The 72,089-nt window shown below is 31.8% G+C and overlaps 3 protein-coding genes across 3 annotated transcripts; all 3 read left to right on the top strand.

The window, feature by feature from the left end:
- The first annotated feature begins 14,052 nt into the window (after positions 1-14,052).
- Positions 14,053-15,249, top strand: LOC113400511 (enhancer of split mbeta protein-like). Its single transcript, XM_026640094.2, has one exon. The coding sequence runs from the start codon at positions 14,075-14,077 to the stop codon at positions 14,822-14,824; it is 750 nt and encodes a 249-aa protein (XP_026495879.1). The 5' UTR covers positions 14,053-14,074; the 3' UTR covers positions 14,825-15,249.
- Positions 15,250-41,778: 26,529 nt separating this feature from the next.
- Positions 41,779-44,446, top strand: LOC113400516 (uncharacterized). Its single transcript, XM_026640101.2, has 3 exons — positions 41,779-42,057; positions 42,295-42,443; positions 42,886-44,446. The coding sequence occupies exons 2-3, from the start codon at positions 42,306-42,308 to the stop codon at positions 43,951-43,953; spliced, it is 1,206 nt and encodes a 401-aa protein (XP_026495886.2). The 5' UTR covers positions 41,779-42,057; positions 42,295-42,305; the 3' UTR covers positions 43,954-44,446.
- Positions 44,447-45,515: 1,069 nt separating this feature from the next.
- On the top strand, positions 45,516-56,844 carry LOC113400392 (uncharacterized). The gene is made up of 3 exons (XM_026639947.2): positions 45,516-45,877; positions 50,586-50,806; positions 55,805-56,844. The coding sequence occupies exons 1-3, from the start codon at positions 45,760-45,762 to the stop codon at positions 56,708-56,710; spliced, it is 1,245 nt and encodes a 414-aa protein (XP_026495732.1). The 5' UTR covers positions 45,516-45,759; the 3' UTR covers positions 56,711-56,844.
- Positions 56,845-72,089: the final 15,245 nt, after the last annotated feature.

The following is a 72,089-nucleotide window of genomic DNA, read 5'->3' as shown; positions in this document are numbered from 1 at the left end:
TTTTAGAAGCTTTATGATGTTATTGACTTCCATTATTTTATACACTTATCAGCGATTGTAATAGTGACTCGTTGGTCTAATGGCTTGATATAAGGGAACAGATGCCGGGGTTCTGGATTCAAACCCCAGGTCAGCCCAATAAAAAGTGATCGGGATTTAAACGATACAACGAATATATTCTATTTTTTTAATTACATTAAGAATCGATACACTTACTTATTGATATTCAAATTTAAAACCAACAACGGCGACTTATAATAACCAGATCTGAGAAGATAGTTTAGTGTTAAATTTTTTAAAACTTACACTTTTCAATATGACAAAGTAACAGCCATAGTTTCTAAGGCATGCCATCCTATAGGAACTCACGTTATTTTTGTAACTGTATGTTCACTTTTGTAAAATTTAAGTACGCGTAAAATATTTGATAAATTATTATAAATAAAATTAAATAATCAATATATTTTCTGTATGTCTGTATATTCAAGAACGGTTAGATTTTTTTCATTTTCATATAGACTTTAAATTAGCCCAAAACGAATTAAAATTATAATAACACAATCGTTTTAAAGAACATCATATAACTTTAAACGACGAAGTAGAAACAAAGAACTTATTTTTCTTTACGCATACCCTCTTTAAGAACGGTCAAGCTAGTTCAGTTTTAATGATGATTTAAAATGGTCCACCGTCATTAAATGATGATGAATTGTGTACAAATACGAAATGTAGAAAAAAATGGATTGAGAGATGAAATATACGTAAGAAGTATGCATCCATAATCGGATAATGCATGGTAATATATTTCTTTAATGATCGCAACCGAGTGTCATATTCGCCTCGTACCGAACACTAGTTACCGCCTGAGGCTGTACTCGCATTAATTTTTATTGTACATATGCCCTTATAAATGATATATATGCACGACGAGGTCTTTCGATGTAATCACACGTGAAATATAAAATTACTGTTGATACGATCGTGTTTTGTCAATTTGTTCATGATTTTAACAATAACATAATTATTGTCGTTTTTAATTTTTTCCGATTGTAAAGAATGATTTTAAATTTTACATCAAAGGTAAATAAAATTAGTCTGCTAAGCTTAAGTTACTCATTTACTATAACACGTACTATTCAAAATTTGTGCATTAAGGTCTGCATCAGTTACTAGTGAATGAGCCATATTGTGTACAGTGGAAACAATCACCTATAAACATCGCTTCTGCAACCAACATAACCCATTCTTAACACCGTCAATGTACCCTCAACCGTATCACTAGTGTTTCTCATTATACTAGCTCACCCAATCTCGAAACCGGAACACAGCAGTAGGTACAGAGTATACTGGTATGGTAACTACTGGCGAGCAAACCTTACAGCATCAACATTGACAACGAATGCTAATGTATTTATATAAAAGCAACTTCTTAAAATTTATGATAATTTATTTCAATAGTTGATAAGATGGATAAAGTTTAAAAACTATTAAAAATAACACGAGTAAAAACCACTTCACGATAAGGTTTAATAATTAAGTTATTATAACTGTATCTTAAACCACCCAAGAGAAGCCGCAGGCTAGATCTAGCTGTTAATTATTGAAAAAAGAATGCTCTAATGGAGCCCTTAAGGGAACCGATGTATCATTGCGTACGAAACATTGTATATAATGAAGGCTTAAACGTCGAGTAAGTTCCGTTAATTTCTTCTTCGTATCTCGATACGCACATTTGTAATTTAATCAGCAATGAAACTGTGATGTCCACGCCTGTTTTGTAGATACGTTTAATTATATTTTATTATTTTAATAACATCTTAACTTACGTAGGAAAATTGTGTATGATTATTAATAAATAAAAAGAAGAAAATATACATTATCTGTAGTAGGTATAATTTTATTTATGTTTTTCGACGGACTTTTGCGGCTGTGACTTTTTGTATTATAATTATGTATTTATCTTTTATAGTCCCATTCATTCTTATTACTGAAGAAATCAATAGCATCTGTACGTATTATATAGAATTGGCTTTTTTAACTGATACATATTTAACTGCGTAATATACATATAAACAAATAAGCGTATGTTCTATTATATATGTTATACGATACGTACTTTGCTAAAATAATACATTCTTAATAATATCTCGTAACTTAAATATAGACCTAGTATTAAAGTCGTACGACTATTAAAGTAGTATCGTAGTCGTTACATACAACAGTGTTATGATTTAAATAAAAACAAAATTGCAAACGATGCGTATCGAAATGCACTATTTACGCATTAATATTGCATTATTCGTTGCTAATGTTCGTCTTTATTGGACAAATTGCCTGAGGGCAGGGCAGCTCTAATATTTAAATAGCTTAATGGTTCATTTCCATGAGTGCTGAAACACTGATTTGTAGTTATAAGAATGTGATAGAAGTGAATGAAATAATAAAAAAAATATGATTAAATATTATTTTTTTATTATTAATAAACACTTTAATTAAAAAAGTTTACTCTGTTTACATTAAGAGTTAAAACAGTTACTTAATTAAATTAAATTATAGAGCTCACTTGGTGGAAGAGCTTGGCGCTAGGATGTTACGCATTGGAGATGTAAGGAATGGTCAATATTTCTTACAGCGCCAATATCTATGGGCCGTGGTGACCACTTACGAAGAGTTGGCCCATTTGCCTGTCAATATAAAAAAGGTAGTTTGCATATTTTCATTTCACTATAAAAAAAAAATAACAATTACATAGTCTAAATAAAAACTTCGTAAATGTAATTTGTACATTACCTTGATAACTGAATTTTTTTTATTATAATTTTTTTTATGGTTATAAAATTATTTATTTTATAACTTTTATAACTCTATGGTCATTAGAAAAATCCATATGTTCACCACTTCGTAATTCTCCTATGCATAATATTGCACACGAATAGAGCTATCAAGGTAATGCGATTTAAATTGGCCCGGACTCTTTGACACCTATAGCGATGGGAATAATCAAAGGGACATAAGAAAGACCTCTATTTGATAAGGCTTCGTGACTTATTGTCGTTGGGCATGTCCCTACTCAACCGTCATCTTATATATAAGTATTAATTTCACTTAATATCACATAATTTAATTGAATAAAAATATCTGATTGTGAACCCAAAAGTCTTGATATTCCAATGTTCTACGAAACAAAAGACATATTAGAAGCAATGAAATATATATACGTAATAGGTAATTTTGTATATATACCTAAAAACTTGTATTGTATTGTATTGTTTGTTCTTAAGAAAATAAGTTTTATTCAGATCGTATTCTATTAGATATCTGATAAACACGTAGTTTTATTAACGAATGTTATTTTTTTTTTTAATTTATGTTAATACAAATAAAAAGACGAGTAAGGTCAAAGCTCTATAGAAGAAGACGCGTGACCGTAGATAATGATATAAGTAGACTGGCGGTAAGCAGAATACCTTTTTGCCTACATTAACCTCAACCCTCAACACCCTATGCGTGGACAATCGTTCACTACTACCAACATTAGCACTGCTTTTAATATACTTAATACAATTCGAGGACATGTTTATTGCTATGGTATGCTATGGAGCTGCATTATTTATTAATTTAGGATTACCAACATGACAAAGAGTAATAATTAGATATTAACAGTGGAAATGAACTCTTAATAGTATATGAATTTCTGCCTTCGTGAGTTTTTTAAGTCTCAGACTTTATTCGAGTTTTAATTATAAAGTCATTTTCATGTTAACAGCAATGATGTTATATTCAAATGCTCATTTATAAATATTTAAACATACAAAGTTCTTATAAAAATTGATTATGTTAACCTGTTAGCATGATCTTATCGGAGATCTTATCTGTATAACATTGTGATTATGAAATCAAATATATGTATTTTATAGGTGGATAGAATTGCGTGTCGATTTCACTTGTGTTATGGCAACAACGACAATTTAAAAAATCATCACCTTTAAAAAATATTCCATTTACTTGAAAATGTATGATAATCAGTTAGTTTTTGTATTTGAAAATTCGCCATCGACTAAATCTCGAATTTAGTTGGTGCGTTTAGTCTTCATATGTATGGTGTTGAAACTTTCATTACCCTCCAAAAATATATATGTTAATCTATATACGTAAACAATGATTACATTATATGATTTATAATGAGTATATGTACGTATGTATCGAACTATAGATTTATTGGTGAAGTTGGTGATCTGAGTGTTTTTGTGTAGCGATACTAAAATAAATATTTTCCTAGACCTCTTGTAAATAAGCATAACAACTGTAAAATATTTTGTATAATGCTGTCATAATATCTCAAGATCGGTACTACAATAAATTTATTTAATGCAATCACAGCGTCATGTCATATTATTTTGACTGTTAAATATTTTTTATATACCATAATACGTCACGTCACACAAGTAGCGCTTCACGTCACACGAGGTTGGAGTTAGATCGTACACGGTCGAGTAATCTGCGCCCACGCATCAACTCTGTAAGATAAAACTTATTGTGCACTCATTCGACTTTTTTAAAATAAGCTATATGATCGAGCTCACGGGTATGCTTGTGGTAAAATAACGTAGAATTATTTACATGATAAGTAATGAAAACTATAAATATATTTTTCTTTTATTCTAATTTATTGTTTAACAAAACCAATTAATTATTTCATTACAAATATTTGTAACAGACTTACAAGGTAGGAGTTCAATTTATATAATAATATAGGTTTATTAAATAAATTATACTTCACTTAATTTAATTCGAAAGCTTAATTCCTAAGATTATATTTTTTATATACTGACTAACATTTCGAGAACATTTTGGTTTACGTAGCCCAACGTAGTGAAGTGCGTGACAGGAACTTTGACATTAATGAGGCAATTATTCGGAAAGATTATTTCACTTGAAAGCTTTAGACCGAAGTAGCTCGCAGTAAAAAAAGATGAATGTGAAAATTTCACAAAAATATTTTTATTTTTGATAATTTTATTCCTTGTATGGTCTTTATATCTGTCTGTATTTATGTCATTATTATATCTGTCTGTATTTATGTGCAATGAAAATATTAACAACAATATGATTTAACAACTTTAGGTAATACTGTAAAATAACTGATATAGACGAATGTTCTTTAACATAAAACTAACCGTGGAATTTAGTACCTCTAACCCTTTTCAAATATTGTGACTAAGTATTTGGTCTATTATTAATTATAATATTAACGCCTCAGTTGCACGACTGTAACCATACCATAATGTTGCCTCGCGATGTGAAAATCGTTGGTACGATCCTGACCTCCTTATGCCTTACGATAAAACAAATAAAAAAAAATTAAAGCAATAAAACTTTTAATATTTTAAAACCAAAAAAGTCATCTAAACTATTTAAAACTATTTGGTTAAGAGAGTGTTACAAGTAAAGCACCACACACACACACCCTTGGGATAGTCCTTGCAGTCACTATGATCATAGAAGGTTACATGTGTAGGTATTTATACCAAGCTTAAGATATGTAGGTTTAATAATATAAGCAAAATGAGCGACGCAAAACTAGTGACTACTTTTATCAAAGATTAGCTTGCATGCGAAATTTTATACCGCGCCCGATTTAAAGTATGACGTACTAACAAAAATTGCACGATCAAAATTAATTAAAAAAAATTTCGTCACATCCAAAGTTCATCATTTAAATAAAACCATGTGACAAAGTCCAATTAGTAGTCAATTGATAATACGTAGTTTCATAAACTTCATAATTAAAAAGAGCGCAACGTGTCAATGAAATACGTCAAATTTAACTTAACTAAAAATTTTAAATGTATAAATATAATGTATATTTAAATCTTCTACATTGATCTGTAATCTACATGTATATAAAATTTGCTAAATTTGCTAGTTAAACCTTTGGAAAAAGAATTAAAACGAGGCGTGTCGGTAGGCGTGAAATAATATATTGTCAAACCTACTTCATCAGTTCATATTTATGAGACAAGAATAAAACCTATTTGATATATGTTCTATATTTTATTATCTGGATCAATAAAAATAACGGATATTACTCGCTAATAAAACCGTACATTTCATACCGAGATTGCGAGATAAGCATTACAGATTAAAAGTAGGTATTTATATAATTTTACAAGCGTTTAAGTCTTTTGCAAATGTTTAAATAAATTATATGTTTTCGTTATATATATATGGACTTATATCTAAGGAGATCAAAACTATTGAAGGAAAATTAAATGATATGTGCATTTTATTATTAACTTTATTAAATTGCCCATAAACTAGTAAGAAAGGCGTACATTAGTTTTTTTCATCTCAGGAGAAACAAAAAGGACAATCCCTCTCAAACGACAATCCCGGAGCAGCCATCGTATATATAAGTTATAATTACGCTCTTCAGATACAGCAGTTACTGCATAGCCAGTTGTTATTAAAAAAACAATAATAGCATATATTTTATTTACTCATTTGATTGAGTACGACTATTCGAATCGAGTTATCGTAAAACGAAAAAACTTCGTGAAAATTTAAACTTGGAACGACTTTTTTTATGAGCTCATAAAAACTATTGTTCTTACAAAATTTCTGCGCGTATTTCCTAATGTTAAGTGTGAACAAAGCCTAAGCCTCATTATATATGTGTTACTGACTAAGCATAGCATACTAATGTCAACATTCGCGCTATATAAATTGTTGACTATTTGTTCAACATAGTTTACTCATACGCAAGGCGGTAGGCGTTCACATACAAAATGGTATTATCAATTATGTGTTATGTATATACTTATATATGTAGACATATCTATTTTACTCCGTTTGATACAGTGTGTAGGTATATATATAATATATGAAAATTTTAGTGACCTAGTGTTAATATATGAAATATAAAAGACGAACATTAAATACCTGTTTTATATTTTATTTTTGAAATTAAAGAATGTGACGAGTTGTCAAAATATAAACTACTTTTTAAAATGTTAATGCGTTGCCAGCGTCCGATCTGAGACATTATGTCCTTGTGCCGGTACACTCACCATTCAGACTAAAATTCAGCAATGCAATGTATTCAAATCAGATGATCATAAAGACAAAATAGAAACGAAAAAACTAAAGATATTTTATTAATACGATTTAATTTTATCAAAACGAATAAAAAATAACTTTAAAAATCGATAGTTTATTCGAATATTTTTACAATCAATTTTGAATCGTCATTTCACATGATCATTTGAAATTAACAACACGTTCCGAATTTAAATTCCACTGAGAGGAACTAGTAACTAGCTCAGTACTTACCCTCTATCGACAATTATTTTAATTAAATACAATGATATGATACATATTATACACTGATTAAATCAGAAAAATATACATAATATCTGAGTTAAAAGTTGCGATGTGAGGTCGTATATAAATGTTGTAGCTAAAAACAGTACGTGTATGACTAACGATTAATATTAACAAGGTAATTTCTATTTGTCCAGCTTGGTTTCCAGGCGTGGCGGTAGGCGGGCGCAAGAGTACAGCGGTATATATAAATTACATTAAATAGAAAAAAAAAAAACTTGTACGTTACATGTCTGCCTCTGTGAACGGTAACTTGAGATGATTTGTTATATGATAAAAGTAACAAATCAATCGTTCTAAGAAATATATAGAACTATGTTTTTTAATTGTTTGGATTTTTATTGTTAATTTTTTTGTACTTTTATAGAAATTTTCAAAATGTCTTAACTCCTACAATACATATAAGTGATTTGTGTCAGTTTTAAATTTCATTTTAGTTTACACATAATTGCGACTATTTTATTGTTTATTGATATTATAATGCAATATGTTTCCACTTAATGGTCACACATCAAAGAATGTTACTTGTGAGATGACGTCAGATAGGGAAGTATGGAAGAAGAAGACATGCTGCGCCAACCCCGAGTAAATTGGGATAAGGGCAGGAGGATGATGAGGTCACACATCTCTAAGAATTTATTAATGTACATGTACAATGTACCATACCATTCCATACCATACCATATGTAAAGTGGCTTCATTTAAGTTACATTGATTACTTTTTTTTCGGTAGTTGACACAACTGATTGTGTGTTTGCAAATACTCGTGCCTCACCTGTTCTCTCAAAATAAATCCGACTTGACAAAAAATATTTCATGTGGACCACCAACAGCTTTAGGTGTTTTCTGAAGCATGGAAGTGTATATTCTGGCAACTTCTATAGTCAAGGTTGCTACTGAATTTCTTGACAGAGAAAACTAATAACTTTTTATTAGCCTGACTCATGGCTTGAACTTATGACCCTGGGTCTGTGATGTTATATACTGTCCACTGGATCAATGAGACAAACTTTATTCTCATAACTGCAGTAGCTCTTAACCGTGTATATAAATCTTCCTATTTCAGTGTTCATGTATTTCAACTCATTTTGTGAAGAAAACTTTTCACAAAAGGAAGTTGCTAAAAAATTATAAAGCAGCTTTAATCTGTAATTCAAACTAAATATATTTTCTTGATTCGTTTATATTATACCTATCTTTTTCGGTATTTTCGAAATAGGTTCAGTCCAGGTGCAACCTACGCATTTATACTTGGAACACTAAATCAGGGTGCGGCCAGGTGCGACAACCTGCTGATTCTAATACTTGTGATAAAATATTTTTCCATATCAAGTGTCTCGTGTAAACAGTTTAATGTTGATTTTTTTATAGATTAAACCACGATATTGTTGTGTAAATATAACGCTTGCGAGTTCAGTACACCCTAAACTACAAATATTTGAATGCTTCGTCGTTTCATCGCTCTGGAGTTGTTTGACAGACATACCTTTACCATTCGGTAATGCATGAACGCCTGAAATTGGTTAATAATGTGAGGGACCGAAAATATCTATACGAATATTATAAATGCGAAAGTAACTAAGCGTGTTATGCATTCACGGCTAAAGTGCTGAACCGAATTTGATGAAACTTGGTATGCAGTAACCATGAACCGTAAGGAAGGACATGGGCTACTTTTTTACACCTAACGCCTGACGACTAACCTCAAAATGCGAACAAAGCCGCGGACGACAGCTAGTATTATATAAATATAAAAAAACGTTATACTATGTTAACATAACTGTGACAAATATTATGTCAGAACAAATTAACGAAACTCAACGCAAAATACGATCATGAAATGTCAAAATGTTATGCAAAGTAAGAAACGAAAATGTTCCACTGTTTGTCTAAAGTCAATCCGCTAGAGAAGTCTTGGAGCTTATTCCAACATGCTATTCTATTGCAGGTTGGAACTGATATGTGATATATTTTTTCGAGACATATGCAGGTTTCCTCGCGTTGTTTTCCTTCACCACCAAACACGACATTAAGTTTAAACAGAAATTAGTAACATGATAATTTAGTATGGTAGTTCGCTCCATAATTTTCGGTTAAGATTTGCGTACCAAAAATTAAAGTCTGTTATAATAATAATTATTATAACAGACTTGAATTACATTTAAAGGATACGCGCATCGCACATTAAAATAATTGATACCGTAAGTCTGTTTCAGAACTGCTGAAGAGATGTTAACAATTTAACAATCACATTATGTCCTGAGATGTATGTACATTGTACTTAAAACAATTCCGGAAATTAATATTCCTAGATGTATTTTTTATCATAATTATCCGTAATAGGGCACTAATCAGAAATGCCACTGTCAAACAGCAAAATATATAATTTTGTGTTCCAGTTGGAAGGATGGATGAGCCAGAGTACAGGTACAAGGGATATAACATTTTAGCTCCCAAGTTCAGTGGCGCATTGGCGATGTAAGGTATGTTTAATATTTCTAAAAGCCCTAAAGCATAGTGTTAACCAGTTACTATCAGATGGCCCATTTATGCGTCCGCCTATACGTACATAATCTTTAATATAATAGCTAAGCAATTACTACCAATGAGAGTGTCTTTGAGTAAAGGTTCTAATTATATTTTATTTCGGATCCGTTCTATTTCCGTCACATACAACACTATTTTATTATTTCAATAAAAACAAAAATTCCACATTGATTTTTCTCACGGTTTTATAAATACATTATTTATCGATTTTTGAATGTGTTGTTTATTCAGTATTATACGTTTTATATATTTCCTCAAATATGAATATTTATAACCACATTATTTATTTTGCAATTTACAAAGACAGATGTTAAGTATTTTTATTTAAATATGATTTTCATATCGAATAATGTTTTAATGTCCTTTACAATTTAAAAAAGAAAACATCTAGACGGAATCTATACAAATCTCTTTTTTATTTTAAATTTAAAAATATATCACCTATTTTCTTATACAAATGGCCGGGTCGCGAAATTTTTAAAAATATTTTTAATGTCAAGTTGATTCAAAAAACCCCCGCTGTGACTTACCCTTATCTTATATGTTTTAAAACTCGAGCTAAAATAGAATTATTTATTAGTTAATTAAAAATATTCAAATTAATTTTTAAGGTTTTTATAATCGCTATTAATTTCGTTCAGCTATATCATAAACCGTCCGAATATTAATTTTAAATCTTAAAACGTTAATATTATATGGTGTTAAAAATATTACTAAAATTGCGTTCCTAATTAAAAAAAGTTAATACCGGGTAAGTTTTGGATCTCCGTAACCATAACAAAAACTATCGGATATCCGAAATAAAAATCTATCCGTAACCGTAACCCAAACTGAGAATATAATGTTTATTATATTTTTTTGCAGTCATATACTTAAAGAGAATAGCTAATTGTATTTTAACGCTATTTGTTTTTTTTTCTCTGATTAAACTTATACTAAATAATAGCCTACAAATAAAATAAAATTCATCCATTGTAATTTTTTTCTCTTACTCATTCTAAATAATCAAATATCCGTAAACAAAACTGAAACCGGTAAAATTATATTCAAATATCCGTATCCATATCCAGATCCGAAATGACATATTCTATATAAATGGATAATGATTCCATTAATAGTTACAGTATTAGGAATATAGATCCCTTGGCTGCGTTGACAATATCACTTAAAAATATATTTCTTACCATACATTACAGAAGTGACGACTTACAACCCTGTGAACTATTCCCGTTTTACTGTAAAGCTATTTATAAAAAGTATATGATTCCAATTTCAAAAAAATCAATATTCTTTTTAAAAAAACGTTCATTTCTTCACCAAGTCTTGACTATAAAAAGGAAAAATGTTGCCAATATTTAGGGGACTTAAATTTGATATAGTGACATCGAAAAGAATTTTTATTGTATTATAATAAATATTTATATCTTTTTTTGTCTATATAACCGTTATATATTGAGAACATATTCAAAATTTTGGAGCGAATTTGCAATTATATTATTTTGTTTAAATTAGAAATATGGATAACGAATGAAATAGTTATCAAAGTGTATGCAGTGCGTATGCTCTTCTCTGGAATGTATGTCTGGGTCGAGAGCCACTGTTATTTGACCTTTCCCTTTTATTTGCAAATAAGTAATACGATCGATTTAAATGTATTCTACCCACATATTATTTTCATATGATTTAAGTGTCTTAACAAAAAGGCGGGTTATAAAATAGAACAAGACGATACTGTATTAATAAACATTGTGACACTTTATTGGCAATAAAAATCATTGAATAAATTTTGCTTAGTTTCAGTCATTTAAATATTTAACATTTTGTATTATAGTATTAACAATACTATGGAAAACTAGTACATCTAATCACTGAGCCGTCTCGGCTCTTATGAATACGTACCTAGTTATGAAAGCCATTTACTTTTTTTTAAATATATTCTGTTAATGTAATATTTCATTGACACTAATGAAATACAAAAATAATCCACGTTTATACCTATGTTAACATACGTAACAACATACCTAATTTAAATTTTTATCTAACCACAAAGAATGCGTGGGCGGTGATATGCTTCCTAGATACACACACTGAAATTGCGCACATTAAAAACCGCAACATCTAGTAGGAATTATCTCTATAAACATAATAATAGTTATATATACGTGATGTAAATGCGACCCGGGTGGGTCCGAAGTACTTGCGTCACCGAGTCAACAAAGCCTCTGTCCACGCGCTAATATATTCAACGCAGCGATTGATGAAGTATAAAATTTCTTAGTACCGTCTCACTCACAATGGAATTATGATAATTTATCGGTTGGCTTGTGCCGGCCGAGTGTGTGGGAACGCGCGCGGCACGGGCTTTCCCACGACATCGCGGCGCGAGGAAGAATGCCCGCTTCTGTATAGAATTATCTGCTACTTACGTCCTTCTGCTTTGGATCGATAATAAAGGTGTGATACTAAAACGTCGGAAGCGACGAGGGGCCGCAGTGAGCGGTACATTTCGCCTATCGAAAAGGCTCCTTTGTAACTTAAGACGTTTCGATGTCTAGCGGTTCAAGACAGAATTGGAGTAAGTAGCGTCACGGCAGTTTCGACCGCACAATGGGTCGGTGTCGAGTCGACTAGCGGTGCTGGGAACAAACTCACACCTTTACACCGATAAAGCGAATGTTATTGTTTTTGTGACTAATTAAGACGAGTCGTTCGTGTAAGTACAAAGCAGTAGATAAATTATTGGTGACACTGACAGATTGATGATATTGCAAAATCGTAACATTAATCTAGAACGCTCGGGAAATTCACATTTCCGTGTTTCTTTTAAGATTTATTTTTCTTATTAAGTTTTGAAGTTTTTATCATTTTATCAAATCGATTAATTACTTTAAGCTTTCAATAATTATTATCAGTATATCAAAGTAGATCACAGTATAACTTTCATACTGTCAGAAACTCATACAAAGCCATCAAACGTTTTCTAAACTGATAATTTTATGTGCCTAACCAGTAAAAAGTTTGTATAGCAATTTCTATCCGTCTTGTCTGTCTGTATGACCGACGATAACACGCCGCGTGTCGCGGGACCTGTGAGCGTGCTGCAGGGTTGCCACACGCAACATTAATTATTAAATATATTATGTCGTTCAACAAACAAAAGAAATCGAATCAAATGATATCACAATGAATGTCAAATATATTTTTTAACGTAGTTTTTAACTTTTTTACTACTGATTTTTTAAAATAATGAATTATTACAAGCTTAGTTTGTGCACTAAATTCATAATTATTATTTGTTAAAAATGAAATAAATTTGTAGTGACAGTGATTTAAGCCACGAGTCGTTGGGGACTTATGCGTATGACGTCATTGATGTCATTACGTCATTGACTCGCGTCAAGGGGAGCGTCTTACTGAGTCTGCAGCTTTCAAGGAGGGTGCGCGTGGGAACGTGCTGGCCAGGTGCCATCAGCTGACTCCCCTGAAGAAACTCATCGAGCAGCTGTTCTCTAATGATAGAAAAATATTAGGGAATATAATGTAGATATTTATATAATTAAATATTTAATTTGTATTTAAAGCAATATGAATACAAATGTTAAAACAATATAATTCGATTAAAAAGAAAGAGTCGATGTGTATAATTATGCAAAGCAAATTTTATACACACTTTAGTATAAAAATTTTTAAGACAACACGAACGTGTAAAGTAACAGAAAAACATATAGTTTTCCTTAAAATTAATTAAAGTATGTAGAAAACAATAACGTTTTCATATTATTTATGTATATTTTTAATAAATATCATACAAATTTTAATTTTATCATAAACTTTTTTGATTTAATAATGAAATATATATATATATATATATATACACGGATTCAGTATAAACTTCGTAAGCACTTTTTAAAATGTATAACACATAATGTTATATAATATAATAATATTTAAAAACATAGTTTTTAAACAACGTATTTGTAACGAATATATTAAATAATATTTTAATTTATATTCTAAAATATATTGCGCGCCACCCCTATTTTTATCACGGGCGCTTTGCCACAATCGGTGTAGGGCGCATAAAAGCAGAGCGGTGAGCAACGCGCGCGCCATTCGCTCACAACACGCCGCGAGAGCAACAATAATGATCCTTCCCACACGCACTATGTCCCCGCCGCATGGGGCTTTCCATCCGCCGTCGCACGCGCATCCTGACGAGGAGCCCGTTTCCCGCACTTACCAATACAGAAAAGTTATGAAACCAATGCTTGAAAGAAAGCGACGCGCTCGTATCAATCGTTGTCTCGATGAACTCAAAGATCTCATGGTTACCGCGCTCCAAGCTGAAGGTGAAAACGTCTCAAAATTGGAGAAAGCTGACATATTGGAACTGACAGTACGCCATCTCCACAGCTTGAAACGAAGAGGACAGTTAGTGCTTAAACCCGAAATTTCATACGCCGAACGTTTCCGTGCAGGATTCGCCCAGTGTGCTACGGAAGTGTCACAGTTTATCACCAATGCTACTGTTGCAGCTAATGCTATGCATCGACAAGGCCCCGTTGATCCTCAAGCTGGAGCGAGGTTGCTTCAGCATTTAAGCAATTGTATACGAAGATTAGAAGCTCCTCCAGTTGTGCAACCTCAGCCGCTTGCGCCTGGTGCTGTTGCGAGACCTACTCCAGTGCAAGCGATAGCACCGGCACCGGCAGCAGCACAGCCAGCCCAGGTCCTTCAAAGGACGTCACTAGTGGAGCGAGGACTTAAAAGACAGGCTGAGGAACCAATTGACGTGGAAACGATTGGAACGAAAAGAGCATACGCACCGCCCTCGCCGCCACACAGCCCCGCCTCCGAGCCAGACTCCGCCCAGTCGATGTGGCGGCCGTGGTGACCCACCGCCACCTCATGATCTCGTCCCCACGTCCAGGATTGTGACACCAGTGTGATAGTTACGAATGTTTTGTTGTTTGATACCGTTAACGTTCCTAGAACCGATGTGTTAGAAAATTATGCATGAACTCGCTTTGCTTGTTGAAGTTTGTTTTTAATTTAATAAAATAAGGTTTTGTTTTTACGAGTTAACTGTTATTTTTGTATTCCTAACTTCAACGTCTTCCGCGTCGGTTATGCATTTACTTGTTAAAATATTAAGAAGTACCATAGTTTAGCGTAGTACCTAAGTTAATACTGTGATACATATTTGTAGACTCTACTCGAACAGGAGTTTGTTAGGTCTATGTAAAGACATATGCTTTTGAATATACATCGCTATAATAGTGAAAGAAAAGATAATAATAAAAAGGTTGTATATTATAATATATTTGTTTTAGTAAACCCGTAATAGTTTCCAAGTCGACGGTGAATGGTCACTTAATCCCTTCTATCTCATTAGTATAAATAATATTGGATTAAGTATTAAAACAAGAATCTATAATTCAAATTAAATTAAATCCGATTCTAATGTGAATTATCATGTTACATTGTTGAATAAACTGGATTGCGTGTGAACGTTCGGATAAAAAATAAACATAAGTAGAATCGTTCACCTTTGTGAAAATTTTAATTTTTATTACACACTTATAGCTTTATGTAAAACATATTGTGGTCATCGAAATGATTCACGTAGCCTAATTATAGGAAGGTGGAACAAGTTGGTACAATGAACAATAAAAGTGTAATCATGAAATATTCAAGAGTCACTCGGGTAAATGTCAGTTCTCACGCTGTCGTACTATCGCGAACATCAGCCGTTACGAACGGTTCTTCGAGACCGACTGAGATTATTTTCGACTAAATTGATGATTGCAAAACTAATTTCACAATATTTTTTTACATATTTCTATATTATACACAAATTTTAGAAATAATCGCTCTAAAATGAAATTGCGTCATTTCCAAAAAAATATAAGAATAATTTGGACTTCATCAAATATCTATCGAATAGAGAACACTGATATTCATTAATATACACTAATGAAAACAATGGCATCGTTTTGCAAACATTACATTTTATCTACCGAAAGATTAAAAGAAGAAATGTTACATTCTCAAAAAAAAAAATATATTAAATTAAAATCTTGACGAAAATTCAAATTATCATCGTATTTTTTATAATAATTTATATTAATTGATATATTGTGTATTCGAAATGTTTGTGTCGATCGAAAATTTTTGTGATCGCTCGCAATAAAAGTCGACTATTACAATTTTACTTATTAAGCGAATTTTAGACTATAAATTGAAATAAGATTTTTTTTTTTAATATAGTTAGGTGGACTGGTGAATAGACCACCTGATGGTAATTGTTCACGTCCATAGACATTAACACGGTAAGAATTATTAACCCTATATTGCCAATTCGTCATCGACTCAAGGAATTAAGATTTTTTATTTTTCGTATCTGTAGTTACACTGGCTGAACACACTGCATCTAAGACATATTTAAAAAAAAATCACAGAGAGAGAGAGAGAGAGAGACATAAATGGTAAGAACGTTTCCAACTACGGTTTAATGTTTTTTAATAATATTAATAAAAAAAAAATTGAACCAAGTCAATAACATAATAGCAGAAAACGATGTAGTTCCCAGCTGATCATTGATTCGTTAATTTTTTAACTAATTCAATTCAATTAGAACATACAAGATAATCCACTTACTCTATTTAAACTATACATTCATTATAAAGTTAATAAAATATAAAGCACTGCAACCACTGACTTATGACTTTGTTCCGTTCGTCTGTTTGTTCAGTGCAAACAGTCTACGTGGTGCGGGAGGTCTACCGTGGGATACGGTTAGGCAAAGCTTAATCTTATTTCTTTTTTAACGTAAAAAAAATATCTATAGTAAGACGTATCTCACGTAGGAATGTATGTATAATAATAAAGCGTGGAGTTACTATTCGTTACTACAATATGCAGTATATAATCGACCATGTATTTTATTTGAGAAAATTGAGATTCTTGCCGGTTCTGATCGATTAAATGAATTCTACTAACAAATTGTCATTTTATCGCAATCGAAACAAAACGTTATATGTAGTTGCCGTTCAGCATTGCTGCTGTATGCTACGTATGTATGTATGCTAATAAATAGTCATAGATATATTAATAAGTTTACTTGGTGGTAGAGCTTTGTGCTAGCCCATCTGGGTAGATATCACCCACCCATCGGATACTCAACCGCCAAGCAGCAGTACTTAGTATTGTTGTGTTCTGGTTTGAAGGGTAAGTGAGCCAGTGTACAAGAGACATAACATCTTAGTTCCCAAGGTGGTGGCGCTTTGGCGAAGTAAGTAAGGATGGTTAATATTTCTAGCAGCGCCAATGTCTATGTGCGGTGGTGACCACTTAAGATCAGGTGGCCTTCAGTTATGTTTAAGCTGAGTTTAATGTTAGTGAGTAGTAGTTGAATTGAGATCGGAATAGAATCGGAAACGTATTTTAAGCGTTAAATGTTCATAGAATTGCCCCCAAAAATTTCATCGTGTTCACGATCTTGATACGTCAGAAAGTGATATTCGGTGTTGAGTATAATAATTATTAAATTTAAGGAACACAAGCATCAACGTCTCGCCGTTAGTCAGTTTTAATAAAGTTTTTAAGAAACCAGAAACTGAAAAATTTAAAACGCTCTTAAAAAAATATTTTCCATTATTAATAAATAAGGAATACGACTGATGAAAACGCGGGCATTTCATCTTACTTCAACATATTATGTGTAGTCGCAATCCTTTGCACAGCCTTGAGTTCGAATGTAATAAAAATGTAGAAATAACAGGAAAATATAACTAACTGCGTCATAGCTCCTCGAACTAACAGAGATGCCTTGCGTTTCATACAATTAAAAGGCGATTTATGTGAAGTCATTATAGTACGAGATCTTTGATGGTGGTTTTATTTTTCATCTAAACATTACTTTCTTGTAATTAGTATAATTACGGAATTAAAATTTAAGCGAAGCTCGGATCGATACTGAATACGATGATACAACGTAGTAGGTAGGTATGTCTTACTGATGATTATAATTTTTAAAAGCATTCTGTTTTCATTATTCTTTCAACGAAATAAAACAATATGAAAATAATTTAATCGAATTACAATTTATTTTTTCATATTTCAACCAGAAATGAAAATATATTTTTATAAAATACTAAGTGACATGTTTTTTTTTTAATGCGTAGTAAATTTTTCATTACCATATGTCCTTTGTGATGGGGCTTTGTACAAGGTTATGGTAGTAGGTACCACCTATGTATACAGCGAAACAGTAACACATAATATTGTTATGTTTTGGTTTGAACACGGTTGAGTAAGCTTGTGTAACCACATGCTCAAGGGACATAACATCTTAGTTCCCAAGGTTGGTGCCGCATTGATTATGTAAAAGTTAATATTTGTTACAGTGACAATGTCTATCTAAGCGGTGGCAGTCTGCCTTCCTATATTTAAATAAAAAAAATCTTCTGATAAATATATCCTTTATTGCGTTCCTGTAACATTTCTTCATGCTGAAAAATATAATTATCAACTTTTACATAAGGTCTCCTCTTTGTGTTTAATTCTCTAATAAGACAAGTCATTGTAGTTACATTTGACGAGGTTCTGAGACTTCATTTCTTAATTAATATAATATATCCACGAAAATGAATGAATCCACGGGTTCTGATTAGATTGCTTTTCTTAAAAAAATGGTACTAAACGGCAGCAATAGGATATGATGATCTCTTAACCAATACTGGCCACCGCAGCCATTCTCAATAAATTAGCCATGAGAAGTCATAAAGCACACGTTCCCTTTCTTTTCTCTCATTTTCGGAATACGTACGACATTGAGACACGACAGTTAAGAACTAAAACTCAAGTATAACTCAGTCAGTAAATTTATAAGAGAAAAACTGATTTATTAATTTTCATTTTCTCAACCCTAAAACTAAATGTAAATTATACGATTAAAAAAGTTCCACAGTTGCAAAGAGTTCTTTCTTCTTTGAATTAAAATCTTAGTTTAAATATTTTGCAACTACAAACGAATTTTGAAAAAAAAAACCTTCAATCTGTATTAATATTAAAAGGAAATAACTGAAATTAAAAAATAAATAACTCAAATTTTATGATAACATTTCCTGTTCAATTATTTACTCATAAGATTCTGAAAAGGTTTTATATAATTTAATACATTTATATATGTTATTTTGTTGTGTAATAAACTATTACATGTCATAAAGATTAATAAACTGTTCGCCTTAAAACTTACACGCCTATAAAATTCAACAATACATTGTATTTAGCCAACGGTACCATCAATACAGCAATTTCCTGTTATTGGTGTAATAACCATGTTTGCTCTCCGTGTTAATAGTAGCAATAAGAAAAAGTAAGTAAGTAATAGTTAAATACTTAAAGAAAGGTTAATCGCTTCGGATTTGTTATTTTTATGTTTCTCTATAGTGACTAGCACGCTAGACGAAGTCTCGTCACGATTTTTACTCTTTCGTTGATTATTTTTTGCAATATCGATTGCCATGCTTTCATAATAACTAGGGGTGTTTAATGAATATATCGATACATTTTTGTAGCAATACAAAAATGGAAAGAGATCTGTTTTATAAAACCTTGTAATGTACTTATTTTTTATAAAATAATTGATGTAACAAAACATCACAGGTATATTATTATATTGATAATGTAATTGCTCGAATGTAACAATTGGTGCCGTCCTATGCGCACGCGCACTCAAAAATTAGCTCGATCCATTCTAATTGGGTCTCGTTGCGTGCGCGGCCGTGGGAAGCGCCTGCGCCGGTGAAACGCCACGGAGTCCGGATCGCAATTCGAATTTAGTTATAGCCGTGAGATATTTGATTTAAGTGTAACAAAACAGAACATGAGATCACGATTGTGTTTAATTGATTCTGATATGTAAGAGCTTTTAAATGTTTCTTGTATTTTACATTTCTCTATGTATATGCAAAAGCATTCTCAATTGATCAATTATCTAGTTTTTAGACATCAGTTTCACTCGAGCAGAAAAGGCAAAACTTGTTAGTTAACTATAACAAGTAATTTTGCATATACAAAATCAACTCTTGTATAGGATTTAACAATTAACAAATAATAACATTTTTTTTTTAAATTTGTTTATTATATTTAGAACTTAGTAGTATGAGTAAATAATATATAAAACAAAGTCGCTTTCCGCCCTCTGTAAGCTTAGATATTTAAGACTACTTAACGGATTTGAACGCTTTTCTAAACAATGTTTATTGACGATTTTTAAGAGGATTTTTTTTGCATCTATTCTGAAAATCTCATAAGTTTATATTTATTAATTTACTGGATTATTAGATACAGTTGCAATTTAATGATAGAACTTTTTAATATTTGAAGTTTTCAAATCACTGTTGAAATAAATATATCTTTCTGACGTATACATCAATTGTACGATCATCGAAGTATATATGTAAGATTTTTCTTTAAAATCAATACCATAAATATATATAATTTATAGTATTCCGTCCTTAACTGGAAAGCTGTAATAAACTAGTTAGGACTACAATGTTACATATGACCTACAAATATATAATAAATACACGGAAGGTTCAGGAATTCAATGTCAGTTTACGTCAGTTACGGAAAAATTACAAATTGAAATAATTAATTAATAAAAGCGATTAATAAAACAATTTTTCTATATTTATTCCGCGGAAGCAACTCATTAAAAATATGTATTAGTTATCCAATTGTAAAAAATTATATTAAAGTAAATTAACAGCCTGTAGATGTCCGACTACCGAGAAAGAGCCTCGTCTACTTTTAAGGGGATGGGTTAAGCTAGTTCCACCTCGCTGATGGATGTAGCAGAATTTCATCAACCACGTGCAGATATTATCCCTATGGTTCCCGTCGCCGAGGACTGAGTTATTCATAAGAACTAATTAAATGAATAGTCAGTGGCATGCTACGGGTAAGATCTACGTATATATCTATCCACTGAAATTAAGGTGTTTTCAGGAAATTTTGTTCTAAATTGATCAGTTTTTAGTTTTAAGTTTACGTATTAATGATTTCTCTAAAAACGAGTTGTATCTATAATTATTATATATCATATATGAACGGCTCGGAACGGAACGGAACATCTCGACTTTTTTGACTGAAATACTGTTTATATGGATGGAAGAAAAAAGTTCCTTGAAAGTAATATAAGCTTAGAATCTGGATATATTAATTATATCCCAAAATATTAATATGCAACCTTAAGAGAAATAGCCACATATTATAGGATGGGTGAGCGATCCCGTTACTCCGAATCAGATCTTTGGTCCATACGGCAGCGTGAGGTCACCTCAGCGGCGTTCTCTTCTAGACCGTTTATAAGCGGCACCTCTTCAATTGTGAGAGTTAATGGAAAAACTATGGGCTGAGACTATGCAAAGTCTCAGCTGATTGGTTTGAGAAACTTTACTAATCCCTTACTTCCATCTTTCAGACTACGAAAGACCAACAGTGGAAGAAGACTTGGAGCCTTCCCGACCTATAACTAAATGTGCCATAGGTTCACTTATTCAGGCTTTCGCTAGAGTTGGCAAGCACTTCGAAGAACACCTAACACAAAATATCAGGATACACCACTAGATGTTGACCGACATGCACCCCATAAGCTATCCACAAGACAAACGTATGCAGTCGTATCATATAAAATATAGTTTTTGACTTACCAGAAAGACCTATGTTTTTAAAAGATAGTAATAATTTTAAAGTAACTTCAAATAATAAGTGCAGTGCAGATAATTTTACATCTTGCTGGTAATATTGGTAATTAAAACCGTTGGTATTCTTCGGTTTCAGAGCCCGCGTACGTTACGTTATTGTATAATCTTTCACAATAGTTGTGTTAAGCTTACGTTATTATTTTATTACATTTTTATATTAAAAAACGTTGTGTAAATTGATATCATCATCGCCCAGATCGTTAAACGTTTATAGCAAACATTTCATAGAATTTATAAAAGATTGTGTCACTACTTGTGTAGTCATTTTAGAGTTCTTTGAATAATGATTTTATGTAGCGTGTCCATTGTAAATCATTTTTTGCGTGTAAATAATAAATTACTTAAAACAAACTGACATTCGTGACGAAACGTAACAATAAAAAAAGTAAAAGCCTTACTCTTCAGAGGTGATTCGAATCGGCTACCAATTTTACGTAACCCTTTCTGATCCGACACTTTATTATACGTAACGATACTTTCTGCGCTATTGTTATGATCTTACCGCGGAAGTGTGGCGCGATCATTAAATTCTATTAGACGAATAAAAATAAATAGTTCAACTTATGTCTCATAAATTATATCCAATAATATATTAATTATATGTACATAATATTAATTAGTTCGTTATATGCTAACTTTAAGGTTAATCACAAATATAATAAAGATATAAAGGTTACATTTTTTTCTGGTTTCAAGCACATATGTAGGTACATATACTCGTAATTTAGTATGTTTAGTGTTATACGTACAGAATTAGTAAAAAGTAGTAAAACAGTGTATTTCGATAAATTATAATTTCGTTAGACTATTTATGATTCACTTGGTATCACCATTTGTTCAAACCTCTGGGCAGGCACCACACACTCATCATGTGTTCTACCGCTAAACAGAATAATGTTGTTGTGTACCGGTTTGAAGAGTGAGTGAGTCGGTGTACAGGCACAAGGGACACAACATCCTAGTTCCCAAGGCTGATGGCGCATTGGTTTTATGAGGAATAATTAATATTTCTTACAGTAGCAATGTCTATGTTGGTGACAATTTACCACCTAGTGGCCATCTTGCCAGTCCGCCTAATAATAACTTTAAAAAAATATAATGAAAATTAACAATTTTAACTAAAACTAAAACCGTTGAATCTTCTGATATCAGTTTTATTTACATTGATTTATAGATTAGTAACTTTTATTTTATTTGAAATTTAATATGTTGTATTTAATTTTATGTGCAATCCTCGCTAGATTTTATCTGCGTTCTGAATAAGCCCACTGAATAAAGCCTTTCATTAGTTAGTATTACGGTTGTTGATCTATCTCTTCTACTACAATTATCGACTGACTATCGCCTTTATACAAGCTTCCTGTTCCAGCTCCGGCCTACTAGATCTTTCTTAGTCAACGTTGACATAAAAATGAATAAACGGCCTGTGGATTTCCAATGGCTGGATAAAGATAAGGAAAACATTATGCGTATATTTCAAGATTCTACAATGCATATTAGTCAATAATGGTCAATAATCATGTTGAAAAATTGGGAATCAAGGAGGTGTAACAGTGGTGCTTGTCTATATCTTGGGCTAAAACCCAAGTGTTCCACCACTGGACTAACTTCTAACCGGTAAAAATTGTGGCCGATTATTAGTTAATTTCTACATCATTCTGAGTCAGGGAGAAAGGAAGAGGAACTAATAAGTTACCTGATATTAAATAGACTCTACCCATAGACGCAGGCAGTGTAGAAGTATACTTCACTCCATATATCGTCAATGCTATGAGATAAAGTATGTCTAGTCCCCTGCGCCTATAACATCACGAGCTCAATCACTGTAAAAACCCGAAACACAGCAATACAAAGCATTACTATTCGGGGGTATAATTAGTAAATTCATGCTGTATCTATCCTCTTAGCCTTTTTCATTTTATTATAAATAGATCTATGAAGTACAAGTTAATGTTTATATGTATGTATGTCCTCTATGTGTGACTAAAACATTCATACGAATGCGATGAAGCTTCGGGAGTTGTTCAACATACTCCTGCGAAGGTTCGACAAAACCAAGACATTTTCTTTGTATATCTGTCGTTCAATATAAACTTTTTATTCTACAAGTGCGAAGCCGGGTCGAGTAGCTAGTTTATAAAATGAAACTGATTCCATTTCATTTCATATTTATCAATTTAATTCAATTCTTAGTTTAATGACTTTTAGTTGGCCACCTAGGTACAGACTATTTCACCAATGTCACGTAGGATGGAGAAAACACGAATGAGATTGATCTGTGCGGTCAAGATTACATCATCGTATAAATCTAAAACTAAAGTAAAACTAAATATATTGTTAATAGAGATTGATAGTATATTTGCAATAAATAAAAAGACAGTCAGGTGAACTATTTACAGATAAATTTTCTTCATTTTAATATGTTTACACAGTTATTAACACAAAGAACTCAAAACGAACAGCAAGAAACATTAAATTTTTAAAGGACGAGAGAGAACGACGTAGAGATGATAGAGGCGCTTTAAAACCTTCGTAAGGCCACATTCACACAGTAATCTTATGGAATCCGTTTCGATTTATTTTCGTATTTACCAAATATTATATTATATTATAAATATCATATATTATTTGATTATATTATAAATCTGTATGACATTCTTAGTCGCCTGCACTATTGATTTAATCGATATTGATACATTTTACACAATATTAAATACAAATTACTATTATAATGAAAAGCTAATGAAAGCCTTCTCCTGCTACTGATGTACAGTTATTATTTGGAAAAAAAATCTCAACACTACAAAAACGAGTTCAAGCAAACATTATTCCAAATTGAATATCAGTATAATATCGACCAATGGTATGGTATGGTGTGTTTCAAAAACAATTCGAAAGTAGATCAATAAAGTATGGAAATGTTACTGAATTCAATATTATGAAAAACACATCGATTACCAATTTCACCAAAAGTGAAATATTTGTTTTGTACCAGTTTTGTATCAGGTTTGCACTGGGAGAATAAAGGTACATTAATATAAAACGTATATTTCATAATAAATTATTTAATTATATTGTCACATTTTTTTCCGACATTTTCAGTATACAAAATCTTAATAAACAATACAGCTTAACCTTCCTCATAACTTTGGAACTAAGCATTTCACCAAAGTGAAAACCGTATGAAAAACCGTCCGGTAGTTTTTGTTTTGCCGCGTTCAGGTAGAAAGACAATTCATTTTTTGACTTTGTTTTATTAAAAAAGTACAAATTTATCAAAGAGCGATGGAAAGGAGTCTTTTAAAGATGAATACAAACTTACCTGTAATTGAACTCGAGGCCAATGTTTGGGCTTATGTTGGCTATCCAATAGGCCATCTTTACAACAGTAAAAATACTTTGAATGAAACTATTTAATGCACTCAATTATTAAAACGATATAAAATGTGATTGATTTGGAAAAACAAACAATAAATACTTACCGAAGTATGGTACTGGGTGACGAATCACCCAGTGAGCATTTTTTGCTAAGCAAACGTGAATTAATAACGTCGAGGTCTCTTAATAAACTTCCGTAGGAAATAAATATCTATCATTCAATATTTTTTCACCTAAGTACTTTGTGTAGCAGTCGGCAGTCACGTTTTTGATTCTTTATTTAACTTTTTCAAGAAGCGAGATGTACATTTCTATATTACTTTAATGCATAACTTGACTAAAATGAAGATTGAAATATGTCGGTCTATAAGTGCTTTTAGACACAACAAAATGATACATTTGTGTTAATTGATTTTTATCTGGAACATTTTATTAGAATTTTTAATTAAAATGTATAATTTATTCTTAACCTGTAACAAAAATTAAACCTTGAGAAAATGAATAATGCGTTTTTCTAAAACGATTGTAGATAGATTAGTCAATATATTTATGGGCGGTGGTGATTACTTACCGTCAGTTAGCCCAGTCTGGTAACTAAATTAATAATAAAAAATATTAGGGAGATGTAATCGATTGGATTAATATAAGTAATAATAAGTTGAATTTATAATTGAACAGCAATCATTCATAATATAATAGTAGACAAAGTTTGATACAAGTACTATGTTTGAAATGTAAATATCGTCCAATGAATGCCAATATAGTTTTAAGATAAACAGTTGAACAAAATTTTGCAACACGGTCGCAGATAGGTTGCGTCAAGTCGCGCGTCACAGCGTCGTGATCGAGGCGCGCGCCGCCGTCGTCGTCACGCGCCCGTGGTCGCTGCACGAGCAACTTGGGCCGGATTTTGACACTACCTGGCTAACAAGATTACGTTACTAATATATTATAATCATTTGAAATATATACACATATATCTGGCTTTATATTAAAGTCACGCATAATATCTTTAATTATTATGTTTTTTCAGAACGTATTAATATTTCAAGTAAACCGGTACCGGTGGTAGCTTTACTTGAAATAGTTTGTTAAATGACGATTCAAAAGTGCTTGTAAAAGCCTACTTGAAAAAAGAATATTTTGATTTTTTGATTTTCTCTTCATGGTTTAATTTAGCCACAAACACTCCCTTTGCATTTGTATTTGCGTAAATATAATATTTGGAAAAGTAGTTTAATGAAAAGTTATGTTTGATAATTATCAGAACACTCTTTTTGGTTTTTTAAATATCATATATCATAATATAACTTGCTTGTGCGATAACAAATCGCCCACACTATAACAAAAACGTGATACCATTAATAAAATTATTATAAAACAATAGACAGTCAAAACTTCACAGCATGGAGTACGTCCCTGTGCTTTGCTCGCCACAGGCGATAGTTTTCCCACGGTCGCGGACGGCCAAGTATAGCCCTGCCATTTGCATGTCCGCCCCCCACTGCCTACCGTATTACACAACCAACTTAAGACGCACTGGATTTCTTAGCCACTACGAATGATTCGTATAATATCACACTTGGCTGGGTTATTACCACCAATTCATTAGGTACTTTAGATCGGACAGAACAGCTACTTAAGAGACGGTTAGCTATCCCAATTATGTGCAACTGTTATTGGTCGTGAATGTGCTAAATTCGAAATTATAAAATTATATAAAAACGAAATTAATTTTAATAATTTATAATGATAAAACGAAAAGAATATACTTATTCGTTTCAAAAATGATAATGTTTTTTTAAAATATATTATGTAACACCTTATATTTTTTGATAATAAGATCTTAATGATAATTACTATATTTTGCGATCCAACATTAATAAATAAGACTCATATAGAAAAATGTAATAATATAAATAAAAATAAAGCTCATTATCTCAAATATTATGTATAATTTAGAATGAATATATTAAAAAGCCTTGATACAAGTAATACATATTAAACACAGGAAAAAAAAACGACGCAAGCCGCTCTGTTGTTTTGGATTTTATAATAATATGTATTTCTGTGTCGAGATGGTCTATCGGATAAAGCATATCAAACTTAGCCTTGAATTATATTTGACCCGACGACGACAATAATTTTGTTTTTATTAATTAAAAAGTTGTGGTACAAGGTAACATCCAACTAATTCATTAGCCTAACAAAATGGCAAGACAAATAATTAAACAACTACAAAGACGAGGTGTGCTTATAGGATAATATAACTGATAAGTAAAGCGTAAATGTCACACTATTTGGCAAAGATTATCTATATATTTAAGAAGAAGATGTAGGTTATTTCATGACGCTATTTCACTGGTGGATGCACTTGTGCCTAAGTATCTTCCGACACATGCGGGTTTCATCGTGATATTTTCAAATATCGAACACTATATCTATATTCAATTTAAATTATAAATATGGCAACACGGATGGAACTAAAACACTTCTTCGTTTAAAATCAGCGTGTTCTATCTACTAGACCATCTCGACTCTCATAATACAATAATTGGTCTAAAGAATCGAATGTTTCAGTCATTCATCAGACACATAATAACATGTCTATAGAGAAGGCTTTTATATTTCGAGATTATAATTATCCGTTTTATTCAATACCTATAATCAGAAATAATTACTTTAGTATTAAACTAGAAATCCATCTCAATTTTACATGTGTTTAAGAACGCATTAAAATTTTCAACAGTGAAAGAGTTTTTAAGGCGATTAAAAAGTTAATTGAGCCGACTACATACAACCGATTATACACATACGTAGAATCCTGTATATACATAATCAATATTTTTACATATCAGCTATTAGGTGATAATAAATATACTTAAGTGATAATAAAAAATATACTTAATTAATACATATGATGTTTGCTCTGTACATACGCTTGCGAACTATATTTCCAACTGAATTTACTACACTCCGTTGCCGTAGGTATAAATCCGGAGGACGTAATTCTGATTATATTTTATTAAATAAAATTTAATATATTCAAACTTTTTGGTTTGGTTAAGTAGATTTTAAAAATATCATTTGAAATTGAGTCATAGACTACACTTTAAAAAAAAAGTTTTTAATGATTTGATAATTTGAAATATGTTCGATAAATAGAACGTTTTAAGCTAAACTTATAACGTGGATATTCAAAGGAAGGATCAAGAACACATCTAAAATATAGAGTGTATGAACATAGAATTAGACCTAAGTGTTGTGTAACAAAATACCTCGTGTGCTTAGTCATTGATAACTTCCTTTAATCATTTAATCACAACCAGCACGGTACCTATTTACTATTATTATACATTAAACACTAATAATAGCCACTGTTTCTTACGATTACTATGAGGATATTTTTGGTAAGGACGGCAAAATTATTAATCTATTGATTGGTCATTTTTTGGGGTTCCGTACCTGTAATGGTAAAAAAGTATAAGATCACTTCGTTGTCCGTTTGTCCGTCTTTCCGTCAAGAGCCTGTGGAACGCGTAGAATTATTATATTTCACATTCACATTACTTCACATTAACAGCCTCTAAATTCCCACTGCTGGGCTAAGGCCTCATCTCCCTTTTGAGGAAAAGGTTTGGAGCATATTCCACCACGCTGCTCCAGTGCGGGTTGGTGGAATACACATGTGGCAGAATTTCGTTGAAATTAGACACATGCAGGTTTCCTCAGGATGTTTTCCTTTACCGCCGAGCACGAGATGAATTATAAACACAAATTAAGCACATGAAAATTCAGTGGTGCTTGCCTGGGTTTGAACCCGAAATCATCGGATAAGATGCACGCGTTCTAACCACTGGGCTATCTCGGCTCATTATTGTATTCCTTTATTGAAATTATTACGAAATAGGTACTTAAGTCTGCTTTTCCTTTGATTCCGTGCAAAAACAAAGAAATCAAAGACTTTTTTCCAAGGTGTTTTCTTGTTGCTTTTCCCGTACAATCGTAAGGGGAAATAAAACCTATAGGATACTTCCGACAACCGTAATTTTTTTATTAAATCAGAGTCTGTTTGTCAATTTGTCTAGTAGTACGGAACCATTAGTGCGCTAATCTGACACGCTTGCATGCATTTGACGTCGGCTTTTTTTAAAAATATTTGTTATTATACAAACACATCGGGAATCAAAAGCAAGTCGCAAATATTTAATGATTAATCAAAATTATCGTTTTTTCATTCGTTAAATTATAATGATACCATTTTGCAACACGTTACTCTGGTTTCAATTGCGATCAGACGGCTCGCCTAGTTTATTTCAGTTACTTTCACAGTATAATGTCCTACGGTATTATGCTTTGGGGTAACGCTATCCATACTATATTTGTGCTGCAGAAGAGGGCTATTCGCGCAATCTATAACCTAGGAGCCAAGGAATCATTAAGGTATAAATTTAAATAAATTAAGATATTGACTGTTGCTTCTCAATATATATTCTGTAATGTTTTGTATGTACGGAAAAATATTAATGTTTTTATGAGAAAATGTGATTCTCATACCATTGGTACAAGGAACAAACACAATCTTGTTACTCCTGTTACTCGACTGCATAGAGTCAGTAACTCTTTTGTGGGGCAATGTATACGCTTCTACAACAGGATCCCAGAAAGCGTTCAAAATGCTTCTGTTGCCAAATTTAAAAAAATTGTTAAGGAACGCTTGTGTGCTAAAGGTTACTATACAATTAGTGAGTTTATGTTTGATAGCACACCTTGGGAATGAAACGATCGCCTCCTGGCTGTTTCTATTCATATACAATTATGTATGTAATTAATTTGACAAAAAAAAAAAAAAGAACCCGCTGAGTTTCTTTCGCCGGTTCTTCTCAGGTCAGGGTGTTCCTTTTTCCGAACCGGTGGTAGTGTTTAATTTGACCATCAATAAGAAAGTGTGATGCTTCTATTTTGAATAAAGGAATTTGAGTTTGAGTTTGAAAATACATTATATTTTGACGTGTCGATGGATGTGAATTTTCCGTGGTCACGAGCCATGCGTATCAGGTTGTGACCACGGGCTATACCACAGCGGTTAGTTAGAACCCGATTTACATTTAAAATATTTGTAACATTTTAAATTCTGATGTATAGTGGGTACTTTTTTCTACACCTTTTGTAGGTTGCGATAAATTAAAAATACAACGCGATGTTATTCTAGTCAACGGAACAGATCACAGCATCACGATTTGTGCAGCCATTGTAAATAAAAAGGATTGAAGCTATCACTGTTTAAGATACAGCAGTTATTTGCGATTTTATTGAGAAAACCGATCATCTCCCGTTCCCACGGCCAAGTTTCCGGCCGGAGCGAATTTTGACAGATAACTACAGACTAACTACGTTGTACGGATAACACGAACATTTTGATAAATCATATTTTTTTAACAATCGGAAGTGGCATGTCCTATTGAATTTTTTATCTAAACTAAATGCGAGTAATTGTTTGTAAGCCGCCAGTATTATTTTGAAATCAACAGTGGATACAGTGATGTCATTAATTATAATAGTTTTTTAGTTAATTATAAAATTTATCTTGTTAAGGAATAAGTAACTAAAAATATTTTGATTTAATAAAAGTTGTTTTTTTTTCTATAATATTTATATAAGTATATAATTAATAATTAGATTAATCATTTCACGAAAGATTTAACGAAAGATTATATGTCATGTAACCAGTACTTTATAATATCTGTATATTGCTTAAAAAAGTAAATATCTTACAAAAAGAAAACCTTTTTTTGCAATCGCTATCGTCACAGAATGACCATCAATTAAGTGCACGGGCGCCGCGCCACAAACTAGTTCTGTAAACTATCATCGATACACTTTTTATCATCGATAATCGATACATTCGTTTTTTAAACGTTATGATAAACACTGCCGTGTTTTGTCTCACTGTCTAGCCATTTACCGTGAGAGCCAACACTATTATCGTTTTAAAGCGCATGCTTTTCATTTCCTTAAACACGAGACTTATATAATAAATTGATTTTAATAATAATTAAGAATTCAATATTTAAAATACAGTGAAGATCGCGACGGATTAATTTATATTTATAAAGTCTTGGCCTTTAAGAGGCTTTTATTGGTCATAAATCTTAAAACTATATGGGTAAAATATTTATAACGCGTTCTTAACTAAATTTGTAACGTTATCTTTGTGTTATAAACATATATTGATAAGAATTAATGTATATGTTATTTAAGAAGAAAAATCTCAATTATATAACGAAAAATTTAAAAGAATAATGCTGCTTTCTCGCGTCTATTCTCTACCGTCACTTGTAGGTATTATGGACATATATTATATAAGGCAAGTTGCAAGGTTAAGGGCATTAAAAAACTTTTATACTATTCTTGTTGGTAGGGCTTTGTGCAAGTCCGTCGTAGATACCACTCACTGATCAGATATTCTACCGCTAAACAACAGTACTCAAAGCATAATACCGTAGGACATTATACTGTGAAAGTAACTGAAATAAACTAGGCGAGCCGTCTGATCGCAGTTGAAACCAGAGTAACGTGTTGCAAAATGGTATCATTATAATTTAACGAATGAAAAAACGATAATTTTGATAAATCATTAAATATTTGCGACTCGCTTTTGATTCCCGATATGTTTGTATAATAACAAATAACAGTATTGTTGTGGTCCAGTTTGAAGGGTGAGAGAGCCAGTGTAACTACAGGCACAAGGCACAATCTTAGTTCCCAAGGTCGGTGGCGCATTGGCGATGTCAGGATTGGTTAATAGTTCCACTGTGTGACCACTTACCATCACGTGGTACATATGCTCGTCCGCCAACGTATGCCATAAAAAAAAACTTTTAAGATATTCTGCTAAAGCATCCTCAATAACAGTCGAGAGTTTGGAAATTAGTACTGTGTGGTAGAGTCGGCGTTTTATGTCGTTGGATATGTCGTGCTTAACTGTTTCCGCTCGTATCGGTTTTGTCTAATCGGATCATGAGAGTGAAGATAAAGATTTCTTCTGTTTGCGAACACACTAGTCCTTTTAAATATTTTCTTCATATTTTTTAGTCTCCCTTTTTTGAAAAAATTACATCCTTGTAGTTCATTATCTACACAGAAGTCAAATTTCCAATATAAAAATACAAAATCTCAATTTGTTTAATTTGTATAAAAACGCCTTTAATCAAAATAGAGGATAACTCATGGCATTGACTTTCATGTAAAACACTTACTCTTACTTAGCGACCACTTGACAAATTCACGGCTTACGCAATTTTTGTATACTGTTCGAATATAACATATACCTTCCAATGATATTATTTATTTTAGTACGAACAAACGATATTGACACACCGATTTGATTTATGCCTTTATAATTGTTTCGTAGTAGTTGTCATATTTTAACCTTTTATAGTAAGATGATCGGTTAGATTCTTGTTGTTGACGTCATGGAACAATTATGACTAATAGTTTTCGTTGTTTTAGGTATAAAGCGGCCTATATCCTTTCGTGGGGTTCAAGCTTTCTTTATAACAAATTGCATCAAATTCGACTCAGTGGTTTAGCCATAAATACTTAACAGATAGATAGAGTCATTTTCGCATTTATAATATTAGAATGAATAATTATATCATGTTTTCATGTCTACTAATATAAAATATTTAACTAACAAATATATGTTTATAGAGAATTATCAATAATAAATACCTACTGCAATTACTGGCACAAGTTATTGTATAATATATAAGTTGAACGCATTTACTACAGTCATTAATTACCTAGTTCGAACCACGTTAAAATGGAGAGGTTTGTCGTGACGTAAATTGTCCACATAATAGGAAAACCCATCATTCATTCAAACCCATATCTTACGCCTAAAAGCATATGTCACAATATTTAACATACTAGCTACACCGCGCTGTTTCGCTCGCTATAACTGTTACTTCTTCGACTCCGTGGTTGTTAATATTGACCGCGATGTTATATTTAATAGTCCACTAGCCCTCTCGGTTTAGCAAGAATAGAATAAGTGTCAACATTAAGAGTCTATATCGTGAAACGTATAACTTCATTGGTATACAGGGCGCACGCCAGTAATGCTCCCAGTTGCTGGTCGGCATAATTTTTTTCGACATCTTCCATAATCATTGTCCTGTTTCAGTCAATAAAAACGAAACCTTATTGAAACTCCACTGGTGTTCCAATATGAAAATTCATTCGACACTTGTTTATTTTATCGTTTTCAGACATACAGACGCGGCGTGGAGGCATTGTCGTTTAATATGTTCTCGTAGTGATAACCTCCCAAGTGGGACTTCCTGAGATTAGTAGGCTCAAACAAAATCCTTATCTAAATATATTTGTATAAATTATAATATAAATCCTAGTTAACTAATGGAAAATATCAAAAACGTAATATGTTAATGGATTTTGGATAAGGCAATAAATAATATTTTTAAGATATGTTATTATATTATAATAGTGAAAATAATTTACACATTTATAATTATAAAAATTATAATAAAAACGTTTGTGTGCGTGTATTCAATATCAGACTTTTGACTGTATAACTAGGTATAAACTAAATTATAACCAATATTTTGTTATAAAATAATAATCCAATGCGTCCACAATACGATGCGATGGTTTCGTTAAAATAGATAAATATATTTAAATGAATGTAATATTTAAAAAACTTTGTATGAAATATTAAATTATGAATTGAACTAAAAATCAAATAATCGTCAAAGATCTTTAAATATAATACATTCTAATAATAAATGAATAAATTACGAACGTATAATTTAATTTAAAAAACATCACTTTACCATAATCCGTATTTTAGCATAATATTATAGAGGTCAAGTTCCGAACCATTAAAATACGTAACAAATTATCTTTAAGACGTACTTCGACAGAATTAAAGATCATTAACGAATCGCAAAACATACCATAGAGTAAAATTTTAATTTGTAGATAGATGAGGAAGTGGCTCTCTTGATGATTGATCTTGGGAATAAAGAGGTCATATCCTTTATAACTGTAATTAAACTAACTTACTCGCCTTTGAATCAGAACAAGACTAAATGGTAGCATAAGTGATGAGTGGTACGGTCGGACGGACTTCCACCACCCTACCACCAAGTTGAAGTACGTTAATATTGTGTGTGCGATTTATATGTCAGAAATCCTTATATCAACGTGGGATTGCAAAGATAACATGAAGATTTACTTAGAATTACATAATTTAATCTAAGTAACATTAACAGCCTGTAAATTTCCCACTGCTGGGCTAAGGCCTCCTCTCCCTTTGAGGAGAAGGTTTGGAGCATATTCCACCACGCTGCTCCAATACAGGTTGGTGGAATACACATGTGGCAGAATTTCGTTGAAATTAGACACATGCAGGTTTCCTCACAATGTTTTCCTTTACCGCCGAGCACGAGATGAATTATAAACACAAATTGAGCTCATGAATCTAAGTACTATTTAGTTTCTTACAATTTTAATTGCAAGTAAGTTAGTAAAACTACATCTAATAGAGATTTATGCTTTATGGTATTTTCGCGTCTCACTTTGCTAATTCATCAAGAATTAAAATTTAAAAGAATACGCAAGGTGACATTTCACAAATACAATAATCAATACTAATATTATAAATGTGAACGTAACTCTGTCTATCTGTCGCTTTTTCACTGCCAAACCAACGAAACGATTTTGACGAAATTTAGTATGAAGCAAACTTGAACTTCAAGGAAGGACACAGACTACTTATTTTGCCTAAAACATGACAACCAAGCCCTTAAACGCGAGCGATGCCGCGGGGGACAACTAGTATTATACCAATATAAATATTTGACACTACTTGGCTACAGTTTATCTTTCAAATAGTTTTATGAAATTCCATGTAATAGACTTTATATTTTAGTTTAAGCATACATCAATGCTCATGTTTGCTTAGGCGTAGACCAAGAGTGTATCGTATCGGTAGATATGAAATATATCATTTCCATAACACTGTTTGTCTATGATAAACAAGTAGGTATATGTAATAAACTTTACTACTATATGAATAATACATTCAAAGTGTGGCAAATGATTAAGCAGTTAATTTCCCTTATCTTATATCTAACCTAAGAAAAAAATTTTTATTCAAATAATTATTATCGCATAACTTCGTTTCTTATTTTTAGATTATCTTGATTATATTAAGTGGTATTTAAGGATTATATAATATTCACTAGCTGGTCGCCCAATTTCGTACGGGTGAAATACATTTTACTTTTAATTCTACGAAAAACCATATAACCGTTCGCAGCGCCACCTACTCAATCCAATCAAAACCATCCAGGGACCCGCTCCAACATACACAAATATGTATGTTATTTATGTGTGTATGTGTTGAAAACTGTCAAATTATTTGAGAGGAGTTCAGTGGCAGTTCTCTAGATTGATTTTACAAATTCACTGGCTCGTCTGGGTAGGTAAAACGCTTATTACAGAGACAAACAGTAATACTTGAAATTCTTGAGTTCAATTTTTTAGGATAAGTGAGCCAGTGTAACTACAGGTACAAGGGATAAAACATCATAGTTATCAAGATTAGCGATGCTTGGTTAATATTTACTACAATGACTATTTCTATGGGCGGTATCGACCATTTACCATCAATGGGTCCATTAGCTTGTCCGTCTACCTATATTGTATAATGAAAAGAACATTAAATATATATATTTTGCTTTGTAAAACAGTCATTCAAGATACTGGCAGTACTTTGGAAAAGGACTAAAGACTACCATAAAATATTGAACACACGTCCTTTTACTTATGTGACGATATTATTACTGTTATTAAATAATTTAATAAACACAAGTAAAAAAAAAACAAAAAATGTTTTAAACGTGTCATATGTTAGAGGTTTAAATTACGCAGAGCATGAAACGATTTTATGTAAACTAATCTTCACGATGTCTAATCTTATTAGACTTAATCTAATTATTTGATCTATAAAAATTAATTCACACAAGTCAAGTGTCTATTGATGGAATAAAATATGAGTACTACCTAAATAACAAACGATGCAGTTATTCCAATTAGTAAGTAAACACAACGTGGTTACAATTTTGATCAGTTTTGTATTTAATTTTATCTGAAATGCTTGTTAAATATTTTAACCTTTTAATTATTATTGACATTATTTTTTAACATCCTCATTTTTTTATAAGATCAATATTTGTAAATGGTTTCATTGGTGTATTATTATTTGGTAATTTTATTATTTTTCTCTGATATTATATTGTGGTAATGCAGGATCGTGAATTTAAAATTCATAAATATACATTAGCACACTCTCGATGACAGTCGATTGTGTGATAGAATCAAATAATTAATATGATAATCTTGTTATTATACACGTTTGGCAAATAAATACATAACTATTGTTACTAAGCATGGGTGATGTCCAAGGATGCATTTTAGGTATTTTTCTATTTTTTGTATACGTAAGTGAACTTCTTTTCTATATTGCATTGACAACTGAATTATAAAATTAAAAAAAATATTCAAATACTATGATTAAGAAAGAAAGTCAACAATCTATTAGGATTAACAAAGTGAATAAATTTGAAAAGAAAGGTTTGGAGGTGTGAAAAGATTTCAAAAGATACACATGAATGCTTCTTTGCATAATTAAATAATAAATCGTTAACATATGTCACTGTGGGAAGATGTAGATTCGAAGTGACGTGGCTGCGTCTTCAGATTTTTTAATATTATTTTTACCTTGACGAGTATAAAATAGTTATGTTGTTATGAAATATTTTTATACATTCCATAATTAATAAATATATATATATAATAAATAATAATTTTTCTTTCATGTGAAAGCCTTTTGTATCAAAAAACATGTTACATTCAAACGTTGCAATCAAATACCGGTCTTCGTTTCGTCAAGTTGTTTACATAATGTATTCGTATATGCAAAAATTTCAACCTATTATTTCTTGTAGTCATATAAAATATTTCTAAGAACAAATTCTTGTCCGTATCAATTCCCCGTTCATATTGAGTATAGATTGTTTACACTTGGTATCGAGCGATCGCGTTGATGTGAGAATTGTCAGCCATTGGTTTCCCACGCGTGCCGACGGACACCCACACGACTAGGCTAATTATATTGAAGCAATTATGCCCACGTGCAGAGCAATTCTGGTGTTTCGTTAAACTTGAAAGTTTACTGGCAATTTATGGTGTATTTTTTAAATTTTAAATTTGGAAGGCGGACAAACAAATTAAATATCGGATGAATAAGTCATCACCACAGCACGTTGACTAATACGAGTAGACCGATACTGTAACAAATATCAAATAGAGTTATTCCTTACTGACAGCGTACCACCAACTATGTTATCTAAGATGTGTTGTGTTCTTTATTTTCTTTATTTCCACACGATCAATCGCCTTTCGATCTGAAACACAGAAATACAAATTAATGATGTTTGACAGGAAAATACTTTGTGCCAGTTCGTTTAGTTGCATCGAAGGGAGCTGGCACAAGATCTTATCACAACTATTTAAGTATTTATAAGTATTGGATAATTATGCAAATTACTGTCTGTCTTTAAATAAAACATAAACATGCTTAAATAAAAATAATGCGAGGAGCATTCGGGATTGTCACGCAAGCCGACGGATACGTCTAGGTCTTTTATAAGGAAGCAAGTCAGCCGTTTATTGGTAACTTCTTAGTTGGAAAGCTGTCAAGTAGCAAATAATTCTTCGCATGTAGAATATTTGAGTTTTTTTATTTAAAGCCGTTGACCGTGTACCCGAAGAGAGAGATTGACATCCTGACTCGGAAACAAAATTTCGTACCAAAGTAACCTATCTCTAAATTAAGTAAAAAAGATTTAGTTAGTAAATCAGCAGCCACTCATGGACTAAGGCCTCCTCCTGTATGAGAATAAGGTTAACAACTAATGCCACCACGCTGCTCTAATGCGGATACATACGTATGTAGTAAATTTTCATCCAACTTACACAACCTCGCTGTGTTTTCCTTCAACGTCAAGCACGAGATACATTATAAACAATATTAAATTTAATTTCGTGCTTCTCCGTGCTAGAACCCACATCTTCGATTAAGCCTCGCATTATCAATCAATTTATTAAGTATTTAACTAAATCACTTTATAGATTATCCTATTCTATAAACTAATTTATTGTGAGTATTTCTTACATTTCGATATCATCCTAAAATATTTTAAGTAGACCTACAGATAATTAAAGAATAATTTATTTTAGTATGTACTAGTAGAGTATATTAATATATTTAGTTTAAGGACACTTTATTTATTCCAATGTCACATTTATAAATTGGTTGATAAAGATAAAATTCAAATATCAGATAACAGAAACGATCGCCATCTACTCTATTAGCATAATATTATTTCTCTAATGATGTCCGTTCGAACACGTGTAAACAACCAATAAGTATTGTTTAAATCGTTTGATCAATCAAATTATACTTTTAACTAAAAATCGATATAATAAAATTAATATTTGATCAAAATTTGTCGTTATTTTAATGTTTATTACGGAATAATTTAATAAAGTACTATTTATATTTGCATATTGATTGTTATTATGTATCTTACGTTATAATTTTTAATTGTTTTTATAGTTTCGTACCTGCTACTGGTTTTAAATCAATAATTATGTAACTATATGATATATTTAAAAATGAAACAAAATAAACGGGTAACATGATACGAAATTTTTTTTGCCGCCTTTTCGCTCTAATCATAAATTTGTTTGTGGTTTTAACCATAAAGATAAACGTACTGTATTATCGAAATAGTTATGAAAGCAGCATGTTTATTTTGCATATACTTTGCAGCCAACTCGTTATCAAAAATGTGCTCCTACCGACATTCAGTTCATCCAGTACGGACGGTAATAAACATCGAAATTGACATTATAACAATTAAATTTTCATATCTGACAGTTACGTTCTTTCTACTGTATTCCTTTTATAGTAGTTCTTATATTTCTTGCATCTATTATAAACAAGTTGAGATGTTATTTGATGAAAATATATATATAAATCTCCAGTCTAAATATTTATAAAATATCATAGATTAATTAAATCTTTGAAAGATTCTAAGCGCTAACATGACGTCACTGATTAAGGTATAAGAGAAGGATCAAATTAATTTACTATCCTAGATACTATTGTACATTTGTAATTCTGGTGTCCTTAAAACTTTCCGCAAATCTCTATCTTGTGTCAATGTCAATGACTTATCATTCTTAAGTAAAATCTAGTAACAAATAGTTTAATTTATCTACCAAATAGTATTACTGAATATTTCTGAAGCTTTCCATAAAAAATATTTTCAGGTCTTAATTAAAAAATATAATTTCGAAAGATGTTATGTATGATTGAAAAAAAAATTGAAGCACGCTGTTATTGTTGGGGCGGATAAGTCGGTCGAGTCGATACTAATTAATTGATCATATCATAATATTCTTTTATATCACAATATTGAGATATATTACGGTAGGAACAGAAGCGTGCATCTGTTTTTTTCCAGTACAAAGTCGGAACGGACCTTCTAAATACGCACAAAAATAGATACTAAGAATATTTTCTAAATATTCTTGTCGTTGAATTGTTTAGCATATCGTTTGCATTTCTATTGTTGAACTTATCGGTAATAAATTAATCCATAATGGCTGCTAAAGGTGGACAAATCATAATTTAAAACGAATAATACGTATTAATAAAACAGATTCTATCATACTTAAAATTAAATCTCGTTCGTAGCTTCATCCGCGTTGAATTTATTAGTTAATCTCACTTAGTAATATGATCTTTTATAAGATATTAATTGAATATCTATATATAATATGTCTAATAGATTTATATATAATCATTAATAAATGTATACTAGTGGCATGTAAAAATAACATAAAGGTCATATATAATATGTCCACACGACTTTTCATGCCTAGATTTACAAATAAAAGTCTGTGCCGCGATTCAAAGATAAGTATCACCTTTTGTTTAGTTATTTAATGACAGGATAATCTTTTTTTTTTAATGCTTATTTCAATTTCAAGCAAAGGGAACATAAAAAACACTACCTGATCTAGAAATCAGTTTCATCACTATCGTCACTACTTATCTATATTTAGACTTTTATATTTAGATTTAATAGGCAATGAGCATTTGATCATCTTAATCATATTAGAACCAGATTCTTTAGCGCGCGCGCTGATCCGCACGCGGGTACCGACTCGTGGCAAATTTTATTTAATTCAATCTTATTCAGTCTTACTTTTTTTATTCAATCTTATTTTTTTTTTATAATCAAGGTAACGTTTTATATTGAATCATTTTATTGTAAACAAAGTTATAGTCAAAATAATTGTAACGGTAAATAAATGTTGTCTTTTACTTTAAGTTTGCTTAGTAACTATCAATAATTCGTGCGAAGTATGTGTCATTGTTGAGTCTTGCTCTGGAGTATCTAAGTAATTCTGAGTGTGTGTTTTCAAAATTTAGACAAAATAATGATTGTAGAGTTCTGGTAAGCAGTAACGTCAGTATTTTTGTTAGATAAGTCTAGTCTAGTCTAGAAAAAATTGTGACTAAAGTATATACTTTTTTTTCAGTTTATTACATGAACTGTAAGAGGATTATATAATATAACTATACCTATGTGTTTTGTGCAAATATAAATTAGCAATCACGTTTAAAAATACATATAATTAAAAATATACTTTTTAAAATAAGTATATGATATAAATTAAAACTCGCATAACATTGTGAAATAGCATATATAAATATTTTTAGATAATAAAATGCAAATACATTATTTTAAAACGTAATTTGCACGTTTTCTACATTAGCACGTATTTTATAAATGGAGTTCCAATTTAATAGGCAATAATCACATTTGACTTTTTTTAGACAGATCTTTTTTTAGCTTTAGACAGCTAAAGCTAATAATTATTCAGCCGTTGAGCGGCCATTTTATTATTTAGTATGGGTCAAACGTTTTTAAATGATAAAGGTAAAATATTTCGAAATTCAAAAGGACGACTCGCGCCAATTTCTACCTGGCTAGAAAAAGTTGCCGAGAAGCAATTTAAGTTGTGTCCCATTTTGGGCCCGGTTCATTTGTTGCGTTACATTTTTTGTGTCCTTACGTTACGAACCGACAAAGTAAGAATGGTATGGCAGTACTTATGATTTCGATAAAGTAGTGTTATCTTTAAATAATAAATAACCGGTACAGTTACATATTTTGTATTATTTAAATACGGTTTATTATATGGTAATAATCACTTGGGTTGTTTTAACGTTTTGCCTTAATGTTTATTGTGCTGTTAATTTACAAAGGAAGCCGAAAGGAGCGGTAACTACAATTTTAAAAGATATATCACGTGGCCATCGAGCAATATAAACGATATGACTTTAAAGTTTGTAGAGACAAAACTGGCATTAAGTGTTAACATTAAAACTAATATCTTGACCATTTCATATGTAAAATAACAGGTTAACTTAACTAAATGTCAAATTATACACGTTTCGATTTCAATTTAATGACATTACAGTTAAAAACATTAAAAAAATAATGTGTCGGAAACTAAAACTAGGATTCACATAAAAACTCTGTAAAATATTTCATACTAAAAGTTATTTAAGACGTCTCTGGGAAAGTATTTCACGCATGTTGGTAAGTTGATCCCGGGGCCACACGTGCTCTCTCGCACGCTATGAATGGCAGGGAAGGGACGGGAAGGGCGGGAAGCGACGCGAGGGACGAGAAGGCTTTTTTCAGGCAGTACCATCCGACCCGCGGGCGGAGACGCGTGTGTCGGGCTCAAAGCTCTATCAAAAACCGTTTATAATATTCAAATCTGTGATCGTGTCAGCAAGGTTAGCCATAATTAATACGATATAATAAATTTAAAAATAGCAAAGTTTATCTATTTTTAAAAAATATATTCATCCAAAATATCTTAATGTATGCTTTTAAGATATTTTAAGTTTCAAACGACCAAAATAGACTTGAGAATTAATTTGCTAATTTCCGTGAACTTTGATACTAATTAATAGTGTGTAAACATATTCATATTATTAGAAAGACATTAAATAAACGACTTTAATCGGCAGGGCCTGTCATAATGTCGTCGGATCCCGCGCCTCTGTCTAAGACTGCTAAATACAAGAAGATAACTAAGCCTCTACTAGAAAGAAAACGTCGGGCACGCATTAATCGATGTCTCGATGAATTGAAGGATTTAATGGTCGGCGCCTTGGAGGTGAGTTTTTGTCCCCGCATTTTTTACTTCTCCGTACGCGCCGTGACTTACACATTCATCCCATTCCATATCGAGATTTATTAAAACTAAAAACTACGTAATAACAAACCTTGTAAATTAATTAATTCAAATGTCGTTCACATTTTTAAATGTTATTTTTAGTAGGAATTAAATTACTGATTCGACCATCAAAGTGCAATCCATCTTAATTCATTCGCGCGCCATTTATGTTTATCCGGGACCGGTTATTATCTTTTTATTTGTTAACCGAGCACTTATTAAACGCGATCTGAACCGTAGCGAAACATGAATATAAAAATAAACGCCCTTTAATAAACAGAAGCTAACTAGTACTGTTATATTAATATGACGATTAACTCCCGTAACGCGCGACTCGATGTGCACCTGCGTTTTATATTGACCACTTTATTTTTGTTCCCAGATCGATGACGACAACTTAAGCAAGTTGGAAAAGGCAGATATCCTTGAGTTAACTGTTAATCATCTCACGAAGTTGCATAGACCTAAGGATCCGGTTTTGGAGGCGAAGAAATTTCAAGCCGGGTTTGGTCAATGTGCGGCTGAAGCTTGCAGATTTATAATGTCCGTGCCGGATTTAGACTCAAAAGTGAGTCAAAATTTAGTTGGACACCTATCTAGATTGATAACTGCTCAGCCGCTGACAATTCAAGTACCAGAGAGGCCGACATTTTCTCCTCCGATATCACCTTCTTCAGTTGCTTCAGACAGACATCACTATTACAGCGACCACGAGAGATCTTCATCCGATGCCGAAGATTCAGTGTATTCAGCCGACAGCGCACCCAAACAGTGGTCATTTGTGAGATCGAATAATAATAAACAAAACGTTTCTATTACCGGTCTCTTAACTACAGTCGACAAACTGGTTTCGCATCATAGCTCCGAACAGGGATCAATAAATGGCCACCGAAATGGAACTTACTTCAATAAAGTACCGGCTGAGGCGAAAGACGTAATATTACAAAAAATCAGACAACACATCATGGACAAGCGGGGAAATGAAAACATTGCCAACGTCGATGTCAGTGCGAATTCGGAACTGCCTCTTGAACCCAGATACACGCGAGATGAAGCTTACAGAAACGACATTGCGTATCATTATCCTACGCCAAATTACCCGGGCAGTAACGACACTTTGGATCTGAGGAAAGTTCGTTCACCAATCAAATCATCAGTCATGACACATTCTCCGAGGAATCAAATTGAATATAGGAGCCCGAATAAAGAACCAGTTGCAGTAGAAAAAAAACCTGAGGCAAGCGTCAATGTACCAGAATATTGTGAATTGCCAATGGATTACAGCAACTTGCCACCTAAAAAGAAAAGGAAATTAATCGAATATCAAGAGTACAAAAAACAAGAAGAAGCAAGGCGACAGCTCGATGCTTTTTATGCAGAGAAAAAAGATCGACGAGATGGACCACCAGTGGACCTTGAAATGGACGCAAACAAATGGCGCCCATGGTAATACTGTTTATGTCACAAAACAATTAGGCAACCAGCAATCATTAATACTGCGTAGTAAAATACATTTGAGTGTTCCTTAGAAGGGATTAGGACCGTAGTGCCTTTAATACTCGGATTTAAAAAAAACAATGCTCATAATAATAAATAATTACGCAATTGAACTGCCACTTCATTGTTGTGATACTAATTCTTCCACGATAAAGCTTTAATTCGTTGTAACTTGTTATATTATTAGGTTAAGTATTATATTACAGAGATGTGCCTTATTTAAGCGTTTAAGTTAAGAATAATTTTAATTTGAAAATATATGTAAATGTGCCATGTGTTTGATCTCCATGTCTTCCTGATATTTGAAAACATAATATGGTTAATCATTCTGTTTTATCTGTATGTTATTAAGTTTTGAATTGCTTTCGAAACATTTGTACGGAATTAATCGATTGTGTGATTTTTATTACCTTTATCGTATATTAAATATGAATACAAAAGTTATACATTACATGATTTTATTTTTAATTATTCCCTTATCATTTCTGTTTTAATGCATCTTTACAATATTAAAAATAAGACTTACTAAATAAATATTACATAGTTGCCTGGCTGATTATTTTTATTATTGCTACATTAAAAAACTATAATTATTAATAAATGAAAAAAATATTAATTTAAATATTCATTGAAAATTTTATTCCTTTATTACAAAATACAATATTGCAAATTGAACCTATAATAACAGCTAATGACTAAGTAATTATTACTTTTGCGGCAAAAACAGTGCTTGTAATATCTACAACAAAGTTATTGCACTAAGCTTTTTTTATATTTATTTCATACCGACAAATCTATCGTAAAAGAGTATTTATTATAATCTAGTGAGATTTTTTTAGGACATGAATAAAGTTTTTTCAAAAATAAGCGTTATTAATTTTTTAGAGAAGTATTAGTAATTTCGAGTAATATAACATTAATAAAGTTTTTTTTGCCTGGTTAAGTTTACATTCGATAAAAAAGTTTAGTACAACTAGTGACATCTCTTAAATAGAAATATAGTTGACTAAAAATTAAGTCAAATAGTTCAGAAAATTAACGCTAGATGACATAATACGTAAAGCTACCTAGCGCCATCTATACTTAAGCTAAGTGATTTAAAATACTTCGACATTTTAGTAACAGCGCCATCTTTAGTTATTTTTTAAAAACACAAAGCTAAACTACAGTTGTTTATGATAGCTCTGCTATTCATCGCTAGAGAAACAAGATAATAATAAAACTTAAAATAACAAATATTACTTTTTTTACATACAATTACTAAATGATATTTTTAAGTAATACAAAGCAATCATGTTTTTCATTTTAATCTCAAATTAATATTTTTTTAAAGATTTGAGACATATTTATTTATAACAGATTTATTTGATACATAAAGTTTTTTTAAAGCACAATTAATTTCAAAAGCTGCTTGTCGCATGCTTTTCAACGCTAGATGGCGCTGTACAGCTTGTAACTAATCACAACAATATCGTACTCTCGTAGTAATGTATATTGTAGTGGGGCGTAGCGACCTCACATAACTCCATTCATTCAATGACATGCTTGCACGCTGGCTAGACGGTGACAATATAATTCTCGAGCCACTGCACAGATAAAAAAAATGCGTTGCGCGCGATTTATAACGAACACATACGAAATTTAAAAAACGATTTGACAGTTTCTTTTGACAAATATTTTCTTGAATCGAATTAATCGGAATTGTGATGTTTTGGTGATAAGTGGAGTGTTTATTATTGAAATGTTGTTGTGACGGGCGATGCTTGTGGGGGAGCAGTCGCCGGCACCACGGGTGGTGGCCGGCTTGCGGAAGCTTCGACCTGAATTGACGCCAGGACCTGTACCTACGCCTGCAGATCCAAATCTCAGGATATCGGGTAAGATTTTATTAAACATAGCTTCTTAATATTTATTATTAAATATTGAACTAGGCCATAAAAGTGCATTGACCTTTAGAATTCATAATAATAATTAACTAATTCCTGCAATACTATTGTTGTTTTAGTTTCTATTGTACGTTACAAAATCTAAATTACGTAGTTCTAGTTTGCAATAATTTTATCGAATAGGTATTTGAGGGTAGAAATTCATTGTTATCAAATATTTCTTAAACATTATCATTCAACAGTAAAATTGAGTACCTATACAGAAAATAAATCAACAAATGTCTTCGCAATTGTATCAATAGTCAAATAATATTCAGTGTAAAATTACATTGAAAGCAATTTATTAATGAATTAAAACTAAGTATTCTTGTTGTAATTTATTTACGTACACAGTTACATTGAGAACTTACGCAAGTATATACAAATAAAAATTAAAAATGGTTACTGTAAAAATACGTACTCAACCACGTGGAATAATGGCAATAATCGCTGATTAGTATCTCGGTGCGAATTATATGAATATAGCTTGATTTATATTTTTTTACTAAGATGAGTACCGAAACCAATCGTGTATCCTTTAAAGGAAACATCTGTCGTCAGTGGAGCGGAAAGCGAAGGGAATGAGTTAACATCTGGTACACACCACGACCATTGTTTAATTTAACTGTTCATATCGTTCAGTATATTTATATTAATACGTATCAATGTCCGATTCGTGTTGTTTAAAATTATAAGAGAAACTGATTATTATTCATAAGATTTGATTACAACTTATGTATAAATATTTTAAAGTATCCGAAATTTTATGATACTATGATGAATTTAATTTCAAATGAATGTTCTCATTGTTTTTATTAAGACTTATTATAGTATTTACTTAAAAGTAACTGAAAAATACCACAATTCTAAAGATATGTAATTAATTCATGATGAACTAACTTTTAAATATCTGTATATACATACATACATATATGTAGGTATTTGAATAATCTAAAACTTAAATTTTTAAAAGTAATATTGTTTTCGTATTAACATATATAAAGAATAAAAATACGAAATTGTATGGTTTAATTATACAAATGTATACAATAAATAAATTGCACTTATATTTTACATATCATTAGTATATCAAGAGCAATAAACACATCCTTGCTTTTGTTCAAAGTTACTTAATTAAGTAGTTTGGTTACTTATTAACATATTTCTAAGTCCCTCGAATATAATTACACTTAGAAGTCGTGTTTATTTCAAATCCGTTTGTGAATAGTTTCCAACAAACAATATTGTACTGATAAATATACCAAAAATACATTCGAAATAAACTGTAATCAATAAAATGCCTTTTGATCCCCGATGGCTGCGAAAAACAACTAACCGATTATAATTTTATATGATGCAGGCATTTTATAGGCCTTAAATGTTCTATTTACTTGAAGAACCATAGTCAAGATAGATCTGCATCTAGGGTTGGCAGGTAAGGCTTTTTTGATTGCGTGTCCGGCCAAAATAAACGGTGTCCCGGCTTTTGTTAGACTTTATACATTTTATTTATTTATTTCGCAAACGGGATACGTTTAATTTTAATTATTTTTCATAAGAATTTAACAAGATTTATGTTAATAATCAGAAAAGCTTGATTTTACATACAATGTACCTATTAATACTGAGACATAAAATCTTCAATAATGTACGATGTCCGGCTTTTTTACACAAATGTTCAGGCCAACTAGTTGGTCTATCCGGCTATTAGGTTTAGCGGCCTGGCAACCCTACCTGTATCTACCTTATTTATCGTTACCGTTGATACAAAAGGTCGTATGTGTTGTATCTATACTCATATTATAAATGCGAAAGTAACTCTGTCTGTCTTTCTATCTTTTAGTGTTTCACGGCCAAGCCACTGAACCAAATTTGATTAAATTGGTATGAAGCTAGCTTGAATTCCAAGATAAGAATTGCTTGAACATGGCTTATACTTAAACCTATGACCAATCCCTGTAACACGCGATGAAAATCTATATACCATGTTATATATAACAGTGGAACATAACTGATTTCTTTCTTTTGTTTATATTGCGAATATCTATCGTACTTTTCTCCTTTGCGGTTTCCATGGTAACCAATAATATATTTATATATATAAGTTACTATGGAAACAATTAAGCATTACTTATAGACAATTCAAATCATTTAAAAACATACACTAGAACGACTTTCTTAAAATATGAACTGAGTTTAGTTTTGTTTATAGAGGTACAATTTATATTTTCACGAATATAATATTTACTATAAAATATACTTTATTCGACTAGGCTCATAAAAAAAGCTTGTTATGTCACAGTATTTAATAAAATGTAAAGTTACCACAAAGTAGGTTATAACGAGAAGAATCAGCAAGAAACTTATTGAAGTAATTACTCTTATCCACAATTTTAATTGCAGTCTATGTTAATAAAGTACCTAGTTAAATTTAAATTTATCCTAATTGAAACACACTGAACATGATTCCTACTCATAAACTACACTAACAATTTTTTTTTGTTTGCTAAATAGAACTAGATTTTGTATTTTATAATATAAAAATTTAAACATGCAAATTCTTATTTTAGTCTAATTTTTAATAATGAATATGGTCGAACTTGTACTGAGCGAACACTAGTATAAAGATATATATATATATGTATACCATAACTGGTATCAATATAACAAATAAAATCTTAGACGCCCATTGACTCATTTGAATCGCTATCAGCTAAAATGTTTACAATGTTATCTACCGACTGTATAATTGTTATGTATTATTTATATGGTCGTGTAACAAATTATAGAAATGGTTAGGGAGCTGACCGGATTATTAATAAAGATATTTGTATACTGGCTACCCGCCTCGACGTCACTCGGGTATAATAAGTTCTATATACAAGTTATAGGTTGCAAAACAAACATAAAATGATTTTTTATGCTTTTTTCAACTAGGAAAGTTGAAATTTTCAGCTTTACTCTACTATACTATGCATTTTATTATAAACATATAAACTTTCCTCTTGAATCATTATGTTTATTGGTGAAAACCGCATTAGAATCCGTTGAGTAGTTTAAAAGAGCCTAAGCATACAGACGGCGAGAAGTGACTTTGTTTCATACTATGTAGAGATTACAGATTTCAAAGGTGCTATAGATCATGAAATCTGATTTTTTTTAATGTGTTTATTTAACACATTTAATTGCTTAAACAGGGAAATCCTGTGAATAACCTCCAATGTTTATCGACTGTGCGGAATGTCACAAGGTTTACGTAAGATTGTGGATTTTTTAAGTTTTGTTCCCATATAATAATATACTAACAAATATATTGTTACATATGTACGTATACCGTATGGGTACGGGTACCTTTTTTTGTATCGTAACATTTTCCGTATGAATAAATTGCGCCGCATAGCCGGGCGGGTCGCCAGTATTTTATAAGTAGGAATCACGCCATCGATTTTTTTTTTATTAGCATAGATATTAGTATCGCGTGTTATTTAAATAAATCGAATGTTTTATCGATGTAGCTCATGCTTTACTGACGACGAAAATAAAATCAATACTTGCGTGCCGATGGCATGCTTCGAATTTCAACTAAACCGTTCAAGGCCTAAGTAGGTTAAATAGTGACATTTGCTTTGTCACTCGTTGACTTAGTTGTCATATTAGTTACATAATAATATTTGTGTCGGTACCTAATATAATACTAATTTGTGTCTGAGCTTGTGATGAGAACAAATGTATTTATTTGCTTAAATTGTTCCATTGTCTGTTCGAAGGTGAAAATTAATTCTTATTGAAATTGAACTAGAATTGTTCAATTAAACTCTTAATATTTATCGCACTTTTATTTTTTTATAATTGGTTGTGAATTCGCAAATGGATTATCTGATGGACGATTGTCACCACTCATTAGACAGTGGCACTTATTGGCACTTACATCGCCTATTTGCCATTTACCTTGGGAACTAAGAAGTCAATGTGAGCCTGTAATTACACTAGCATACTCAAACTGAAATACAAAAATTAAAAGAAGCGCTATGTAGCAGTCTGCTGTCTTCTCTTCTTTTCTGTTGAATATGCCATTCAGCCATTCTAACGCGTTAAATGAAAATAAATAGCGTATTTTAAATATTGATTTTTCAAAATTATTACGACTTAATGTCATTAAAAATGTAGATACCTATTTAAATTGCTTAGTAATTGAAATATCAAAATTGTTTCGCGTGACTAATGAGTAAAGGGTGGGATCATAAATGAGTTGCTGAAAATTGATCGAATATATATATTTTAAAAGGCTATAATTTTCATGCCTTGAGGCATCTTCTATAACAGCCGGTTAAAGATTTAAGCAGCGAAGATTCTCTTTCAGAACTCATTATAGCGCTGATTATTTTGCCAATATCACAGACGATCAGAAACAACTTACTATAACTTGTTAATTTGAATAATAGATTGATGACGTCACGAAGCAAAAATACGTGTCCATTGTCGATGATCGCACACTTAGGTGCTAGTGAGAAACAAATGCAACTGTAGACTGTAGAGTGTAGAGATACAATCGTGACTTCGACCTTTTTACTCATGTAGGTACTCCTGACGGTAATTAATGATAGAGTAGGTGTGTTATCTGTAATTAAACTAAAAAAAAACCCTTTGTCTTTGTCTACAGGTGTCCTCAGACAGTATTACAATGATGACGATGAGTCATGGGCGTGGGTGCGGGCCGCAGTTCGTGGAGGCTGCCTGCTTGCCTGGCGAGATGGCACCCTTCCCCGTCGGCCAGCAGCCAGGCTGCCGCTCAGGCACTTGCATCTGCGCGCCGCAGCGACCCTACCGAATGCCTTTCAGCTGTCGCGATTGCGGGACGACGCCTCTGTTGCCACTTTCCAGGTAAATTGGGAAATTACTTATTTTGTTTGGTATATTCGAATTGTAAAATCTAATCTTTAAAAAAAAATGGTTGCGCTAATAAAAATAACTACAACTTTAATGGATATATATCATAAAAATTAAGAATAAACCGTTTAATATCTCAATATTGTGTCAGCAGATTTAGGCAAACCATATTTTATGGAAATCGGTTCAAGACTTTCTTAGAACGTATAATCATTACGACTGTGGTTTTGTTACCGCTAGCTTACTGACACACTTCTCGAAAATATCAATTAAAATTATTTAACACAGATTATAATCTTTATCAAAAGCAATAACATTTAATATGTTTCGTTAAATTTTTGAACGAAATCTGTTAATAAGAACATTCTTGATTTGACATTACCAAACTCTTCAAGATTTTTATCTTTTTTTGCACATTACGCATATACGCAACTCGTAAACTATCATCAATATATATATATATTCTGGCTTTTATTTGTGCCAAGAGGGCACAGATTATTTCGCCAATGTCAGGTGCGATTTTATTATTATTCAATAATATAATTTCTAACAAATTAATTATAATTGAAGTTGAAGTATCGAAAAATCATTTGTCAGCGAGCGTCTACGCCGCGAAAGTAACTTTGCAAAATTACAAGACAGTCGGACCTTTAGCTTATTAGACCTCGGGATGAGTCAGTCAATATAATTTCACTTCTATATACATACTTATATATACCGACATTATGAAATGGTTCATTTATTTGTTTATAAGGGAAACAAATGATATTATTACATTAAATATGATAGGAAACATTTATAAAACTTAACCAAAGAATATAAAAAGAAAATATATGCAAGCATAAGTGTAAAAATTAACAAATAATATAAAATATATAGACAATATAAGATTAAAATAAATTAATTAATTTACAAAAATTACGATATATTAAACTAAATAAAAATGAAGTAAACCACAACAATCTTTTCTTAAATTAAATTAATTAAGACAGAGATGAGACATGTCAACTAGACTATCTCTACTAATTTTAACTATCTCTGTCTGTCTGCCTGTTTTTCTTTCACCAAACCACTGAACCGTAATGGATATTGACGAAATTTGGTATGAACCAGCCAACCCCTAAAATGCAAGCAAAGCCGCGGGCGACATCTAGTAATTTGTTTACAGTTTGTTGTACTGCTAAATTGCTTATTAGTAGATTATTTTTGATTCTGTTTTTTTTTAACATGATACCTTTGTTTACGTTTAGATTATTCGCAATTGTAAGTTTTATATACGTGCATGTCAGACGACACGTATTTTATAAGAATAACATAAAGTGACTCATTACGTAATAACACATGCTTACAACACGGTTAATTGAATCATTTTCTTGATCGACTTCCGTCAATTTTAAACGACATGTCTGAGCAGTTTTGAATTCATCGATATATGCAGACATTTGCAATATTAAACGTGTGTATCCGTTTTAAAATTGATTTTTTATTTTTCTTGAAAGTTTTTCATTTCCCGTTAAATAATAACTATAAGAGGATAAAAAAATCATTCAATTGACTTTATTTATGTCATTTTGTAATCATATTTTCCTTCTTAAAGTCCTTTTAAATCGTCGTGATAGGTATAGGATTAACTTAAATGTAAAGCCACTGCCGTCTCGGAATGTAGATTCTACATTACATTGCGTTTTTTATGCCTATAGTCATTCATTCATTCATTACAAATAAACGTACCGCTGTCACCCGTTTAACATACAGCACAGAAAACGGTGTGAATGTTTTCTACAAAGAATACATTCGTAGTTCAACATCATAAAAAAACCTATCAATTTTATAAATGACGTCGTGTAAATTATGATAATTCGATATATATTTCAAAGAATTTCTCGGCAAGACGTAAAAGGTAACAGACGTTTTTTAAAATAATTATACCTTGCTATTTAAGTTGGTTAACGTTTAGTGTTGAGGAGGTCTTACTGACTGATTTCGGTCTCTACTGTAAAGCATTCTCAAGCGAATCTAGTCGACTGCTCAGGAGATATATCGTACAAGTGTGCGCATGCGCTGGTACACTCTGTATTTTCTCTCTTTCTAATCCAATCGTATAACAATCCATCATGACATTCAGAATATAGACACTATTTTATTGTCCAGTATTATCGCTTCGTTTAAAACTTTTTTATCGGTTCTGCTTTACAAAACAAATCCATCACAAGGATATCCATTCAAGTGATACCAGTAATAAAATACCGCTTTTGTGTATATTCGAGATTTTTTTGTGTATGTGTGTAAAATTTACAATAATGTGCGTAATGTTTGAGCTTTATGTAAACTACAATAAGGATATTAAATAATTATAATCAACGGTAGATTAGCGCTATTCCATGGTGTCTTCAAATGTTTCAACAAACATATATATTTTTACTTCGTAATGAAAATTGAAGATGATAACTAAGTAACACGTTGTGTATAATTATTTAAAAGACAAAATCGTCATATGTTTTTTATAGTAGTCACTTGTTAGCCACATGTGGCGACAAGTGAAGTGTAAATTATACTAGTTATAGAATACCTTATTTAAAGTCTCGGAACAAATGTCGTAATTAGATGAGTTTTCGAACATTTTTTTAAATGGCAATGTTATTTGCAATGGAACAAGTTTGTAGAGAGCTGTAAGTACATTATAAATACACGGTTGTTTGTAGAAACAGTATAATTATGGACATTGGCTTTAAAGTACTTTCATATGTATAAATAACTCATGTAGGTAAAAGCCCGCGAATATCTCGCAACGGGGCATTGCCCTCTTATTAATAATAATTAATACATATTCGTAATCCAATAGTATAAGAGTTAAGAATTGCACATAGTCATTTCTTTTATTTTAAACAAATAAATTTACCTAGTTTTTCATAAATCTATCCAAACCTATATGTCGAACTGTAACTAAGACGTACTCGAACTAGTAACCTCAACCATATTTATGGTCAATGTCGTGTCGTGTATATCAAAAGGCCGTAAATATTTACCAAATCCTATTTTCACAAACTGAGCCGACCGTAAATAAATAAAATAATGGCAATGAAATAGGCATAATAGCGTAGGATTCCTTTTAGTTAATCCTGAACTCTGTTCTTGGAGACTTTCTTAATAAGACTTGATGAATTCCAATCTTTGGTAAAGGCCAATTAATTTTGTCCACAGCACAATAAATAAATATATGTTTTAAAGTAATAATAATGGCTTTTGATGTTGTTATTAAGAAACAGTCAATTACATTGTAAAAAAATATATATATTTTATCTGAAGTGATATGTCTCTATTACGCAGGACCGCAAAGTAGAGAAAAAATATGGCAGTTAATTTAAAAGAAATTAGCTTTATAATATAATATAATCTGTTACAAAGCGATTTATTGGCTAAGTAAATACATTAAGTAATTATTTATCTGTGGTACAAGAATTCAGTCAATGTCAATTTGTCCTTGGAGCCACGTTTATGATTGCAATTATTGAGTAGGTATAATAAATACAGTACACGTGTTCTATAGTCATCCTAAGTTTATTTTACAATTAACCATAATCGTCTATGTATTGAAATATGTATATCAACACTGACAAGGTTAGCCTTGAAATCGTTAGTATGTATTAACATATTATGTGTAATATGTAATATTTAAGTGCCTCGTCGTTTTATTCAATGGATGTAAAGCTTATTAAGTAAATCCTGAAATTATATTCTGGCTATTCAAAGGCTATTGAGTTTTTCTGAAGATAAATTCTCAGAAACATCACGAGGTGTAGCTGTTGGCTGCGCCGTTCTCAATTGAAATAAATAAATAATCGTAATAATAAATCGTAAAAATTAATCGAAAAATAAGATTTTTATGCTCTGTTTTAGAAGTCGTCGATTCTGTCGAGGCAGAAGATATAGAGTTTTTCACAAATACCAATGTAGGGAATTTTATACACTCATCATTATTAGAAGCGGGATTATTTTTTCTGTCTTATTGTATACATAATCTTCTAAAGTGCGACGAGGATCACTGTTTTTAACGAGAAACATGCAGACATAATAAACCTTAAACTTTTGTTGTTTAGCTTGTAATGATGACGGACGCCGCGTTTTATTCATTCGTTCGTTTTTGTTACATTTAACATTGAAAGTGTCACGTTGCTCTGTCTACAATATCTTGCAAATAATTTATGAAAGTATTGTTATTGAACAATGACAGATGCATGTGACTGAAGTACACACTGTTGGGAGCCGATTCGTTATGCACGCAAGGAATTGAATAATTGCATTTGATTAACGAACACCGGTAGCCGGTTAATTGATAATCGTCTCGGCTTAATCTAATGTAATCGTAGTTGTTTCGAATCCGGTCTGAAATCGATTTTGTTCCTATCCGATTTTTAAATCGATTGATTTGGTTAAGTGAAAATTTTACGTAACTCTATTTTCATGTTTTAAATATTCTTTATTATCATTTTTATTTAATAATATGTCATACGACACTCAAAAAAGTTTAATATTTTTTCTGTAAATAATATGTGAACGTAGGTAAGTTTACACAATAGAATAGGAACGTCTTGCAAGACGTTCGGATCCCCTTCCAAACTCACCTTTCTCACGACTCGCTCGATTTAATAGACCTCAATAAAGCGCAATACCCGTAAATCATTGCTCCTTTGTATTTCGCGATCTTTTGATGGTACTATTTAACATAAAAAGGGCTAGAAAGCGAAGGTGTTGACACGTAAAGGAACACGTTATGACGAGAGGAAATCCCTGTTTCTCTACAATGGATAATAGTCTCGACTAGTTCCGTTCTTACGGTCCGTTTGGAATGGTTACCCTTTAAAATGTTTGCTATGAAACAGCTATTCGTATTCAAATTGCAATTTTCGTACTATTCAACTTGTTCGAACGATTGAGTCATAAATCTGCTGTTTTTATTATTGTCGATTATAATTCTGTATTTCTTTGTTGCAGGCTTGTAATGCGACGGAATACGCCCGTTGGGTGCGAGCGCTGTGCGTCGAAATACTCGGACAAACACCTCTACCACAAGTTAGATTTTTGGACGTGTTGCCAGCTGCCGACACGTGTATTAAGGAACCAAAGAAAATACCTATACATGAGACACCCGCATGTCCTCCCAGACCACCTCCGAGAGCTCGAAGAAGGCTGCTCACAGCCTCTGAGACTCAGTTACCTCGGAGAGACCACTCACCTGCCGCAACGGACGAGGGCATCGTCGTAGAAGACGACGACTATGATTCATCGTCCGATCGCAGCCTTGACCTATCTCTTTCCCTCGACGCTTTAAAGACCATTGATGTGGTGGACGCGTCAGTACGAAAAGCTGAAATTATCAAATGCGATAATTGCAATAAACTGAATGCGAGTCCGCCACAACATCACACATTACCGCGTGCGAGAACTACCGAAACTGAGCTAGGTCGACATAGGTATCTAAAGCGCTGGGAGGGCACTACAGGCGGAGCTGAGAGAGGCAGATTTGCAATGGAAGCGGCAAGAAGAAAAACTGCTTCACTTGAGAATCGTGCGAGATCGTGTTCCCCGAACTCTCACGAAGTGGCGACACAATATGTTCCTGTACGGGAAAGGCGTGCATTATTTGAATCGCTGTCCCAAAGCGGTGGAAGCTTAGCACGGAGCAGTGAGCAGTTAGCTCGTCCCGTGCCAGTGGCGGAAACGACGCCGAGGCGCGCGGCATCACTACACGACCTCCAAGCGCCTCCGACGAGGTCAGTGAGCGATTTGCGGCAGTTCTTTGAGGCGGTTGCGCGAGGTGCGGGACAATGCTCTGGCCTCCAGAGGCTCAGCGCGCCGACGAATCCTATAGGCGTATTCGCATCGCTCACTTGTGCCTGACCGATATTTTGTAAATATTGTAAATAGCCTAGACTCACGGCGTAGACCGCCGACTGTCACTAAGTCGTTCGTTTTAAGACTGTTAAAAGTATTGTTATAAAGTACCTAATATAAATGAACTGTATTAACTATTATGATGTGTTTCTTTAACTCCTCCATATGCCAGCTACTTGAATTGTTATCATTGCTATAACGAGCAATGACCGAATACAGTCGGTAATTTTAATAGAAACTAATCATTTTTATTGCGTACTGCAGCCGTAACCAATTGTTTGCAACTAAAATAACTGATGCTCTTAATAAAGTTTTGACAATAATAGTTGCTTTAAATGTCACTCAGCGCGCCCCAAAGGTCGGCTCACGGGCTCGGGTCCTTCACACGATCCGACTTTGTGTTGTAAATGTTCCATTGCGAAACTTTAGTCGTACCATGGCTTTGAACGAAATTAAATATTAATTTAATATTCTTTGTATGTTCGGCCTTACGAAAATGACTTTCGTTGCGCCCACTTTGAAACTTCATAAGGAGAGATATCAGTTCAGGATAACGTCATTCTTTACCAACATTGCTATTCTTTGAAAAGGCTTGAGAGAAAGGCTTGATTTTATCTCAAGTAGTAACGTCATACGTAACATTCTGGCTAAGTAATTTTAACTACTAGAAATTCTATTAATATTTGTGTTGAAAAAAAAAAATTAAATATGACAATCTAGGCAATATAAGTACCGTTATTTTTTTTAAATATTCGTCATTATTTTTATCATAATTTTAATGATTAAAAACACAATTAACGCATTGTTTCCGGTAATGATATTACGAATACGCTTGGAATGATAAGAATTCTTAATGCGATAAGACTTGCTTCCGAAAATGAGATTAGGATCGTGTGACATATCCTGATAAGTAATGGTCGAAGTTGTTATGTATTACTAATTCTATAAATATGTTTACTTTCAACATGGTAACCATTGAAAGTCAGTCCACCTGACTGACATGTGACTTTTGTTTATACGCTGGTAATGCGCTTAACATTAGATTCCGATTAATCACTCTTAAATAATGTATTAAGAATTCCAATGTATGAAGGTATTAGGATGAGTTCTCACTCATCTTCATACCGGAAAACAGCGAAACGAATTATTGCGTTTTGGTGGTAAATTCACCACTGATCCATGAGTTGAGTCGCAAATAAAAAGTAAAAGCAAAAAGTTGAGCAGTAATATTAATGTAGAATTTACATATAACCCCTTTCGATTAGAACTCTTTTTATTATTATATTGCCTGGACAGTGGGCCACCTGGCGGTCACTACGGCCCAAAGACATTGCCATTGTAAGAAAGTTTAACTATGCCTTACATCGTAAATGCACCACTAACCTTGGGAACTTAGATTTTACATCACTCGTCCTTGTAGTCAAAACTCACCCTTCAAACATTAGGTATATCACACAACAAGCGTAACAAAAATAAAATTAATTAATTTGACACATTACCAAGACGATCACAATTGAACGCTATTAAATGATATCGTATGAGGCGTTCACTATTAGTCCGTGTGTCCACGTATGTATGACGATTAATCTTTCGTTAAATATTTAATTTTAATACAGTCTTTTTGTTTTTATTACCTACGAACACAAAAGTATTCAACTGTACTTACAAAAAGTTTTTTTTTTTTAACTTTTATTGTTGTTGTCAACAAAATAATTAGCATTAACATCCAGCTATTTCTAAACACGACAGTTCAAATGTTAAACTGAAGTAATTACCCGTTTAATTGAGACAGTACAGACAGTACTGATACCAACTTATAGGACTGTTTACGTAAACTAATTGATACAGACTAATTGTCAAGGTTCTTGGAAGTCATAAGAAGGCTTAGAAGACTTGCAAAAGCTATTTTTGTATATGAAATGGCGGCTTATTCAATGCTTATTGTAATTAAATCTTGCTTATAATTAAACAAACCTACTAGTTCCCGTTTTTAATAGATGATTGGCTTATGTTTCTAAAGTTAACCTCACTCATTGTGGTTTAATTTTCATTATTAAATTAATACTGAGCGGAATTGTAGCGATATGTAGTATTTTGAGTGTTTTAAGACTAATATGGTTCCAATGAAATAATTCTAAATCTTTCTACACTTATATTTGGTTTGACTTTAAATAAAAAGATAATCAAGTATTAGATTTTCAATTTCGATTATTTAGTCGCTTACGCTTATTTTAAATATCCTATGAAGTAGTCGAAAGTACAATTTCATTGTAAATACACGTAATTATATCACACAATATATTGATACGATATCTAGACAAAATACCCAACTTTCAACAAGCATTGAGTATAATGAGTTAAACCCTAACAAACGCTTTACGAATCTACGTAATGTTCACTTTATTTTATAATGGCATATTTGCAGAGATGATTTATCATCAACAAATTGATAAATTTACTAGTTAGTGACAATTCATTTATTAATAAAATATGCGATACACTACCACGTTTATTATAAATGTTGATGGTTACAGGAGTCACGCTTGTTGAATATTTTATTTTTCTAACCCTACGATCTCAAAAAATTTTACTCAGTAACCACTGACGTCAACGATTTGTTGGCATTTGTGGGTTGCAAACTGTAGAGAAGTACTGTGTCACATGTTTGTAACAGGCATCAATCATCAATCGAAATCAATCAAAAAATGCTTCATTCAAGCAGGTTTTTATAAAGACATTTTATTTTTAATCTGCGGGATGATATTCAATGTAAAGCCGTATCAGATTTGATATTCTTCCGAGAAAAATCGCAAGAAACTCAAAACTTATCCTGTTTTTTATCACTTAAATTAAAAAGTTATGCTAATCAAATACAATGAACGTAAAATCCGATTCGACATGAATAAAGAATGAATCTGTTGAATTCCACTGTCACATATATTTCCATACCGGAAAGCAGTTACATCTTTACTTTTTGGCGGTAAAGTAATTGATGGTTAGGTAAATATGGAGAACAGAGCTTAAACTAGTTTAACGAATTGCACGTCATGAGAAACGAAAGTAAAATATACTCAGCCTTATTGCCTTCAAAGGAACCTCTTTGAGACATCATAAGAACATAAGCTTAATCTTTACCTATATGCATTAAGCATTAAAAATGAATCATAAGGTTAATTATTATAGACGAACGCTTGAAATAGGTATGTTAAAATAGTTTCAATCCAAGATCCTTTTCGTGACATATTCATAAAATCTATACATATAATAAAATTGGAGTGTCTGTTTGTAATATTAAAATTACCGCGTTTTACTAAATGCATATGTATGTATACACGGTACATATACCTAAATAACATTACATTTAGAATTTTTGTCTGTCTGTCTATTTGTCTGTTTGTTCCGGCTAATCTCTGAAACGGCTGGACCGATTTTGACGGGACTTTCACTGGCAGGTAGCTGATGTAATGTGGAGTAACTTAGGATACTTTTATTTTAGAATTATGTGTAAAATAATAATGAAGTCACGTTTTTTTATTAAATTCAAACGCGCACGAAGTCGCGGGCACAGCTAGTAGATAATAAAAACTTAAACTCACGTAACAACATACGAAGCCCTTTCTTATATTTCTGGACATGTTCTAATGCTACCAAATTAGCAGATGGAATGTGAGCGTGTCGAATGGTGGCTGCAACCACACAATCGTAATTCAATCCACAAAAAAATCTCGGACAAAAGATAGTAAAACTCACAAAGGGTGCCGGAGATGACACATCTTATAAAATGAATTTTGACTATGGAAACGTTTATCTGACTTAGATTCTTGATTTATCTTTCTATCTTACTTTAGTAACATATTTAAAACCGTTTCAGCAACATGGTGAAGAACCCAATCATACATAATTTGAGTCCTCTAATTTTTTTTATGAAATTACAAATAACGAATATAATATTAACAAATTCCTTATATTATCAACTAATATTTCAAAATTAACTTATTTTAATATTAGTTAATTATTGACGGATTCATTGTTCAAATTTATTTTTATACGACATTTCGAAATAATTTGTCATTTCACATATTATGAAATATATTTGAAACAATACTATTTCAAAATTTCTAAGAATTTACGGTACATACATTACTATGAAATTAAATTATAATTAGATTTAAATGTAAATACATAGTTATATTGAATGAAGAATGCCTACTCTGTACGGTTGCAGATCACGAAGTTTATTGGGAATTTAATTATTTTGGGATTTCGTCGGATTACTGTACAGAATTAGGGAAAGTATAGTGCTTACTTATGCAAAATTGGCTAAAAAGACTTTATAATAATTATTATTAATTTAAAATCGAAAGAACCAATTCCTAATTAGAACTGTAATTATTTTAATACTATATAAACTAAACCAGTCATACCTATCCATTTATGTAAACAAATAATACATTTTTTAGACCTAAATAAAATGCACTTGTTGAATGATTCATGTTCAAGTGACTGGCGATAACATTTTTTTCGGACTTGTCTAGGCAAGGTCGACACGCTGTAAATAATAAGGTTAGTTGTATTTAATTGTAATAAACGTGCAACACTGGCGAAACAGATTAAAAATATCATTTTAAAAATGGAATGTAACGTTCTTGAATTGAACGTGATTATCTTTAACATTAAATGAATGAATTATTTTTATTAAAACAGACATTTTACTATGCTATTAAATATTTGTATTCTGTTATATTGTATGTAGGTAAATAATTTTGTTATTATCATCCTACATTGTATTAAAACCTCTTTAGCATATATATTTTTTAATTGCATTAACAGCCTGTAAATCTCCCACTGCTGGACTAAGGCCTCCTCTCCTTTTTGAGGAGAAGATTTGGAGGATATTCCACGCTGCTCCAATGCGGGTTGGTGGATACACATGTGGCAGAATTTCGTTCAAATAAGACACATGCAGATTTCCTCACGATGTTTTCCTTTACCGCCGACCACGAGATGAATTATAAAACATTGTTCTATATTATATAATGTTTCGCAGTTTTGTTTCCTTAATTTGTAGTGATAAATTTAAAGTATAATGCTGTAAGCGACATAAATAACACTGTAAGATATGCTATGATTACAAGCAGCCGTTTCCTGCTGATGGTCACTTAATAACTGGGAATTTGGAGACCCCTATAAAACCCGCATATCTGTATAACGGTTATTCTATCATATATCATCATAATTCCGAGGCGGATTATTATTTGATAATAATTAACATGATAACTATAATATTATAAAATTTCGAACCGAGCCGAGTAATGAATGTTACAAATTTTGACAAAAATATTACCGAAAACGTTTTTTCTTCAAATTTATATCGGACCAATATAATAACAAACAATATATTACAAGTCTCAAAAAATGTTTTTTCCAAATCTGTTCGTTAAGGGAGGAGTTCGAAGTTGAAAAACTTGAAAAAAAGTACAACTTTAAAAAGTCCTTTTTTGAAGTCGGTTAAAAAATATAGTACCTACTAAGTACTAAGTACCTATTAAAATTGTTACTAATGTAAATATCCTAATGATGAATTATAATTTGGTTGTAAAAAAATATATATATTTTCATATACAAATACTTAGTTGATTGTGAGATGGTCCATTTATGAATATTAACCAAAGATTGTGAGTTTAAGTTAGACAAATACATTGAAGCCATAGCCCAGATAGGATATGGTGGTTCCAAATTTAACAAGTGTATCCTAAAAAAAGAGCTCATCAATTTATTTCTTACATAAATAAACTCAATCTGTCAAAATAATTAGCGGCATTTATGATCTACATAGTAAAAAATCAAATCAAAATAAAAACAAGTAAAAGTAAAGGCTATCCCAACATATATCAAAATAAGTCAACGCGAAACGTATTTACAACGAGTCGGTAATTATTAAATCAGTAAGTAATTTCTCCTAAGCGTTGAGAGAAAACAAATTATTACGGTCTCTGGAAATCAAACTAGACAGTCTCGTTAGTGTTTGTATCAAAGTCGAACGCTTTATATTAAACTGGAGTCAAACCTGTTATTTAATCATACGAATTCGTCCTTCGCGAACCGGTAAACTAGAGAAAAGGCAGCTGTCTTAAGACGTGCTATAAACCTCGAAACATAATTTCTATTCTGCCAAAATAGGCCGTATTTCATTAATATTGAAACTAAAATAGCGTCACGTACTTTGTGCATAGGTGCATTGTATTATAGTACGAGTTCAACTATGAGAGAATCTAGTTGCAAGGATTAAATTCGACAATTGAAGGGTAAAGGGTTGAGGAAAAGGTATATGTATAATAGAATTAATCTTATCTCTTTTTACGATGATATCCAGTCTGTGGTTGAAATGTCAAAATATAAAGATGTGTGGGAACAGATAATAAAAAATAATTGTATTTTCACAATGAGAAAGCATTCGATGAACTGAACTTATATCTTTAAATTAAAACAAATTTAGGTGCGATGGTTGTAAAATTTAAAAGTCGTATTTGGGTCCAACTTTTCTATATATAATGTTTCATGTTGTGTATGTTTTAAATTTGAATCATAATCATAGTCTATTTTAGGCATACTAATTAAACAAGGATGTTTTGTTAAGATTAATTACATAATCGCTTTTAACTAGAAACTATTTCCATCGTAGAAGTATCTTAAAATATTTATTTGGATATTAAAAATGTTTGTTTATTAAATAAAACATAAATGATGTTTGTCTCATTTTATTTAGAACCGAAACAAAGATAAATTCACATGACAATAACTAGAGTATTCCACCGCTTTGCTCCAGTTTTTTCGTCAAAAATATGGCAAAACTTAAACTATAATAAGCATGTTTCTGTACAATTTCATCCTTTACCGCCAACCACGAGATGAATTATAAACACAACTAGAAGTAAAACCACTATCACTTGCCTAGATTTGAACTCGCGACCTTCAAGCACGTGTCGTATCCACCGAGCCATATCAGCTCTGTAATTACAAGTAGATTTATTGAAATGTCTTTGTTTGTAATCAAAAGTTGTTGCCTAACTAATCATTCATACTATTGTTCCAATTCGTTGGGTTATTTTTAACTTATCATACCTATTTCATTTCATGCTTTACAGATCAAATATATTTCGTTTTTAATTTTTTTTAAATCAGCAAAATTAAAAAGGTCGTAATTATTCTGCCTATCGTATTGAACTCTTGGACATAGATATCAAGATACGTCAAAGCTCCTAGATCTGCCTTCCGCATCTATCCGGGTGTAGCGTGTGTATCAAGAAAAAAGGTGTTTTTATGAATTTAATTATATAATTTGAAACATATTAAATAACTTAACCATTGTCCACGGGTTCGATTTGATTGATGATTAAGAATATGAATATTTAAAAACATTGATAAACAAAAATGGATACAAGAATTTAAAATTCGCCGTATGTTATGCCTTTTACATCGAATGTGGTTGATGCCGTTATATGAACAAAAAAGCTCGTGCAAACATCTTTAATCGATATTTTAACAAAGCGCCGTACGGTATTTCGGTAATGACGTTATTAAGGACATATCTACTTCAGTTTTGTTATTTGTATCTAGAAGAGAAAGAAAGTATTTAATATATTTAAATAAATAATATATTTTTTTATATGTTAATGTTCTATAAATTGTGTTACTAGGGCATCTAAATTATTTTTCTGCATCTACCTATGTTAACCGCACATGACACTTACGGTTTTTTATGATTTATATAGTAGCGTTCATAGCTACATGTATATGTAAAAAATATATGTCTAAGTATGTCTAGATTATTTCTGTTACCTAGATTAATATCTGAAACAAAACTAGTCTAACAAAAATTTAAAGCTACCGCCTAAAATCTCAAAGCTTTTTCAATTTTAAAGAAAGACAAAATTACGTAAAGTTCATGACTTTAAATGTATTACAGCCCTTTTACTTGCATCGATTTTAAAAAATATCACGACCGAATGGGAACAGCAATTTGAAGACGGGTCAAAGGAATAGTAAATTTAGTATTAACATAAAACTTCTAGACAAAAAACTAGTAAGTAATTATATAATTATACGCTTCTTAAACAAAGAGACAGATAAAAAAACGTCTAGGAATATTTAAAAGCTTCAGGAAACATAAAAACAATTCTCTTGCCTTCTAAGAACACACGGAACAAAAAACTGTATAATTATTAATCAGATTAATGTTACACTGTGCCACTGATGTTTTAAATATAACAGTGAAGAGTAGGAAGCCGTAACTATTTAATGCGATTTCTGTCATCGATCTATCGACTCGAATAAGAATTAACATATTCAAACACTTCCAACGATATAAAAATATTTAATGTGCAGTGAACGGATGTTTGTATTTTCTAATGTTGTGTGTTTATGTTGATAACGATTGAATGATATTCCCTTAAAGATAATGAGGAATTGACTTTTTTTTAAATTTATTTAAAGAAAATTAAATTTCATTTAGAGAAACATATCTATCATTGGAACAAAAACAATAAATGGTTTAACTATGCACTGTATATTCTAGAACAGTAGCAGAATAGGTACATATTATAAAAAATGGTTATAATTATAATCAATAAGATCTTTAGTATTATCATAATGTACAAAAATGTGGGCAATTAGTTTTTTATTTTTTTGTGTAAGCAAAGCAGACAAATTTTTTTGTCAAAAATTTGTTGACAAAGTGATGTTAAAGTTTGATATAGTAAACTAAAGTATTTTTTTATGATATCGGTAGGCTGACGAGCAAATGGGCCACCTGATGGTAAGTGGTCACCACCGGCCATAGACAATGGCGTTGTAAGAAATATTAACCATTCGTTACATGACCAATGCGCCACCAACCTTGGGAACTAAGATGTTACATCCCTTGTGCCTGTAGTTACACTGGCTCACTCACCCTTCAAACGGAACACAACAATACTGAGTATTGCTGTTTGGCGGTAGAACATCTGATGAGTGGGTGGTACCCAGACGGGCTTGCACAAAGCCCTACCGCCAAGTGTATGTGGTCTTATTAAGAAATAAAATAAAATGTTTGTTGCTTTTTTTAATATATATATATTCATATACATATATATTCTTGCGACCCTTACTTAATTTGCAAGCAAATAATGATTGTTATATAGAGATGTTTATTTAAACAGAAAGCAAAAACTATAATGCCATCACAAGATGCACCAGGTCTCTCCGATCTCTTCGCTCGTACTTGATGCTCACATGTTAAAACAAGCTCAACGTCTTTTTTCTCATGAACTCTTTTAAAAGTATTTCATTGCTTTCAGTTATATTTATTTATTTTGATAATAAGCAAAAAGCACGATAAATAAATCGAACTTAAGGAGACCTATAAACTAAAGGACACTTGTAAAGTCGAACACGAAAGACGTGCTTCGGACTTATTTCACGAACGATTAAATATTATTTGAAATTTTAGTCTGAAAAAGAATTAACAATAATTGCATATCATATAACTATGATATAGATTCTTTCAAAACTATAGCCTATAATAAAGGGAAAGTACATCAAAATCAGAAATCGATGATATTAGTATATGACATTAGTATAATATAAAATAAGTACATTTATATTGTTTTATAAATATAGACTGTGGTCGTGTATTTTATGTGCTTTCTTACTACACTGTCTCGCCTTTATATAAGAACATTAAGTAAAATTTTGCAAGTAAAGCATCGCGGAATATTCTGTTTTCTAGTGAATGGTATCCAAATGAGGTCATTAAACTTACCAAATGTCACATCGTATATCTTTAACGACGTGTATATTTAACAGTAAAACTATAGTATATGTAAGTAGATGCTTGCGATGGCAACCATATGTGGAATTTCGCGGTTCCATTTTGTATAGGCCGTAAACTAAATATTTTTATTAGATCTGTATGTATATTAGACTACAACTGTGAACAGAATAGAAGCCGATGTGAGCCAGGCAAGTAATACTGAAAATTCATGAACTTAATTTGAGTTTATAATATTGATCACGTGCGTTAAATACAACATCGTGAGAAAAACTACCTACTCAGGTCAAAATCTGTTGTATGTGTATGGTAGTAGGTACCTACCCACATTGGAGAGGCATGTGAAATAAACTCCAAATATTCTCTGAAAGCTCTTAGCTCAAAAGAGGGACATTTACGGGTTCTTATGATTTACCCGATACTTTTGATATATTTATTATATTTGGATCTTCCAAATTCTTCTATATGTTAACTAATTCATTAAAGTATTTGAATCAGTTACTCTAAGTTTTTGTGACTATTTAATACTAGACATATGTACCTACCGATAAATATACAATATTTCTTTTCTTTTATCACGCTTAGATATCAAATACATATTATTGTAACTGACAAGTTAAAATTTGTTTAAGTTACAAAAATATAAATTTATAATATTTCTTAGTATTCGATAATTGAGGAAGGTAAAAAGGCTGTATAATAAAAATTAAAATAATATAATTAATTATTATTTAATTTTTTATTTTTTGTTTTAAGGCTGTATAATATGACACAACGATCTTAAATATTCGTCAAACCGTTTGCGTATGAACATTGCGTCTATATTCCAAGATTAAGAATGAAATTGTGAGCAAATTTAGTACTATAACATACGTATTGAAACAAAGAAATATTATATGAAAAAGGCATGTGATGACCCAATCTGATCGGCTTAGTATTTTATTAACTTACTAATAAACCAGTTCTGCTTTTGCCACTAATCATATATCCTTTTATCGTTAAAACAACTCAAATTTTGTCTCGTGATAAGGCGTTTTATATCACCAAAAAAGGCTCTGTTCTCTTTTAAATTTATTGCATCTGATTCATTATGAGTCGAATAAGTATTACAATTATCGATATAAAATATACTCTAACGGTACACGTGTAGGTGTGACTGAGTCAAAGTTGAAAAGTTTGAGTCAGACACGCCCAATTCGTGTTAATTTATAAACTTTAAGCCGTGAGTCAAGGGGTGGGACGTAAATTAATCCTGCGCGACGGACGATAGATGGGTCACGACGGGAGTCCGTTGATTACTCATTACTGTTCTTTATTTCAATTCTATATATGGTCTGTGACGAAAATATCTTTTGAATGAAAAATATTTCGTCTCGAATTTTATTTTCGAATATATGATTTATATGTTATACGTAGCAAGAATATATTCAACGTGAACATGGAATAGTTTTTAATTAAACACGACATGACTGCATCGCTCGCCGGAATAGCTTTCCACGTATCCTATCCTATTACACGTATGAAGTATTTTATCCCTAGGAATGAAAAGTTTTTTATGCTTTAAAATTATGTGCAGACTATATCTGTTGATAAATTTTAAAAATTGTAAATGACCTTTTATGAGCTAAAAGTTAAAAGATAAGTTAAAGATCTAATTAGTGCATAAACGTTTGGAACTTCAATCCTCTCCATGTTATAATATTAAATAAGCAATTACAAAATTAGACAAAACAAAACCATTTGAGTTTCTTTCGCTGTTTGTTCTCGGGTTAGGGTATTTATTCCGAACCGGTGGTCATTTATTATCTGTCAATGCTTGAGAGCCCAGATGGCCCAGTGGTTAGAACGCGTGCATCTTAACCGATGATTTCGGGTTCAAACCCAGGCAGGCACCACTGAATTTACATGTGCTTAATTTGTTTATAATTCATCTCGTGCTCGGCGGTGAAGGAAAACATCGTGAGGAAACCTGCATGTGTCTAATTTCAACTAAATTCTGCCACATGTGTATTCCACCAACCCGCATTGGAGCAGCGTGGTGGAATATGCTCCATACCTTCTCCTCAACGGGAGAGGAGGCCTTAGCCCAGCAGTGGGAAATTTACAGGCTGATTATGTATGTATGTTTATGTATGCTTGTAGATTGAATGAAATAAATTGAATTTGATTATAGACAAATAGTCGAGACGATTATGTAATTACACAATACAGCTTCTTATAAAATATCAAAAGAAAAATCTTCGCACCTTGTATAAGAATTTTGTGGCTTGTGTTTAATCATCATTGAAAGCGATCAAAGCGATCTATGTCCGTTGCGACACAGATCTATCAATCTTACTTTGTGCAGATATAATTGAACTCTAATGACGATTTTCTAGAAGTCTATCAATTAAACTTTTATCGATATGTTCGTTTTTAGGACAATAATCACTTGTTGTTGGTAATTTTATAATATCTATTTGCCAAATAATTGCTCAGCTGTAATTATTTTGTACAATAAATATAATAAAACTGATTTAAGATATTTGAATTAAACATAATGCCATTTTTATTCATATCTTATATATATTCATAAGTAGGTGGACGGTGTATACCTGTTGGTAAGTGGTCACCATCGCCCGTAGATTGGCGCTGTAAGAGATATTAACCATTCTTTACATTGACAATGCGCCGCCAACCTTGAGAATTAAGATACTATGACCTTTATGCGTTACACTGGCTCACTCAACTTTCAAACCGGTACCTGATGAGTGTCTAGTACCTACCTAAATATGTCGCTTGTATTTATAATATAGTAAAAACATTAAAGTATGTTCTCACGCTGCAAACACGTTGGATTAATATGGACCTTCAATGAATTCCTAGTAGGGGAAAAATGGAAAAATAGTAGGAGAGACAAATAGGCTTGTTTATCGCACAATTACGAATTGGATGAAATTAAATTGGTGTTAGCGTCGTCATGGAGTCAATATGGTACTGAGACAAAATAAACCAATTTACGAAGATACATACGTACCTATATAAATGCATATGTGGTGATGTCCACCTGACCACGCTCGGCCGCAAGGGACATACTTGTCGGGGAACAGCTTACAGCAGTAGATATTACACAAGTGTTTTCTCACTCTTAAAGTATGAATGCCCGGCAAATACGATACTTTTTTTCTCGGCCGGAAATCCGACCTACGTACCTCGGGATCTGCAGCCAATTAAATACATATACATGTACACACACATAGAAATACTCATAAACTTAGAATCAAAACACCGAATCAAATCTCTAAAAATTTTGATTTAAACCAAAATCTTCGAAATGTAAAAAAGTATTGTCCATTCTATATACGCTAACGAGGATACAGCTTAAAATTTAGGTAGCGTAGTACCCATGGGGCAGAAAAGTGAGGACCATGAACCGGGAAACACATAGTGGGCAGGCCCCAAACAAGTTGGACTGAAAATCTTCTGAGGGTTGCGGGAAGCTGCTGGATGCGGGTAGTGCAAAAACGGTTGTTGTGAAGTTCCTTCGGGGAGGTCTTTGTCCAACAGTGGACGTCTTCCGGCTGAGATTATAATGTAGATGATCGTAGTACCGATTACATGGTACTATCTATACGTAATGAAACTGCATCTTAATATTATTATTTACAAAGATTTATTGTTGTATTAATTACAACGATACAAAGGCCAAAATCATTTTTCAACACATCGCCTGTCTTTCTTTCTGTATGAAATATCGTGTACACGCCGAATGGAATTAAATGGAACCTCAATTCTTATCCCGATTAGCTCGTTTTGAAAAATCGATTTTTAATCAAGCATGAACAGTAAAAAAAAATTGTTCTTGGCTAAATGTATTTTTTTTATTTACCTGTGTGTCGCGTGTGTGTGTGTGTCTGTGTGTAACGAAGTGATTAATGGATAATATTACTTTCAATAAATATTGCAAAATAATAATAGATTTCTCCTGAGCTAATCTCATGTAATCTCTACCTAGTCAAGATTAACTTAACCATCGCGGATTATAGAACAAAAGTGATAAGATATTTGATGAAAGTTCCTTACCCAAGTCTGGAGATGTACTTATTCAGATTTTCGCCGGCTTAGAATATCAAACGGAAATATGCGCATATCGAAATAAATCACAAGAATTTATGCCAACATGGCGTACAGAAAGACAAGATGCCGTTGTAACCTCTCATTTTTAACCGATTTCGAAAAAGGAAGTTATCAATTCGGTTATATTTTTTTTATTTATCCTAACTCGAAATTTACGAAACGATTTGGAAACTTCTTTTTTTTTCTTGTGGTGGTGGAAACTACATGTTTATATCCATTTGTCGATTATAATATGTCAGTTATTTTTGTTAAAATTTTATATTATATGACGCGTTTTTATAATTCAAATTTATTAAATTTTTAACCGACTAAATCAAATATAACCAACCCGCATTAGAGCAGCGTATGCTCCTAACCTTCTCCTCAAATCTCCTCATCTTCTCAGTAAGGGACAGGAGGGCTTCGCCCAGCAGTGGCAGGCTGTTACTATTAATCATGTATAAATTATTACAAGTAGTACAAAATACTGATTACGTTAGAAAGGTTTCAAGAATGTTTTTTAACCTGTTATCGAAAATGAAAGAATATTCTTTTACAATATTAGAATATTACTAAAATACTTTGTTTAAAAATCGAAGGATTTGGTAAGTGGTCGAGTTGACCGCAATAGTTTTTTTTTTCTAATAAATTGTTTCGTAAATTTACCGTATAACACGTTCACATTGAAATTGCGTAATTTTATTACACACACTATATTTAGACTTAATTAAATGCAAGTTTGTCATTCACTCGTTAATCGATTACTTTTATAATTAACTTCTATTTGTCGTTTACGAAATTTATCAAAGCTGAGTTTTTATTATAAATAATTAAAAAAAAAAAAACATTAAGAATCATCAATTAAAAAATACAAATACAACAAATTTTGTGAAAATAAAAACTTGTGTTAAAGTGTTTTGTAAACAACTGCATAACTATGGCATAAAGGAGATAACATCTTAGATCTTAAGGAATGGTTAATATATGTCTTAATAAATAGAACAAAAATACCATGATATAACTAAAAATAATTTTGGAAAAATTAAGAACGTGAGGTGTTATGGGACACCGGGTGGGAACGAAATTGTTTTCGCTATATAGTATGTTCGCTGTGTATCAATGTACTACAACAGACGTAACGAAATGAAGAAGAAGAATGTTAGAGAATAATTAAACGACATGACATAATATTGTTATCCCGTGTGAATTAAAACAATGACATTAAATAATTTTATATTTTATAAAACCGTATATGATAGAAAAAAACAAAGAGATAGAGAGAAGGGCATAACCTTTTTTCCATACGTGACGTTTTCTACCAGTTCACTCTAAGGAAAGCCGCATAAAAGAACTTCGTTTCAAAAAATAAACATATTTATGTTTTTTTTTTAGGATGGCAGACGAGTAACTGACGTGGTCAAGTTTGCCACTAGAAGAAGTATAAACCACTCCACACCATCAATGAGCCCTCGACTACGGGAT

This window comes from Vanessa tameamea, chromosome 17 (genome assembly GCF_037043105.1).
Source record: "Vanessa tameamea isolate UH-Manoa-2023 chromosome 17, ilVanTame1 primary haplotype, whole genome shotgun sequence".
NCBI classification, from domain to species: Eukaryota; Metazoa; Arthropoda; class Insecta; order Lepidoptera; family Nymphalidae; genus Vanessa; species Vanessa tameamea.
The sequence above is the reverse complement of the archived record's forward strand: the minus strand, read 5'-3'. Positions and strand labels throughout refer to the sequence as shown.

Coding starts and splice junctions, on each gene's coding strand:
- LOC113400511 (XM_026640094.2), top strand. CDS start 14,075: ATGATCCTTCCCACACGCACTATGTCCCCGCCGCATGGGGCTTTCCAT.
- LOC113400516 (XM_026640101.2), top strand. CDS start 42,306: ATGTCGTCGGATCCCGCGCCTCTGTCTAAGACTGCTAAATACAAGAAG. Junction 42,444..42,885: donor TAATGGTCGGCGCCTTGGAG/GTGAGTTTTTGT, acceptor TTTTGTTCCCAG/ATCGATGACGACAACTTAAG.
- LOC113400392 (XM_026639947.2), top strand. CDS start 45,760: ATGCTTGTGGGGGAGCAGTCGCCGGCACCACGGGTGGTGGCCGGCTTG. Junction 45,878..50,585: donor TCCAAATCTCAGGATATCGG/GTAAGATTTTAT, acceptor CTTTGTCTACAG/GTGTCCTCAGACAGTATTAC. Junction 50,807..55,804: donor CCTCTGTTGCCACTTTCCAG/GTAAATTGGGAA, acceptor TCTTTGTTGCAG/GCTTGTAATGCGACGGAATA.